Genomic DNA, 71,809 nt, shown 5'->3' with positions numbered 1-71,809 from the left:
CGTCAACAAAAGCTAACACACATGCAGCACTTACTTTGTGCTAGGCACCGTGCCAAGAGCTTCATATTAGCTCATCTATTCTTTGCTACAACCTGACCCTGTGAGCAAGATACAATTGCTATTTTTTTCATTTTATCAATGAGCAAACTGAGGCACGGAGCAGGTACGTGGGAGACCTCTGAGTGGCAAGCCCTGGGAGAAAAGTTCCCAAAGACTTGGAAGGGCATGGGTTTGGGAGAGTGGCTGGGTGGCAGGGCCTCACTTCAGTTCCTTTGGTGTGGTTAGCACCCCCAAAGGAGGTACGCTCGCTAAACATGGTTTTTGGAGAGGCTCTCACCTGGAGCACCTGGAAGTCCCAAGACCCTCAGACAACAGGCTCGTCAACATTGTCCAGTGAGACCTGGCCACGAAAGGGCCTTTTGGAATGTTTTGGATTACTTAGGAACTCCTGTTCTCCCTCCACCTACCCCCCTGAAGGGTCTTTTCAAAGAAAAGAACTTTATGTGTAATTATGTAAATAATATGCTTTATGTAAATAAAGCAAGAATAAAACTCATACCTGGGACAATGTCTGGGAGCGGTTCTCGCCTCTTGCGTTGACCAAGTTCAAGGTCACTCCATCCCTAGGCTAGCTCTGGAAGCATGTTCCCAGCCTCCATCCCTCTGTTCCCCAGCTGCTTTGACTTTCCCACCAGTCCCAGTGGCCTGGCCCTGGCCTGCCTCATGTCTCAGCCTGTCTGAATTGGGTTTGTTTAGAAGATTAAGGACCAAACCTAGTTTAACTCAGACTGGCACCAACTCGTTAACTGCTCTGTGCTCCTAAGCTTCAAACCAGCCTGAACAAATTCCTGTAAGCCATAGTTAAAGGGCCACCCCCCCATAAAAATATTTCTGTCACACTTCTTGGCAGGTGCACCAGGAAGAAATCTGGATTTGATTATTTATATCCATGTTCGGTTTTGCTTAATAGGATTTAGAATGTTCTAAGGGAAAGGAATGCTTTAAGAGAGTAGAAGGTGACTGGCCAAGGGAGGGGCCATGTTCAGGGACAAAGAGAGACAGCTTCTTCATTGCATTTGACAGAATCTGAGGGATCTCAATGGAGCAGGCAACAAACTGCAAGTTAAAAAATTGCTACACCAAACTAAAAAGCTTCTGCACAACGAAGGAAACCATCCACAAAATGAAAAGTATCCTACTGAATGGCAGAAAATATTTGCAAATCATATCTGATAAGAAGCTATTATCCAACATCTATAAAGAACTCATACAACTGAGTAGCAAAATACCAAACAATCCGACTCAAAAAATGGGCAGAAGACTGAACATTTTTTATTTTTTAAAAAAGATTTTATTTATTTATTTGAGAGAGAGAGAGTGAGGAGGAGCAGAGGGAGAGAGACAAGTAGACTCTGTGCTGAGTGCAGAGCCTGATGCGGGGCTTGATTTCGTGACCCTGAAATCATGATATCCGAGCCAAAATCAAGAGTTGGACACTTAACCAACTGAGCCAGCCAGGCGTCCCCTGAATATTTATTTTTTTTAAAGAAGACATACAGATGGCCAAGAGGCATAGGAAAAGATGCCTGACATTGCTCATCATCAGGGAAATGCAAATGAAAACCATAATGAGATATCCCCTCAGACCTTTTAGAACGACTCTTATCAAAAAGACCAGAAATAGCAAGTGTTGGCAAGGATGTGGAGAATAGGGAACCTCGTACACTGTTGGTGGGAATGTAAATTGGTGCAGCCACTCTGGAAGAAGGTATGCAGGGTCCTCAAAAAAATAAAAAAATAGAAATACCATATAATCCAGTAATTCCACTTCTGGGTATTTATCCGAAGAAAATGAAAACACTAACTTGAAAAGATATATATATATATATATATATATACCTCCATGTTCACTGAAGCATTATTTACAATAGCCAAGATATAGAAACAACCTACGTGTCCATCGATGGATGAATGGATCAAGAAATTGTGGTGTGTGTGTATATATATATATACACACACACACACATATATAAATAATGGAATATTATTCAGCTGTGAAAAAGAATGATATCTTGCCATTTGTGACAACATGGATGGACCTTGAGCGCATTATGCTAAGTGCAATGAGTCATACAGAAAGGCAAATACTGTGTGATCTCTCTTATGTGTGGAATTAAAAAACAAAAAGCCAAGCTCATAGATACAGAGAACGGATTGGTGGTTACCAGAGGTGGGGAGTAAAGGTAAGAGAAATGAGTGAACTGTTATCTTTTTTAGTTTAAATAAATTGAATAATTTCTAGAAAATAAATTCTATAACAAGGACGGTGGATCCACCAGAAAAAAAAAAAAGGAAGTTTTGTGGGAAATTGGCAGTCTATCCTCACACCAAGAAGTAACCATAATCAGAAGTGTTGAGAATAATATGTATCATCATGTCATAAGCACTGAAACCTTGTGTCAGGTGCTGCACTCTTTCCCAGGCACCCTCTCTCATCACCCCAGTGTATAGCTGAGAAGACTAAGGACCAGAGAGGTTATGCAAGGTGCCTAAGACCACACAAGAGGGGCTGAGATGGGACGTAAGCCCGAGTCTGTCCTCAGTGCCCTCCTTGTGGCAGCTCTGCAGAAAGGCAGCTGGGAAGAAGCCAGAACAGACTATAGTCAGTGGTTCTCAGCCTGGATGCACATGAAAATCTGCTGGGGAGCTTTTAAAACAGCCCTGGTGCCCAGGCCCCACCCCGGAGAGGCTGACATAACTGAATTGAGCTTCGGCCTGGGTATCAGTATGTTTTATAGCTCCCCAGGTGACTCTGATGTGCACCAGGGCTGGGAACTCTGGCTGGATGGTGTGGACCTGGGGTTAAGTCCTGAGGTGACCTAGACTGAGGTAAGACCCAGAGACAGGACAGCCAGCGAGTGTGGTAGGAGGTATTTAGGGGTGGGGAGGGGGTGCTGGGAAAAGTGACTGGGATCATTACTACTCTATTCCCCATTCTTTGTATTGCTAAGTGACTCTGCATTCAAGATAGACTTTGAGAGCTTTAAACACCATGTTTCCTAGATAAAGCACCAAAAGAGAATCAGACCAAACTTTATGTCCTCAGAAATTTAGGGCCAGAATCAACCTGACTGCCATCCGACCCAAACTCCACTACCCAGCCCTCACTCTGTCTGGGAGCCAGGGTAACCCAGACCCTGGAGTTAATCCAGACCTGATTTTTAAAAAAGTCATTTATTTTTAAAATTATGCTAAAATCGACATAACATAAAATTTACCATTTTAACCATTAGTAAGCATACCGGTCAGTAGCATTAAGTATATCTATATGGCTATGAAGCCACCACCACCCTCTATTTATAGAGATTTTTTCACCTTGCAAACTGAAACTCTGTGCCTGTTACACAGTAACTGCCCATTCCTCCCTGCCCCCAGTCCCTGATGACCACCATTCTAGGTTTTCTATGACATTGACTACAACCCAAACCTAGTTTTATGACACATTAATTATAGCTATATCAGCTCAAATTCAAAAATAGTCACTCTGCATGAGCAATGAATTGCTTGGCAGCCATGTCAGTAACTTCAATAACATCCCTTATTATATAGGTGTTCACAGTGTGGCAGGAATGGTTCTAGGTCCTCATACTGACAGACCACCTTGTCGAGCCTCTATGACAGTTAGATGGGGCCATACAACTGGGTCTGGCCAGTAGAAAATGGGCAGAAGCGATGCATATCATTTCCAGGCCCAATGCTGAAACCTGGTGCACGATCTACCACACTCTCTTCCCCTCCTACAGCAGCCTCATGTTTAAGGTGGCGGTGTCAAAAGATGTGGGGAACCTGAATCCTTGAATCCCTGCTTGGAGCAGAGCTACCAAGAATTGGTGCTTAACCTCCATCAAACTGGCCTAGGAGCAAGAAATCAAACAGAGCTCTTGAGCATAGTTGTTACTGCAGCAGAGCCTAGCTTAGCCTGCCTAATACACAGTGGTTAAGTCACTTACAAAGATCTTCTAGCTGGCGGTCACTGCAGTCAGGGTTCAACTCTAGCTCTTTCTGATACCAAATTTTGTGCTCTTCAGCATTATACCCTACTACTGTCACTTTATCCTATATTGCTCCCAAACTATTTATTTGAGGTTAAAGGTATGGTCTTAAAAAAAAAAAAAAAAGATAATGCTTACCACAAAAGAAGCTAGGCATTTTAATGTTTCTCCACACCCAACTGGCTTTTTCTACATCATTCCCCCCCTTCAAAAGAAAAATAAAACAAACTTCTGCTGAGCTCCATCCATCCAATTGATAAAAATCCTAGCAGCCTCTGGGACTCACATAAGGCAGACATTTAAACCTATTCTTCTTTAAGAGATTTCTCTAGCAATTTATTTTCTGTCACTGCCTGCGTTTCTGCCTATGAAGGATGATATTTTGTTCACCTTTGGTGCCTTTACCCCATTGTATTCTGTAGTAAATATCCCCAAACAATGCTTTTGCACTATCCAGTAGGTAGGGCTGTCTTGACTGGCTATCACCCAGCAAGTCTGCCTTTTCCTGTCTTTGGTCTAAACATTATGTCATTTCTTCTTAACATATCACCCGCCACTATCTCCTGTTGAGTGTGTGTGTGTATATGAAAAAAAAAATGTTTCAACAGAGTGTTTCTTCCCTATCCCATATCCATACAACACACATCACCACACACACAGCCAGTCCAGTGTTTGATAACCCTTTTAAAACTTTGAAGAGGAAAGTATAGAAAATTCACCAAGAGATAGCACATAAATATGGGAACTTAGAAAAGCAGAGTTGGATATAGAGCAGCAAAGTGTGAAGAAGAGAAATGCCAGGAAGCTTTTCACATTATGGACTTAGGACAGCAAGGGGAGTACTTTTTACCCACCACTGAAATAGAGTAGGGCGGCCAGATTTAGCAAATAAAATACATACATTTACTGTAGGCTTTTTAGATATTTAGTGCTGTGGTGTGTACATTCCACAACTTACTCACTGTGTGGCTTTGGGCAAGGTGTTCATCTCTCTGGGCCTCATTTCCCCCATCTGTAAAATGGAACTAGTAACATCTACCTTTCTGGATTGTTAGAGGCATTGGCCAATTGTATGTAGAGTATGTGCCCTTCCTTCCTTCAAATCACTATTCCTGTGAGTGAAGTATTGCTCTTCAGCAAATTCTGTCCTCATGAAAGCATGGAACAGCCCAAGGCACCAGGAGCCTTCCTGAGGAAATGAAGTAGGAGGTCGGGAAGGGCCAGGGGAAAATGGAACCCAAGGGAGATGCAGAGGATCCAGAAGAAACCTTCCCTTTCCTTGAACTTTGCCTTGGGTGGGAGGAGCTGGGCTTCTGTTTTAGTGGTAGGTCCCTATTGAGAAGGTACCTTCTGTTTCCCCCCACACCACCATCTCCTCTCTGATTTGTTGATTTCTGCATTTTTCCCCCTGGAGGTCCCAACCTCTCAAATCCATTAGTTTCTTCACACGTTATTTGGGTACCTACCACATATATTCCGGTAGCAGGTGGCAGGAGGTGGTGAGTGATATGCAGGATTTCAATAAGACCAGAGTCTTAGCTAGAAGGAAAAGCTCTGATGGTAAAATTTTGGGAACTGAGAGAGGCACTTCTGAAAGGAGCAGGAGTTTTCCAGGGACTCTTGAAATTACGTTATATAATTCTTTTATTCAACTGGCATTTTTTGAGCACCTATAATGTCCTGGTCCATGTACTAGGGATTGAAGAGAAAGAGTGAAAAGACCCAGTTCTAGGCTTAGAGTTTCTTGTGGCCCGCTAAGCCAAGTGTTAGAAACAATACAATGTGGGAAGTGTAAGAACAGGATGCCATGGGAACACAGAGAAGGGTCAGCCAATTCAGACTCGCGGGGATCGGGGAAGAAAGACTTCCTGGAGGAGGTGACATTTGACTTGGGTCTTGAAGGAGGGGTGGGTATTCAGGAGGGGGAAGAGACCAAGGAGAAAGACATTTCAGGCAGAAAATACAGCACATGCAAAAGTATGGATCCACTCTGTAAGATCCACTTGAAAATAATAAAACGACACCCAAACTAGTGGTAGCCAACATTTCCAGAATGTTTACTATAAGGTAAAGCACTTTGCATGTATGATCTCATTTAATCCTCAGAATAGCCGCCTTTGGAGATAGGTGTTACTCATTTTCCCATTCTGCAAATGAGGAAACTGAGTCATAGGCAGTTTAAGTAATTTGTCCAAATTTACACAGCCAGTTAGGACCTGAGCTTAAAACTGAACCTAGCATTTCCAATTCCCAAAGCAAAACTCTTAAAGCCTCTTCCACACTTCCTCTGAATCTTAATTTGGAGTGTTGAGGCCAAGAGCCCAGCACTCCTTAGTCATCTGGTGACATATTTGTTGCTTTCTCTTCTCTTTCATGTGGGAATCTGGCCCAGTTTGAGATCCAGCAGCTTGGTGTGTATCAGGGTGCCTAGACTTCCTTCCTGCCCTCCCCCTGCCCAGAATTCCAGCCATCCATCTCCACAAGCACCGAATCAGAGGAAGTTTCTGGGAAAAATGAAATTGATGGCCATAGTCACCTCTGGGTCTTGAATGAGGCTGCAGCCATACTTGACTTGTCATGGTCTCCCCCTTTCCACCCTGGGCTCCCCAAGCACTTAGCCATCCCAACTGATTCTTCGGCTGCTGGAGATGAGAGCCCATTAGGAGTCACTGCAGTCTGTTAATTTGCCTTTCACTGTGGGTTGATTTTTCACTTGTTAACTTTCCTTATCTCATTGCTGTAACCCCTCCATTTAGAAATAAATAATATTGTCAAGCTAAGAAAAAGAAAAAGAAAAAAATGTGTTGGTCCTGTCGCTCTTGAATTCATTGCCCTTCCTGCTCTGCTCCGTATCTGCGGGAGCTGCGCTTGCGGGCTGTTCTCCTCAGGTTCCAATGCAATTGACTTCAGCTGTCTTTGGCCAGTGGGAGGCAGTGGTGGGAGCTGGGAGGGAGGAAAGAAGGCAGAAGCCAGGTCATTTCTTACTCCTCTCTGCCCCCAGTGATCCTAGCAGTAGCCATCTCTTCTTCATGACCTCGTTCTCCAGGGATCTACCAAGGGCCTGTAGGGGAACCCTGGCTTGGTAACACCACCTAGGGGATGCCTCACCGTCCCCTGTTTTGCTTCTCAGCTTTCTCGTCAACCGGGCAAACAATCTCCTGTATTAAATTCCTTCTGTTTCAAATACTTAGAGTGGTTTCTGTTTACCTGGCTGGAGCTGACTGACAAAGAAAGGGAAGCCAATTTGCTAAGCAATGACATCGGGGACCCAGGACCCAGGTCAATCTGTACACTATTAGCAATCCAATCCAGTCTGATTTGGTTCCATTCAATTCAACTCAATTTAAGTCAATTCAAATCAACAAATGTTTATCGAGCACCTACTTTGAGAAAGGCATTGTACTTACTAGGTAATTGGGATACAAAATAAAGAAATAATAATCATTAAAAAAAACCCTGCCCTCAAGGAGTTGATGGTCTAATGTAATAAATAGGCAAGAGAACTAAGAGTGAAGGTATTCTATGTAATGAATTGCAATAAAGTGCTTTATTAGGTGAGCCCTTGGGAGAGGAACTTCAATAGATGAGGGTTGAGAGAAGCTTCCCAAGGAAGCCATACTCAGATAGAAAGATATGGAATAAAGGCTACCAGGCAAAGAGAACACCCCATAATATAGGTGAGTAGATGGGCAATGAGGAGGTTTGAGAAATCTAATTTCCAGAAAACAATATGACAGTAAAAATCCAGCCTCTAAAATCCATCTAGACAAATGGATGAATAGAGCAGAAGATTTATCCCAGAAATAAACCCTAGGATAAGATTTTTATTTGATAAATGTAATAAGATAGTAAATAAAAAATAGCTAAAGAAATGGTATTGGGACCATTATTTAATTATCAGAGGGAAAATGTAGATTTCACCTCATGCTTTTGACCAGAAGTACTGATTGGAGAATTAACCTCTCCCTTCAAGAAGCCAGAAAATCTAGAAGACACTGTAAGTTAAAGGTAATAGGATTTGGGGATAGAAATGGACTTTCTAAAGCATGAAACATATGATAAAAAGAAAGACATCTTTGCACGAGTTAAACATCCTATGCAGTATTAAAATTAATCTGAAATGAACTGGAATTGAAAGTTTGCAAAAAGAAATATGACAAAGGATTTGTATTCTTAATATATAAAGAGCTTTTACAAACAAATATGAGAAGGCAAACAGTCCAGTGGAGAATATAAGCTAATGATATAAATGTGCAACTCATATAAAATATATGGAAAAATTTCAATCCATTAGTAATCAAAGATAACAAAATAAAACAGTAAGATTTTTTTCCCAATCACATTGGCAAACTGTGTTTTGTTTTCTAAATAAAAATGCTGCTGAAATGTCCACAATAGCCAAACTGTGGAAAGAGCCAAGATGTCCATCGACAGATGCATGGATAAAGAAGATGTGGTATATATTCACAATGGAATATTATGCAGCCATAAAAAGGAATGAGATCTTGCCATTTGCAACGATGTGGATGGAACTGGAGGGTGTTATGCTGAGTGAAATAAGTCAGTCAGAGAAAGACATGTATCATATGACCTCACTGATATGAGGAATTCTTAATCTCAGGAAACAAACTGAGGGTTGCTGGAGTGGTGGGGGTGTGGGAAGGATGGGGTGGCTGGGTGATAGACATTGGGGAGGGTATGTGCTATGGTGAGTGCTGTGAATTGTGCAAGACTGTTGAATCACAGATCTGTACCTCTGAAACAAATAATGCAATATATGTTAAGAAAAAAAAGAAGAAGATAGCAGGAGGGGAAGAATGAAGGGGAGGAAATTGGAGGGCGAAACGAACCATGAGAGATGATGGACTCTGAAAAACAAACTGAGGGTTCTAGAGGGGAGGGGGTGGGGGGATGGGTTAGCCTGGTGATGGGTATTAAAGAGGGCACGTTCTGCGTGGAGCACTGGGTGTTATGCACAAACAATGAATCATGGAACACTACATCAAAAACTAATGATGTAATGTATGGTGATTAACATAACAATAAAAAATTTTAAAAAATGCTGCTGAGTGTGGTGGTAAGAGGGTGAATTATTACATTTCTGAAAAACAATTTTGTGGCATGTATCAAAGGTCTTAAAAATGTTTATGATTTTTGTTCACATTTCAAAATCTATCCGAAATAAATAAGCAGAGATGCAACCATCTTGGAATTACTTACAGTGAAAAGTTGAAAATAACCTGTCTTAGGCAGCTTTTCTGTGTAACAAAATCACAGCATCTCATGCCATGCAACAATTAGGATACCATGCAATAAAAGCTCTTAATCACAATGTTAAGTGCAAAGAAAAGCAGGAAACCAGACAAGAAAGGGACCAGTCTTCCTGGAGGTGTCAGGGAAGTCCTAAAGAGAAGGTGATATTTAAATTGGGTCCTGAAGGGTGAATAGGAGTTTACCAGGTAGAGCAGAGAAAGGTCCAGGCAGAACGATGTGTAAATGTAGGGAAGCCTGAAGGAGTACATTTAAGGAACAGAAAGGAGTCTGATGGGGCAAGAGCTTAGATGTGCTCCTTGGGGTAGGAAGGAAAAGTGAGAGGGGAAAAGTCTATTGGAGGCAGAAGGGTTTAGGTGCCATCCTGAGAATCAGGCAGTGCACAGTCAGTTTGGATTTGCAAGCAGAATTGTGGAAGCATTCGTTCTGTTTCAGGAAGTTCACAAGGAGAGAGACCAGCCAAGACTTGCTGAGGTTTGGCCCAAGGCAAAGGTGGGAGAGGGATTAGAGAGGATAAAGGAGTGGGGCTGCCAAGGCCTGGATATCCAAAGATGTAATTCCTGGATTTGCAATTTTTTGAGACAGATGAGAACAAATAATTGGGATACCCTTGACACTTGCACTCAAGAATGTGAGAGGTACTGAAGAGGAAGGCAGTAAAAATAGATACTGGGGAAGTGATGGACTCAAACAATAGAGATTCCAGAAGAATACCTTCACGCCTGGTGTCAGGCTTATCCAATGAAAACAAACCCTCTTGTTCTCTCTGGAATGCATCTGGGTAGCTCAGTCCGCTCCTGAGACCCTGAGTTTCCGTACCGACCTCGTTCTAGACTTTTCTCTCTCAGTTTCCGCCATAGTGACAGTGGGGAAAATGAAAGTTCATGAAATACCACCTTTGAATCTGCTGCAGATGAGAGAGTGCAGTTGGTGGCCAAAATCAAAATATGGATTTTCTGTGAACGTCTACAGTAGTCCCTCCCTGAAACAGATGGATAATTTTGGACACCGGAAATTGGCTGTGCGAGGCACACACGCGCCCCACTCAACCCTAAGCACCCGGCCTCCATTTTTGCCTTCCTTTGATGAGTGGCCATTTGCAAAGCTGATCTGAATGCCCATGACAACAGTTGCGTATATTACCGTGACATCCTTTATATAATCAGAAAAAAGGAGAGGGCTGGGGGTTGGCTTGTAGGGCGGCAAGCTGTGTCCGGTAATAAGGCCTTCGGTTTATAGGTTAATTTTTCCATCAGCTGAAGAGGCTGCCTTCTCGGGCATGTCGGAGAGAGGAGAATTTATTACCCAAGGCACTGCTGTCATTGGGAATGCAGGTAAATAACTGCATTGCAAATGTGGTGTGAAGGGGACACGCTTCTGCTCAAAGTTGGCAGGCAGAGGTGTGTTAAGGAGAGCTCAAGACCTAGGAGACAGTGTGGGGGGAAAGACCACTCAGCCTATGTATTTGGACTTTTGCCATTTGGGGACCCTGTCACAGTCCCCTGGGGAGTCCAGATACGCAGCCCTGGTTAAGCCCAGGACAGAGAGCTGATTGCACATTTTGGAGCCTGTTTCCAAACAGCCCTGTCATTATTACTGAGGGCTTTAAATAAGCAGTAGCCTGGTGACAAAGGGATTTAAAATGCCAGGAGTGTGATTGTTTAGTAAAAGCTGGCAATTAACCTCCATGACCCCTATTATCCACTGGTTTTCTCAGAATTAGGTGCCAAGCCCAGATGAAGTTTCGACCCTACATTATAGGCTCACGGTCTATAGTGACAATTAACATTCTGGGCCCAAGTCCCCCAGGGGGCAAAGCTCGAAAAATGTCTTTTTCTAACTTGTGTTCCTCTGTCCTCCCCTAAATACTCAACTTTGGGAGACCTCTCATTATAACTTCATCTTGTGGGCACCCCATAATTTTTTAGGGTAGAGCCAAACTCTTGCAAAGATATGGAGCCTCACACAAGATTCAAATTTACTTCTCTCTGACATAACACTTTAGTTGAGGAAGATGGTACAAGTTGGGTGGACAGCTCTGGTCTGTTAAGAACTGGTCTTGGCAACCTGATCATCCCTTTAGATCAGGAGTCAGTAAATATTTTCTGTAAAGGGCCAAACAATAAATATTTCCAGCTTGTGGTCCAAATATCCTCTGTTGTGACTTGTCAACAGGCTATATACACACAATGGACCTGGTTGAGTGCCAATAAAACTTTATTTTCAGAAACAGGGTGTAGGTGGGATTTGGCCTGTGGGCCATACATAGTTTTGCTCACTCCGAGCTAGACCAGTGGTGTCCAATGGAAATACAATGGGAGTCACATGCATAATTTTTAATTTAGTAGCAACATTTTATTTTTTTTTTATTTTTTTTTAAAGATTTTATTTATTTATTAATGAGAGACAGAGAGAGAGAGAGAGGCAGAGGGAGAAGCAGGCTCCCAAGGAGCAGGGAGCCCGATGCGGGACTCGATCCCAGGACCCTGGGATCATGACCCGAGCCGAAGGCAGACGCTTAACCATCTGAGCCACCCAGGCGCCCTAGTAGCAACATTTTAAAAAGTACAACGAAGCAGGTGAAATTAATTTTAATATTACATTGTATTTAACTCATGCCTGAAAGTTTATCATTTCAACATGTGATCAAAATAAATAAGTATTGATGAGATATTTTACATTCTTTTTTTGGTATTAAGTCTTCGATATCCTGTGTATCTTACATACGTACAGAGAGGTCAGTTTGGAGGAACCACATTTCAAGTGCTTGGTAGCCCATGTGGCTAGTGGCTCTCATATTGGTGAAGCCCGAGAGGTTGCTCTTGTCTGCCTGGTGAAAGCTGGCTCATTGGCACCACTTCTGCGTTCCAGCTCATGGGAAGAGGCAAGGGGAGCACACACCCGGTTGTAGAGTCAAACTCCAAATTGCATATCACTTTCTTTGACCTGATATTGGTAAGAATCCAGTCACATGGACATGTCATGCTCAAAAGGAGTGTGGGAAATGTAGTCTGTAGCTGGGTGACCATATAGCCAGCTAACTCTTGGCAGGGCCCATTCTATCACTAAAAGGAACAAGGAGGGGGGAAGATTGGTAGATAGCAAGTTTTGCCATACCATCTAGGTTGTATTTAATTGTTCAACAGTCTTCTCTTTGATTCTGAAATCATACTCTGCTCTAGGTCGGTCCTGAAAGTCCATCTGTTGGGATGGGAGGGAGGGGGGTTCCTGTTTGAGATCCCCACCCATCCCTCTGTCTTTCTTCTGAACACTTCTCCAACTCCTGCACCAACACTCCACCCGTATTTCTCCACCTGCTGTCATAACAAAGGGATGGTGGCTTAACCGAAGGTGATTCTCTCACAGCTTTTGAAGCCAGAAATCTAAAATCAAGTTGCTGGCAGGGCCACCCTCCCTCCAAAGTCCTAGTGTGGCGGGGGGGAGAATCCTTCCTTGCCTCTTCTAGCTTCTGGCTGACCTCTCCTGTCCTTCCTTGGCTTGTAGACCCGTCTCTCCGATCTCTGCCTCCGTCTTGACATCACCTTCTCCTGTGTATCTATCTGTCTCTCTCCTTTTCTTATAACGATGCCAGTCATTGGATTTAGGGCCCACCCCAAATCTAGGATGCTTTTTAAATTATACCTGCAAAGACCCCATTTCCAAATAAAGTCACATTCTGACATTATAGGGGGACATGAATTTCGAGGACGCTATTCAAGCCACTACACTACCTTGCTAGAACTCTGAATTATGCCAGAAGTTTTTCAAACACCTTCCTCCACCATGGCCTAGAATTTCTGCTGCTCAAAGCCCCTTGCATGTACAAAGTTCAGGGCTGGAGAAGAGCCTGGGGAGCATTTTGAGGACCTCGCAAACGGCAGGAGGATCCAGCAAAGACTGAAGAAGGATGTGCAGAGTAGAAGGCCCCTTAGCACTGGAGGTGGCAGAAGGAAGTGGGACAGGGAAAGCAGAAGCAAAACTACCTCTTTGCATGCTTCCACTAGGATAAGTGTACCCATCATGCCTCAGGGGTGGGAAAAACATAAAACCCCGCATCCTGAGATAAAATAACAACAACAAAACAAAACAAAAGAACAGGCTCGCGCTGCCTAGTTCTAGTACTCAAAATAAATGAATCCTTGAGCATTTCCTGGCTGTTGCTGATTACCCACCAAAACACCTCTCTCCCTGACTTATGCAATGCTGATTTCCACAGATGTGAAGATGGTAGTCCTGTCTGAAAACTGCTCTCATTCCACCATGAATAGATGAGTGCAAAGTTGGTAACCTTGGTGGTTTTGCAGGTTTTTTCTTTTAAATACCTGTTGTGTTTTTTTATTTTCCGGCTTTCTCACAAAATTCTTTCTTGCTGTTGCCTCGAGTCTTCCATCCTCAGGTTCTGAGCTGTCGAGTGGTGAAAATGGTGATGCTGGCCAGGATGAGCCCTTCCTCTCGCTCTGCAAGTCCTGTTGATTTTGTCTCTTGTCTCTTCATTTTGTCTACTTCCCTGCACCTCCACTCCACCATCTTTTTTCAAGTATCACCTGGACTATTGCAACAATTCTAACAGGCCAACCTGAAGCTTCTTGCCTCCCTATAATCCAATATATATATATACCAATCTATCTATCTATCTATCATCTATCTATCTATCTATCTATCTATCTGCCTACCTACCTATCTATACACATACCAATATATAATCCAATATATATACCAATATATATACATACCAAATTTATGTACACCAAGACTGTTCTAAAAAGTTTTATATACACCAGTATTAATTAATGTAATCCTCTCATTAATATCCTCATATTTCACACAAGCAAACAGAGAGATTAAGTAACACAGCTAATAAGTGGTAAAGTCAGGACTTGAACACAAGGAGTTGGGCTCCAGAGGCCACGCTCATACCTACTGCTCTGGACAATGGCCTAGTGGCCTTTGAAACCCTCCACGATGCACCTGCCACCTCACCAGCCTCCTCATTCCCTGCACTCCAGTTACACTGACCTGCTTCCACTTCCTGTACCCCTTCTGCTCTCACCCCAGGGCCTTTGCACACACTCTGCCCTCTACTGAGCATGCTCTTCCTTCCCCTTTCAGCAGAGGTAACTCCACCTCACTTCCTGGACCTCGGTTCAGGAATGCCATGCATGATTTCCTCCAGTAGATCAAATCCCCTCAGAGAGGCTCCCAGAGCACTGAGAACCTCCTCTGCACAACATATACCCCATTTGTGCCTCTCATCAGTTTGGGTTGATTACTTGCTAATGCCCCTGCCTCCCATCTTCCCACTCCTCCAACCCACACGGAAACTCCATGAGGACAGAATTCTGCTCTCCGCTGTCCCTCCAGGGCCTGGCCCAGGCTCTGGCTCACAATATTTGCAGAATAAGAAAATGGATGAGGAGGATGCTGATGAATCACTGATGCCTGATATTAGGTTAAAAAAAAAAGTCCTTGCTGCCACAGCTTACAAAAAAATGAACAAGAGACACAAAGGACTGAAAGTATGGTTTTGTTGTACAGGGTGGTGCTGGTTATGGTTCTTGGCCATTGGCCCTGATGTGTACAGCAGAGAGCAAGCGGGTGGTCATGGAGAGAGCCTGGGTTTTGGGTCCAGAGAGACCGTGATTTGAAGTCCTTCCTCGGGACTGATGTTCTGCCACATTTCTGTGGATTTCAAATGCTCTTTTTTTTCCTTCAAATTTTAATGTTTTTGAAAGCACAATTGATCTTACAACTGAGCTGTACACTTAATGAAGTGTACTTTTTGTTGGTCCCCGTGAAGCAGTTATGAAATCAATGGGGAGTCCCACAGTCAATGGCATTTTAGAATTGCGGTAATTCCATTTGTGGCCTTGGGTAAAGTCTTTGCTTTTCTGAGACCTAATTTCCTTATCTATAAAAGGGCAGAGTTGTCGTAAATATTGGAGATGTATATAATGGCCTCTGCACAGTGACTCGTGGCTTTAATTCATCAATAGAAAGTCTATTATGACTTTCATAAAATATGTGTCAGATGAGTGTTTTGCAAGAATAATCCATATCCTGGTATGGTCAGTGACACATTTGGCTACTCACAATTTTAAAAAGGAAAGAGAAGATTTTAGGGGCTCTTTCTTCTTTACATTTTAATTAATGCTGCACAAAACCTTTTTCTAGTATCTTTATCTTATGAGACAAGACTTCACCAGTAACTGCCATGGGGAGAGAGGTGCTGTTGAACTGGTCACTAGGGTGCACTTGTTCCTTCGCTTTCTGAAGGCTACGAATAGTCTCCATAGGACTTGCTTGACCCTTACATTAAAAATTATATGAAATTTGACTCATCTACAAAGCACCTCTCTCTCTCTTAAACTCAGGGCAATTACTTGTTCTATTTCTACAACTAATGCTCTTTTCCAGTTTATTCTTGGTGGGCATTAGTCAGTGCCTCTATATTCTCGGAAAGGATTCTATTTGCTATGAACCAGGAACTAGAGTATCATATCAGTTAGTCATCTGAAGTCTTCATTTCTGTCACTGTTTGTGGTTCATCGACTTGAACCGGGACACGGACAATGACATAAATGAAGCCTTCAGATGATCCCGTGAAAAATTATGCCTTTATGAAGGACCTCCCTGTACCCTTAAAAATAATCACAAGACCAATAGCTGTCTTAACCATATTTAACTTGGCAGACGAATGAGTACTAAGAATAAATGAGAAAACATATATTCGGATTAGAAACAGAAAAGCAACTGCTGAGTAAGGGCAGAGAAGGAGTATAAAGTGGACTGAGCACATTTTTCAAGAAGAGAGTTAAATCCCTTTCCTGCTGATTGGCAGAGTCAGCCATAGCGAAAGACAGACTTCAAAGCATACCTTTTCCATAGACCAGCTTTTGTGATGTCGGCAAATCATTTTTCGTCTCTATTTATGTTGCTATGATAAGGTTTTCCATTATCTGTCATTCCATTATTCCTCAACTCTTTTAAGAGTTGATTTAATTTTTGGAAACCGCAAAAAACATTGAGAGCTAAGTTGGGTGAATAAAGATGATGATAAAGTAGAGTAATGAGTGTGTGTGTGTGTGTGTGTGTGTGTGTGTGTGTGTGTGCATGGTGTACGAGATCTTCCAAACTGACCATAAAGCAATGAAACTGGTCATAGTGGGTTAAACAGTGCCCCCTCCCCCACAGAAAAGGTCCACATCTACGTCCTACACTGAGGAATCTGCGAGTGTGAGTTCATTTAGGGAAAGGGTCTTTGTGGAGGTAATTAAGGATCTCAAGATGAGATCATCTTTTATTATTTGGGTGGGCCTTGAATCTAATGACAAGTAGCTTCTAAAGAAGAGACAGGGGGAGACAAGAGACAGCCCAGAGAACACCGTGTGAAGACAGAGGCCGAGGAAGCAGCCATGAGTCCAGGAACATGGAGCAACAGAAGCTGAGCAGACAACGAAGGGTTCTTTGAGAGCCTTCGGAGAGAGTACAGGCCTGCCGACACCTTGACTGCAGGTTTCTGGTCTACAGAGCTAAGATAATAAATTTATTTTGTTTTCAGCCACCATGTTTGTGGTAATTTGTCATAACAGCTCCAGAAAGTTGATACACTGGCTTATTTTTTGGCTTGAAAATGTGGTTTTGAGACAATTCTCAAAAAGAAAGGAATTTCAGAACTAATCTGAGTAGTGATATTTATCATTAGAATAAGTGTCTATTTTCCTCTAAAGTCTATTTAAAATAATTTATCCCCATCTGTATCCGTCGTGGTCCAACTAGGGAAATTGAAACCACTGTGGGTATTTATAGAGGGTAAATCTAATGCAGGAATTTGCTTCTCCACTGATGAGAGAAGCCAAAAGGAGACAGAGAGGCAACCAAGAGATTCTCAGCAGCAGGAGGCCCTGGCTGCCCCTAGGGAGGAGGTGATGGTCAGAGGTCAGGGTCACCAACAAGAAGCTGGAACCATGGTGGGCTTATGGAGTGGGAGATGCTGCCTGCAGTGGAGAGGGAGGGGACAAAGGCCTTGGCTTCTCCCTTCTTGTCCCCTTCCATCGTCCTCAGTCCCTCCCATTGCTGAGCTCAGTCAGCAGTTCCCTCACAGGGAAACCTAAGAAACCACCTCCAGGGGACAGAAGAGGGGAAAGCACAAGGAATGGACTGAGGACTTGGCTGCCCAGGACCTGGAGCCTGTCATGGGGACACATTGCAAGAAAAATGCTCTAGAAGGTCAGACGGCCATTCTACTTATTTCCTAGAAGATTTGGAGTCATTCCAAATCTTTTATTTTATTCCTCCCTCTGTGGCAGACAGGATAACGGTCGCCCAAAGATGCCCACAGGCTAATTTCTGGAAACTGTGAATATATTACCTTATTTGACAAATGTGACTTTCTAGACATAGTTAAGTTATCCTGGATTATCCGGGGTAATCATAGGGGGCCTTCTAAGCGGGAGGGAAGAGGGTCAGAGATTCGGAAGGAGATATGACAATGAAGGCAGAGGCTTTGCCGACGGAGGGAGTGGCCACGAGCCATGGAATGCAGGCAGCCTCCAGAAGCCGGAAAAGGCAGGGGAAGGATCCTCCGCTGAAGCCTCCAGCAGGGAATGGCACCCCACCCGCACCTCGACCTTAGCCCAGTGAGACTGATTTTACATTTCTGACCTCCAACTTTGCAACATACTCAATTTGTGCTGTTGGAAGCCACTAAGTTTGTGGTCATTTCTTACCGAAGCAATAAAAAACTTACTAGTTTTTTACCTTCTATTGCAAATAGCAAAATAAAACATCCAACGTTATTATACCTCCAGCTGACACGACGTGCAAATAGCACAAATGGGAGACTGCTCTTCCCTTCCCACTCATTTCTCAGTGGACCTCTCTGCCATGGAAGCTCTGGGAAAGTCGAAGGCCAAGCAAATGACGGTGGTGACTTCGTGCAATCCTGAGAGTTACAAGCCACACTGTTTGCAGTGAAAGATGTTACGGCTATCTTGTGTTAAAAGTTTGATTTGCATCTACAAATGGTATGCCGTCGAATGCTTCTAGTCAATAGGCAATCCCACTGCATTCTGACAGATGCCCCTTTTCGACCCTTTGGCATAATCGCTTTACTTTGGTGGGTGGTTAATATTACTTTGGTGGTATTTATTAAAGCTATAAAAGGTCACATGCTATTACTGGAGTGTCTTCATTAAATGAAACAGGCTTGATTCAGATAGATTAAGTGGGAAAGCATATTTAATAAAACAATAGCTCATGTGTTTGCAGGGGCTTTTAAATCTAATTAACGGCAGGGCTCATGGCATTGACATTCCTTTCTTCTTTCTCCATGCAAGGGGGCGGGTGGGGGGGAAGAAGAGAAAGACAAAGGCCAAAAATAAGGAGACAGATTCTTTTGAAAATAAGGGATAACGCTACAACCCAGCAATTGCACTACTAGGTATTTACCCAAAAGAAGTGATCCAAAGGGACACCTGCACCTCAATGTTTATAGCAGCAATGTCCACAATAGCCAAACCATGGAAAGAGTCTAGATGTCCATCGACGGGGGAATGGATAAAGAAGATGTGGTTCATACATGTAATGGAATATTACTCAGCCATCAAAAAATGAAATCTTACCATTTGCAATGACGTGGATGGAACTAGTGGATATTATGCTAAGCGAAATAAGTAAATCGGAGAAAGCCAATTATATGATTTCACTCCTATGTGGAACTTAAGAAACAAAAAAGAACATAGGGGAAGGGAGGGAAAAATAAAATAAGACAAATTCAGAGAGGGAGACAAACCGTAAGAGACTCCTAACTATAGGAAACAAACTGAGTGTTGCTGGAGGGGAGGGATGTGGGAGGATGGGGTAACTGGGTGACGGGTGTTAAGGAGGGCACGGGATGTGATAAGCTGGGTGTTATATGCAACTGATGAATCACTGACCTCTACCTCTGAAATCAATAATACACTATATGTTAATTAGCTGAATTTAAATAAAATTAAATTTAATTTAAAAAAAGAAAATAAGGGATAACAGACTAATAATAACAGTAGCAACAGCAATAATAATATATGATTTAACTCTCTAGAATCTATGCTATGAGGAGGACTGTACATACCCTTTTTGTTTGGTTCTCATGACGTCATGAAAGAAGTATGATTAGCCACATTTTGCAGCTGAAGTAGCTGAGTCTCGGTAGATCAATTTCATCCAGGTGGTAAGCACGTGAACTGGAACTCTGGAATCAAATTTTTTCAGTGCTATATTCGGGTTTTTGGGGTTTTTTTGTTTTTTGTTTTTCAGCTTGGCTTTCTATCATTTGGAAAGGGGAGAACAACTTCACTCAACAAAAATTTATCCATGGCATGCATTTGTTAAATATTTATCACATTCATGTATGAATAAATGAATGAAAATTTCCACCCAGCTACTGCACACCTCCAGGCAAGTTACCTGCTAATTCTACGCCTGAGCAATGTGATGCAAAGAGGCAGAACTGCTTCTGGTTTGGAAAAAAGTGAATGACTTGAGTTCATTCATTTGTTCATTCATTCATTTCCTCATTGAACAGACATCCTGGAGGATTTACCATAAGCCGGGTACTGTGCTCGTCAGCAGGAGTTAGGGGTTAGAAAGACATAGTTCCAGGGCACCTGGATGGCTCAGTCAGTTGAGGGTCCGACTCTTGATATGGGCTCAAGTCATGATCTCAGAGTTGTGACAGAGAGCCCCATGCCGGTCTCCGTGCTAAGCCAAGAGTCCGCTTGAGATTCTTTCCCCTTCTCTCTGCCCCTACCCCTGCTCGTATGCACACACACTCTTCATAGAGCCAGGAACCTCAGCCCACCCCGGTGACTGGGACAACGCCATAGACTCACAAAGCCTAGACCTGAATAGGACCTCGGAGAGCATCTTCAAGTGAAAGAGCATTCAGCTGACAAGTTGGGTTGTAGTTAAGGGTCAGATAGGCCTGGGTTCGATCCTGGATCTGCTGCTTACTAGCTAGACCTCACTTGCTGCCCTTATTCACTTGGGGAGATTAGTACATACCCTAGAGTGTTGAAATGAAGTTCAGAAATGACATAAAATGCTTAGACATAAGACGACATAAAGTGCTGGCTTAGGATCTGTCCATAGGAAGCACTCGGTCAAGGTTGAAATGAATGTCACTCTCTCTACCATGTTTTTGATTCACACGGACGGCCTCCTGCCTTTAGTGAATGTTTCTGTTTGTGCCTCATTTCTACTCGTCTGTATTGCAAGTGCTTTCAAGTTTGGTGAGACAAGGTGTGCATATAAAATGTTGGGACTGCATATTTTTCAAAACTCTTTAAAGTATAGGTTCTAATAAATAAATAAATAAAGTGCAGCTTCCAGATCGCAAACCTCCTGGTACCATGACTTGTTGGAGCCCCCCGTCACATCTTCCAGAGAACCTTCTCCAGGCTGCTGTGAACAGTCTATTCTCTACATGCCAGATCTTGTCCTTCCCCGGCTTTCCAGAGGCTTCCCATTGCACTTAAAATGAACATGAGTCGCCTACCGTGGCCTGGGAGGCCCCTGCTGGCTTCTCTGCCCATTTCCACGTTGATCCACCTGTGCTAGCCAACTCAACCTTCTTCCTGCTCCTTGAATACAGGAAGACCTTCTGCCTTCTCTCCCTTCCACATACATAGTAGGATCTTCCCAAACTCCCTCAACCCGCCCTGCCTTATTAAATGTCACCTCCTCAAAGACAGTGCTCTGTTCCTACTTTCCAAGCCTTTGTCCGCTTGCATTCCCTTCATGATACCGACCACCAGGCACTGACTTGTTTATCCTCTGTCTCCCACACTTGGATAAGTCCTGAGAACACTGCTGCTTTCACTTCTGCATTCCCATGGCCTAGAACAGAACCTGCCCCATAGCAGGTTTAGTAGACATAAATGTCTACTAAATAAATGAGCAAATCCTTCACAACAGTGTGGGGTTTTTTTTTCCATTCAAGGAAACCCACTTCAATAACAAATTATGAATATCTAATTTTTTATTGTGCATGCTTGAATTATAACTGTTTAACAACAACACCAAAAAAGCATTAGATGCTTACTGTTCTCCCGTCCCATAGACCTGTGGGCTGCACTGGACAGAGTAGCCAGAAGATAAGTGTTTATGCCCCACACCCCCAAAACACCAGCGAGGAAAACGTCCTTAAGCCCCGTGATTTCCCGTGAAAAGCCCAGACAGACCAAATGAAGAAGAACGCCAGTGCCAAGGAAATTAAATCTGCAGCCAGAAAAGGCAGGCTCTATAACTCTACAAAGAGGTGGCAGTACGTGGAACATACAACACGCACAAGGGTGTGGTTTAGAGGTCTTCAGATCTGCCCCCGTCTTTCTTGGGCACTTGAAGAAAGTGACTTGAAAGTAAAGTAGCCTGGGTAGCAAGTCTTAATGCTGATGGTTTGTTTTGGAAACAGATGCATTGGAACTTTGATCCAGAGGCTGATACGGAAGAATGGCATGAGGCGATGCAGATCTCAGTGTGCAAACTGGTTCTTGGGTGACGGAAACATCTTATTTTTATGTATAAAGCACAGATACACAGACAGATTTCACAGGGAGGGGAGGCAGTTAGGAAGAAAAATGTCTAAATATTACCCAGATATAATTCACCTAACAACCCCTGTGAGGTTGGGACTGTTTGACCACTTTGTAGACGGGGAAACTGATTCTCACATAGAGTAAGGGGAGCACTCAAGCTCTCCCAACTGTAAGCAGGGAGCAGGGACTGCAAGTTCCAAAGCGCCATATTGTTCCAGAAAAACGCATTTCTCATGAAACCCCTAGAAGGTGCTTAGGTTCACGCAGTGCTGTTGGAATACTCTGTTAACAGAGTAGTAAATAAAATTGGGAGCTGGGTATCTTTCCAACTTCCCACCAGGAAGCTTTCTGATGTCTCAAGGGTTCCAGAGCTCCTGCTTTGGGGACCTGTTTGTCAACACATCTGAGACCTCCCAATTATGTTGTTAGTGTTCCGTGTCTCCTTATGAGAACATGAGGTGGTGGGGCCTGGAGGAATTACATGGACATAACAAAGCACGAGGGGAGATCTAAAGGAAAACAAGAAAGAAATGCAAAATGTAAAACCATCAGGCCCTCTCAATGTAGATCTCTGGGCCTATAAAGACAGTGAGGCCAAGCTCTATCCCATATGGGCTGCGTGACCTGGGAAAGTTACTTAACCTCTCTGAGCCTCGGTTTCCCCATCCGGGAGAAGGGTGTGAGGACTAATGACATATTCTATGAGAATAGACCTCCCAGGCTCTGCTAGGGAAGAGGCTCATGTCTCCATGTCTGGCCTGCTATACCCTAAGATGAACAGTTTCCTTTTTCTGGGAGTCTTTCCATTTCATGCCGATGTTTGATATGTCCCAAATGATTCATCAAGTGGGCAGGATGAAGCTCACTGAGTCCTAGTGTAAGTTTTCAAATGGATCCATTTTCTGTGAGCATCATAAGGAGCCATCAGCAACCACAGAACTACTAGCTGGGCAAAGAGCAGATCAGGTGAATGGAAAAATCATGTAAAACCTCACATTATTTTCAATACTCTTGAATACTTTAAGAGCCCCTATTTATATGCAATTGACATAATAATTCCTAATTACTTTTCCTCACTCATTAGAGCACATCTCTTGAGAGTCTTTACTCAGCCTCCCTATTTTAAGGCTGGTTCTTTTCATTCCATGTACACGAATGTAGTTAATTTCCATTTTTCTGATGCACAGGAAGTAAACCCCCCCCCCCCACGTTACACTTCGCACTTTGGTGTCATCATTCTGCAGCCAAATGTGCCATTTTGTTGCCTTTCTTTCTTTGTCTGGTTGGTATGAGTCCTGCACTTAGGAGGCAGTGGGGACCGTTAGAAATGCCACCTGCCTTGGAGTCAGAAAGAAATAGGTGAATCCTAGCACTGTTGCTTCCTGGCTGGCTGAACTTGGGAATGCTGTTCAAGCTCTCAAAGTCTGTCTCCTTAACTGTGGGATGAATATGGTGACTCCTGACGTGTAAATTCATGAGATCTTGTTGGCCATGATAGTTAGCATTCTTCATAGCAGGTGGCAGAAAACTCAACTCAAATTGGCAAAAACAAAATAATATAATTTATTGGTTCATGGAACAATGAAAAAAAAATCCAGAAGTATGGAATGTCAGAGATTCAGCCAGCAATGTCAGTAAGGGACAACCCTCAGGTCCGCAGTGGGACAGAAAGGAGGCGGTGACCACTGGTCACATCTGCCTTCAAGACTGACGACCCACTGTGTGCCTGCACTCTGCAAATACCCAAGGAAAATGATTCTCTTGGTACTTAACTCAGTTATTGCAAAACTTTTAAGTGTGCTTTGTAAAATTTGGATACGTGAATCTACTTTCCACTGGAAATTTTATGAACTCTAAATACAGATAAAATATTGCTGATGAAAATTTAGTGCTATAAGGATAAACTATTTGAAGTATAAAATACACCACTGTATATATAAGTGTAAAGTTCATCACTGAATTCCAAAGGCTGAGAATGGAGAAAAATGAAAATATCTCGATAATTTTTATTTCGATTACATGATACAATGATAATATTTCAAACATCTTGATGTTAGGAATTAAACCGTGTCCCACAAAATTCTTACATTGAAGTCCTAGTCCTCAGTACTCAGAATGTAACTTTATTGGGAAATCGAGTCACTGCAAATGTAATTGTTACAACGAGGTCATACCGAAGTAGGGTGACCTTGTCGGGTGTCCTTATCAAAGGAGCAGCATGTGAAGAGAAAGAGATACATACAAAGGGAAGACAATGTGAAGACCCAAGAAGAATATCACCTGCAGGTCAAGGAATGCCAAAGATTGACAGCGAACCACCAGAAGCTAGGAGAGTAGCATGGACCAGACCCTGCCTTCCTAGACCCCGGAAGGAACTAACCCTGCGGATACCATGATTTCAGACTTCTCCCCTCCACAACTATCAGAAAAAACATTTCTGTTGTCTGAGCAACCCAGTTTGTGGTGCTTGGTTATAGCAGCCTTGAGGAACTAATGCAGTCGAGTTGAATAAATATATTATTAAGGTTAATTTCACCAGTTTTGTTCTTACTTTTTAAATATGTAGTTAATAAGAAGTTAAAATTACACACGTAGCTTGCATTATCTTTCTACTGGACAGCACTTTTCTGGGGGAAAAGTGCAGGTATTAAAAACACGAAGACAGGACCACTTGACCTACTTAAGGGAACTCAGGAAAAGCTTCCCTGAAGTGGTGTTTAGACTGAGGTCTGGACAATCTTTGGGGCTTCATTAAGTGAGTGAATGGTGAATGGGGTGTGGAAGGGCAGAGGGCTCCAAGGAGAGGGAATGGTTGGTGTAAACACTCAGGTAGATAAAAGCCTGACTCTGGCCTGAGCCCTCCCCAGTAACGACATGCCCCCAATTGCCAAAACACTTCTTTGGTGCATTCAGCTCCCATGGGGTAAATTCCTCCCTGCAATCCCACCCCAATCTGCTGAGAGGTTCCAGAGTGCAACACCATGGACATGGAATAGTAAAGAAGAATCAAAGAGAGTCAACAGTTGATGGGGAACATTGGGTGCAAATGAAAGTATGAGTAAATAATTCTAATAAACACAGATGAAAATAAACAGTTCAGGCACACGTGGAAGATGAGATGAGCCTGTTATCAAGTTTAATGATTTCAAGTTACTAAAATATGTCCCATCATCACTCAAACACAACAACTCCAGTGTACCCCCATGAGTCAGTGGTGGCTGTGACTTCCAGGTGTCTTTTCCATGACAGCCAATGGGACCTGTTGTATTAAATAATTGGAGATAACCATCCCAACCACCCCATAAGGATTTTACTGACTCGAACCTAAGCAAGACCCACCTAATCTAATCTCTATGCCCAGAAGAGGAACCCATCCTCCCCCCAAACAGAGGATGTGAACCCAACACTCCGAGCTGAGAATGTGGATGAGCTAGGAACTTTACTTGAGAAGGTAACAGAATGAAAGGAAGGGGAGAGAGAAGAGTCATGTATTGATTTCCAAGGTCAGTCTCGTGCCTTTAAATATATCTGATTTCTTGTGAAAGAATTTCCTCTATACTTTGAAAAATGAAAGTGTAGATGGTTAGCACTAGAAGAACATCTTTGAATCAATCTAATCCCCCTTCCATGCTCTGTTGAAAGGTTGAACTACTGAAAGTTCCTACAGCATCATTCATTCATTCATTCATTCATTCATTCAAATACCTATTTATGGAGCCCAGAGAGGTTCAGTGATTAAGGTCACAGAGTCAGATGGTGACACAGTCTATCTTTTTTGGCTGGAGCATCACTCCCCATGATGATAGCACAACAACTTTCACACTGTGTGACAGGAGCCTCCTCATCTTAGACCAGAGATCCAAGCAACTCCAGGAGTCTAGAGCATTTTTGGTCCTCCCTGACTTCTCTTTGAGGTTTTTCCTCTTCATTAGGGCCCATTCCAAGTGCTCCAATCCCAAAGCTGTGCGGGACACTCCCTCAGTCACACAACGGGGATGCTGGCATGGACATTGGTCCTTCCTTCCTTCTTTCATGTATTCATCCAATAAATATTTGAGAATCTATGATGTGTCAGAGACCGTGTGAGGCACTGGGACCAGGACAGTAAACCAAACATGATCATCTCTGCCCTTGGGCCCCAGAAACATACCGCCTCAATGCCATCCGCCCATTGCTCAGTCTTCAGTATTTACTATTCAGTGCCAGGAGCTTTTCTAAGGCCTTCCGGAGACAGCAGAGAACAAGACAGGCAAGGTCTCTGCCTGCATGGAGGTGACATTCTAGTGAGAAAAACAACATTAAACAAATAAACCAGCCAATGAATCTATACTATGGAAAGCAGTGGGAAGTGCTTAGGAAGGAAAAGCTGTGTGAACTGATGGAGGGTCATGGAGATTCCATTTTAGATGAGTGGAGGTGGGGAGGCTTGGCGAAGACAGGATATGGGAGAAAAGATGAGAATGAAGTGTGGGGTGATCCTCTGTTCAATGAAGATAGGTGATGGGCTGTTATTCCTCCCAAGGGCAGACGTGACAACGAAGGAGTCCTGTGTTGTCTTGGTCCCTGGCCTGCCTGCGGGGGGGGAGGGGCTTCTTAGAGAGGAGGAGGTCTTCTCAGCATCCCTCCGCCTGCTCCCCCACTGATGAAGTTGTGTGTGATGTTGCCCAGTGTCCTCTTTGGCTGGAGACAGAGCAGCTTGGGGACTGCGGAGAGCCAGCCGGAAGAGTCAAAGTCAGAGTAACAGAAGGGAGACTGACCACCACTCGAGATCACATTCCTCCTGCCTCTTGGAAGTCCTTCATCCGTTTAGCAGAGGGGAGCATCATTTCCCAGAGCTGCTTGATCAGAACCTAATTATCCCTGGAGCCATGAGTTTGAGCAGTGGGGTTCCTGTCACCTGGCATTGGGAAATGGGTCAGCAGCCAGGACAGAATGTGCTCCCTGCCATGTGGGCAGCATCACCAAGCACACACCGCAGGGCCACAACCCCGGTACACAGACACTGTCCCAACTGGACACACCTTATTAAAAAGGGAACCATGGACACTTGATCTCCTTGGGTGGAGAACGGCCATCTGGACCTACTACTTACTCTCCCCTCCACCAAACCCAGAGGGCAGCTCTTAGCCTGTGACCTTCTCAGCCTCAGCCCTGGACGCTGCCTCTTCTAGCTTGCTTTTGTCTGTCCAGTGCTGGACAGTTTACGCTGCTCCTACCTTCCTGCTCGATCTTCCTGAAAGCCCACAGCTTCATAAAGTCAACAGTTCTGGGGGCTGGGGGGGCTGGAGCTTCCATACAGAGACACGAAACCCAGAGGCGTCCTGCTGATTTCCAATGCCCAGCAATTGGTTCAGGGCAGAGCCAAGCCCCAGACTCTTCCTTCTGCTCAAAGTCACCTCCATCCTCTCTCTAGTTTGCCCTTTGCTGTCTCCTTCACTGGATTTGGTCTCTGTTACTGCTCCTTAAGAGGTGACTACAGTTCCTTCCTCAGCCAGTTCTTGCTCAAGCAAGGCCTCCCTGTTCCAGGGAGACTTTGGTACATTTGACTTGAACCTCTGGCCTGTGAAAGGCCATGCTCTGCCCATGATTGCCGCAAGTTCCCAGGGCTTGGGGTGCCAAGGTCCCTTTGCCTCGGGTCTCTGCTCTGAGCACAGAGTCTTTGTGTCATCCAGTGTGGGTGACATGAAAGCTTCTTCTGTTGGCTTTTACCAAACAAAAAACAAAAAACAAAAAAACACTCATCCTGAAGCTTGTGTGTTTTGGGTTGTTATTCCAAAGATCAGGGAGTTGTGAGGAAGGGCTCCTAGCTAGCAGGAGCTTCTTCATCTCTCAGTCTCCATCCTTCCTTCTCTCCCCTTATTTCTCTGGCCCGCTGTAACCCCCAGCAAAACATTCTGTTCCTCTCCTCCCACGAGGCATTTAACCAACCTTTGGAGTCTCATGCTCATACTATTTTTCCAAGCAGACCCATTGTTCTCCATGGCAAACCCCCAGGTGTCCACCTCCTTACACAGCAGTGATCTCTTCCCCATCTCTCCCAGACCCCTCCCTGACCCCGCTGTCTTCTCTGCATTTCGAAGCAAATTTCCACCTGGCCCCTGGGCACGTCCACCCGGATGTTCCAGTTCTAGACCCTCTGTTCTTCTCCCCCAGACCCTCCTCCTTCTTCACCCTCATCCTGTAGGGTGCCCTCCATGGCCAGCAGTGTCTCAAATTCAGCCACGCTAGGGACAGCGTAGGAGTGGGGATGGACCTTCAAGTCAGATGACCCGACTCTGAATCCTGAATCCACCACGGCCTCTGCAACTTTAGGCAAATTACGTAAGCTCTCTGAGCCTCAGACACTCCCCCTGTATGTTGGGGATCCTAATACCTCCTTGGTGGAGATGCATCAAATCTTAAGTTAGACAAACTTATATAAAGTGCCTGGTACAAACAGGCATTAGAAAAGTGCTAGCCCTTATTCTTGCCTTTGTTATGTATCAGTGGCTTTGCTCATTCTATTCCCTCCAGGCAGGATGTCCCTCTCTTTGTATCTGTCTGCTCAGATCCTACCCATTCTTCATGGCCCGGCTCCAGCAATCGGGCCCCGGGAAGCTGGTCCTGGGAAGCCTTGCAAATTAGGAGAAATCACTCCCTCCTCTGTGCATTTATGGCTCTCTGTGCTACTAAATCCTGTTCAGCGGTGAGCGTGTAAGAAGAAATCACTGCTCATGGTCTCTCGGGTCCAGAAAGACCCGAAAATCTTTGATAGCAATTTTTCTGGAATTCCTCAGTTTTTTTTTTAACTGATCAAGCCCAAAGGTCTCTCCTTCCAATAGCAATTGTAATATGATTTCTTTCATTCCTCCTGTTATTTATCTGTTGCTTAAGTGTCAGCTCTTTTTTTAAAAGATTTTATTTATTTATTTATTTGAGAGAGAGGGAGAGAGAGCTAGGGGGAGGGGCGGAGGGGGAGGGAGAGGGACAAGCAGACTCGGTGCTGAGCGTAGAGCCCAACATGGGCCTTGATCTCATGACCCCCGAGATCATGACCTGAGGAGAAATCAAGAGTTGGCCACTTAACTGATTTAGCCACCCAGGTGCCCCTAAGTACCAGCTCTTTGAGGGCAGGGCTTCAGTGTCAGCAAACTTTATAGCCTTAGTCCTTCACCCAGGCTTTGCCATATTCAAGTAGCTCAATAGATAGATGTTGAAAGTGCCCCATAGATGCTTATGGAATCAACTGATGATGTATAAAAGAATGGAATCTAATAAGCGGCAGATATCAGCTCCTGCTAGGCAGTAAATTTCTAGGAAGCAACCACTGCTAATATTCTCTTGCGTCCAGAAAGGCCAAGAGATCTTTTATAACAGCTTTGTACCACATCCCCCGTAGTTCCTGTCAACCATCGAACCCAAATGTCTCTTTTACTATTTTTAGCAGATCCCGAGAATCACAGCTCAGGTCTCTCCTTGGGAAAGGCCAGGAGTGTGCTTAGCTGTCTCCAGCGATCAGGTCCTTTGGGATCCTCCTCGGCTTGCAAGCCAGGTCACTCTTCTCTCTGGAAACTCCTGGATTTGACTGAGCAGGGCGGTGGCACAAGGGCTGGCCATTTCTGCCTCTGGGAACTGCTGTCAAAGGCTGGCTCTGTTTCGGAGCCCCCTGCCAGGGCTGGCTGACATCTGTGGGGTCTGAATCACAGTCTAATGGTTCTCCTACCCCAGCCTGTTTCCCATCTTTTCTTTTACAGGCGTTACCCCCCTCAAGCCCCCCCCCCCAAAAAAAAGCCTTTGCACTTTCTTTCTATTCCAGCTCAGCTTCTGCTTCGCAAAGATTCCAAATAGCACGCCACTGCAGACCAGTGTCCCAAGAGAGCTTGGATGGAGCCAGAAGGGAGAGTGACCTCATTTTCCAGGAGCCATGAACATTGACGGCACGTGAGGAAATACAGAATCCTGAGCTGAGCCAACAGCACCAATTTCAGCCTTCAGAAGCCTTTCCAGTGGCCTGCCCATATACCAGGAAGGACAATAAAAGTCCTTTGGTTTTTATGGGGAGATCCAGCTGTAATTACATTGTCCAGAATATTACAGTAAAATCGATCAGAAAGCACGCTATTTTTGGGGAAATTTTTCTGATTTCCCAAATGAGTCCAAAAACAAGACATTATTGATGATTCCTATTATTCCTCTCAGCGGAGATATAGATAAAAATAAGTAGTGCTGCCTTGGAGTGTCCTCCCCCTCCAGTGGAGAACCTGTGGGATGGGGAAGGGCGTGGAGGCTGGCTGGGGGTGCTTTATCCAACTGGCCGTGTTGTGGTCTGGAGGCTCCACGATTCACCCCGCTCTCCAAGGTGACCACGTCTGTTCCTCCCTCTGCTCTTGTCAGCCTTCAGCAACTCTCTCATGGCTCCTGGGGATTGTGGCCAAAGGTCAGGCGTCCTTGGCAGCGAGGGGACTTTTGTAGGGGGCCTTCATCTGCCCGTCGCTCTTTTGCCCTCAGCTAGTGCTTCCAGGGATATTTGGAGAGGTCCATCTTATAGGTCACGTCTATCATCTAGAAATCATCTAGACCCACCTCTTGAAGGCTTGAAGAATGGTCCTATTCAATATGGCTTTTGGACAATAGTCCATCACGAGAGAGAAGCTTTCATCGAAGGACACTTGGGTGGTTTCCGTATCTTGGCTATGGTGACTAGTATTACAATGGACATGGGTGTGCAGATATCTCTTTGAGATTCCGATTTCATTGCCTTTAGCTAAGTATCCCCTAGTGGGACGGCTGGGATCATATGGTAGTTCTGTTTGTAAGTGTTTGAGGAACATCCATACTGTTTTCCATAAGAGCTGTGCCAATTTACATTCCTACCAACAGTGGAAAAGGGGGGCGGGAAAGACGCCTTCAAATAACCTGGGCAAGATAGAGGAAGGAATGTCACTGTTTCTGCTTTCTAGACTCTTGTGGAAAGCACTGATATGTTTATTTCCAACTCATCCCTGACCCTGGCCCCAACGCCCCCCAGCAGGATTGTGATGGAGTGACACATGGACATTGGCTGCCTGATCTTGGGGAGGCCATTTACTTTGTCCAGGCCTTGGTTTCTCCATCTGAAAACATCTTCTGTTGCAGGGTTATCGGGAAGCTGCAGCTGAGATAATGAGGGTGAAAAGGCCTTGTTAACTTTGAAACCACCGCGTGAACATCAGACCTCATATGACACCTTTCAGAGCTACTTCAGTTCTCCTGCCAGGGAGGGTAAATATCCCAACAGGGACGCTTGAGATAGAAACCCTCCCTGGACTTTGTTTTTGGGCAAGCCTTTGTCTGACATGAATCAAATGGCCTACTGAGGACAAACTCGGGATTTACGACTGCCCTCCTCCTGAAATAACCACTCTTGAGTGTCAGCATTTGGGCCAGTGAACACACTCCTTTTCCCTTCCTTAAGTGATGGATCACCCACTCTCCCACTGAATTAGCAGTCTTCAGGAGCCACGTAAATTCTAAGCTCTGATGATCAAGAACAAGGAGGCATGAGGTTTGTTTAAGGGGGGGATATTTGTCCCAGCACACGGCTGGATCTGGTCTTGCCCTGGTGTAAGGGGAGTATGATGGGAGGGGACTGGGCTGGAGTTGCCACCCTCCCACCCCCTGGCGAAGCTTCTGAGATTCTGCCCAATTGTCCGGTGGCTGCTAATCCAAGTGCACAGGATGTCCACCTGGATTTGCTGCATGCACAGGGCAGGCCAATGGGAGCAGGAATCCACAACTGGATCATACTTGCCATGTCCATCATTGTATCCTCAGAGTCTAGCACAGTGCCTGGCCAGTGGGAGCCACAGAGGAAATATTCCTTGAACAATTAAACCGATCTTTCCAGTTTTCAGATAAATGCATGGATTCTCTTTCTTGGGGGCTATGGAAAGAAAGTGTTGGGGAAGAACCAAGACACTTCTGAGGTACTAGCAGGCTTTTTTTGACATAGAAATGTCTTATTTCTTTGGATACATTTTAAGCTTCTTGAGGAGAATCTATCTATATCCATAGACATATCTGTAGCCACAGTGATTTGTGGTCCTCAGTGAACAGGGAGAGACCAATTAGCTAAGTGCTTAATTAACTAACCTGTACTACTTAGAAGAATTTTCACATTCTTCAAGTGATTTCATGATTCGAGCAACCCAGGGTGATGGGCATTGTCCTCTCCCATTTACAGAGAGGAAATCAAGGCTCCGTGAAGGTGACCTGACCAGGTCTCTTTGGTGGTAAATGGTGAAGCTGGGATTCAAACCAGGCCCTCCAACAACACATTCTGTGATGCCTCCCACTGCCTCAGCGCTTCTTAGCACCAGATTCTGAAGAGTGCGGGAAAGGGCAGCATGGGGAAGGCTCTGAAGGCAAGTTCTGGACGCTTTTCTTCAGGACAACTCTTCCTGGAAGACATGGGTGGGGTCAAGAGGAGGCCCATAGCTAGGCCTGGAGGTAGCAGGGGAAGTCTTAGTCTGTTTTCTGATTTCAGGGACTCTGTCTGAAATGTCCCCCTTGATGTTTAGCTTATGCCTGAGAGCTATGCTCAATCACGAAGGTCCTTGGGATTGACAGTCCAATGAATAAACAGCCACTGGGATTAAATGTGGACGCATTTCAGATATTTCCTTCAGTACACACTTTGATGTGGGCTGGGGTCAGTTGAGCAGAGAGGCGTGAGACCACAGAATAACTCAGATGCTATAGGATGGAAAAATGATAAGCCCCAAGTATCTTTAATTTAGTCTTGATTAAAATTAAGTTGAGATGAGAAGCCATAGGCTTCAATAGCAGAAATCTGGAAGAGATATATATCCTCTGAGAGTACAGAGCATTGAATTAACCATTGCTTATGGATAACAGAAGAGCTTAGAGGATATTTACAGACCCATTATTAAACATTTTAGTTACATCTGTACTCATTTGGAAACACGTCTTCTTAAAGTAGAATTTCTGTCTAAGTCTGTTTGTTAAGAAGAGCAAAGAAATTTCCCATAAAATTATCATATTGGCATATACATTTGAGATTGTGGAAGACTGTCACACAGAAAACTGTCCTTGTCTTAAGGGATAGACTTCATTTACAGACCCACTGTCTGTGACTCACAGATGTACTTCTAATCAACTCAACCCAACTCAAAGATGGGCACACGTTCTTGGAACTAGAAATGGAGCTTATAAGTCTGGCTTGTAAATATAAATAAAGAGATGTACTAGTCAGCAGTCTCCAGAGAAACAGAACCAATAAGATACATATGAGAAGATTTATTATAGAAATTGGCTGACGCAGTTTTGGAGGCTGAGAAGTCCCATGATGTGCTGTCTGCAAGCCGGAGACCCAGGAAAACTGTTATTCAGCTTTGTCTGAACGGAGTGGGGGATGGGCAGTGGGAGAGGGATGCGGGCACACTGGTGTAAGTCCCGTTGAGTCCACAAGCCTGAGAAATAGGAGAGCCAATGCCCGAATTCCCCCTTCCTCCACCTTTTTGTTTTATTCAGGCCCTCAGTGGATTGGATGAAACCCGCCCACACTGGTGAGGGTGATCTTTATTCATTCAACCAATTCACATGCTCATCTCTTCCTGAAACACCTTTGGGTAGACATACCCAGAAATAATATTTTACCAGTTATCTGGGCATCTTATGGCCCAGTCAAGTTAGCACATAAAGTTAGCCTTACAAGTGACTCTTATAAAATAGAGCGACTTGGAAAATAAAGTTACTCGAACTGGTCAACTTTAAAAAAAAAAAAAAGCGCAACATTTCAGAAGTAGTAGAAGAAAACAGATGATGAAAATGAGAGCATATAGTAATGAGGGAGAAAACAAAGACAGAGTAGAGAGAATCAACATAAGCGTAACTTGATTCCTGGAGAAAACTAATAAAATAGACAAAACTTCGTCAGTATTGCTCAAAAAGAAAAATGAACCCGGACAATGCAAAAATTAAAAATTTTCCTTGAAAAGGGAAAGAAAAAGGACATTACAAAGTTGGGGAATGAAGGCAAAGAGAATTGAGGGACACAGCTGTGGACATGGAGTTTTACCTGCTTCCTAGTTTCATCTTAGCATGACTGCATGTGGCCTGATGTCTGAACGGACTAGTTAAGATTCGTTTGGTTGCAACAGAGCAAAACCCATACCTTGACTAATGAAGCAAATAAGGGAATTTATGGTCCCACATCACTGCAAAGTTGAATGGGATGGCTTGATCAGATGCCCAAACAATGCCATCGAGATGTCCCCCCAGGTGGATGTCTTTCTCGGGATATGCAGTTTCTCAGGCTTGTGACCACAACTCCTAGGCCAGTGGGAAAGCAAGACTGCTTCTTGACATTTCAAGCAAAAGCCCTGACAAGGGATTTTGTTAGCCTTGATTGCTCCAGCTGGATGATGTGTTCTACCCTGAGCCAGTCACTGAGGCTGGGAGAATGGAATGTTCTGGAAAGCTCTAGTCTTGACATGAGCAACAGGAGATGGAAGTATTGATCAAATAAGTCACATGGATTGAATGTTGAGAAGGAGTCATTCCCTCCAAAGCAAAATCGTGACCTACTGTCATGAGAAGAAGCAGCTGATCCTGGGTGAGAAATATTCCACACTGGTGTTGGGGCGGAGGTGCAAGAGTCACCAGAAACCATGGGCAGCGTCCTGAGGGTCTTTCTGCTGATTGAGGAAACCATATGAGATATCCATAGGCAGCCCTTTGAGAACATGACTGAATTCAAGAGGCCAGTCGGGGCAAATTTGGAGTGAATTCCAGACTTGTAACACTCACTGAGTTTATGAAGAGGGGAAATGGCCGAAGGCAGAAATGGCATCCACATTTGATGAGCAGCCAACCACAAGAGTGGCATATTGGGGGTGATGTGGTCAAAGAGGGATTGGCACACTCTTTGATAAAAAAAAAAAAGTGAATGAGACTTTTTAAAATTTTTACTCCAGGGACTCCAATTTATAGCCATTCAAACCAAGTGCTTTTGAGGTTTGGATGAATAATTTTTCTTCCGTTGTTACAGCAAGCCTCCAAGCCAGGAGTGTTTGACATTAGGGAAGCCTTTCCAAAACTTACAGTTCTGGGGAGAAGACCAGCTGGGGGTGGGGGTGGAGCTTGGTTGGAAATAGGGAAAGGGGATTAGAAGCATGATGAGGTCTCCGAGATTCTTACAAGATTTACAGTTCGGCTTAGGATCTGAAGATTATTTTTGGTCTAAAAATAGATCCCCACACCGCAATATTCTTAGAGTCACGCTCTTCTGTAAGATTTCTGGTGCTCCTTTGCTGATTGCACCTGAGAGAGATTTTTCTCTTGAACGTCTGTATGTCCAAAATATCATTCATTCACTCATTCATTCCTTCAACCAACCAACATGACGTTGAGGACTTACTGGGGTAGAATCAATGTTTCATCCAGGGTATGAAGATTTCCCATCCACCGCCCCCCTATCATTTCCTTGCTATCCCCACTGGTCAGTTAGCTGCCAACTCAGCCGCACGTGGGTGTCTCCTGGACATTTCAGAGGCAACATCTCCAATACTAAGCTGTTTATATCGTTCTCCCAGCCAAACTCGCTCTTCTCGGCTTTCCCATCTCAAGAAATGGTGCTTCCATCCCCCACTGGCTCCAGTGAAACCCTGGGAGGCATTCTTGACATTTCTTCGCCTTCACGCCTAAGTCCAACCCAGCACCTAGGGGGCTCTCAATCAATATTGACCGAAGGAACTGACAGGTGGTTGAATGAGAAGGGGGATGAACGAACAGTGCTTTGAGCAGCCCACCCCTGCCATTCCAGCCCCTGCAGGAACGCCTGCTCGTGTCATGGAGACACAGCTGGAGTAAGCGTACGTCTGAATGAGCATTTTTACATTTTGAAAAACTCTTGCTGTTTCCTGGAAACAGATTGTGTCTCTCTGATTGTCCATTAAGTTTTTTTTTTTTTTAACTGCTGAAGATCCTGGAACCAAACCAAAGTAATCTGCATGTCCATTTTTATATCTTAATTTATAGACTGCCCCTTATAATTTACAAGCTTTCACTTGGTGTCTCTAACAGAGCCGAAACAAATTTCAACCCAGCCAGTTCTGCTACCCTACCTGAGTCTTCCCTCTGTGCTCTTCCCCTCAGGAACTTTCTAGTTTTTCAGGTTAGGGAGAGTAAGGACAATAATAATGATGATACGTCACATTCACTTAGGGTGGGGGGAAAGAGAGAGGAAGGTCTGATTACCCCTCCATTTTACAGATGAAAAGATAGAGGTTGGAGATGGGACCGATGGGACCAAAGCCTTGCTTACGAAGAGTGAAGCTGGGCCTAGAATCTGAATTTCTGGAATTCCTCATGCCAAGGGTCTTTCCAGGACACTAGGTGAGGGTCTTTCCACCTCGGTACCAGTAATATTTTGGTCTGGATCATTCTTTGCTGTGCGTTGAGGGATGTTTAATAGTATCTCTGGCCGGTAGCAGCCACCCCACTGTGAAAACCCAAAATGTCTCCAGACATGGCCAAGTGTCACCGCTGATTGAGAACCACGGTGCTAGACTGTGTCCTTGCCCTTGATTAAAATGGAGGCACAAAAGTCAGGAAAATTCATTTCCTTTTAGAGCCCCTCTTGGCCTCCATCTCTCTCCTCCAATCCCAGGGTTTTGCTGGGAATTGCCCTGCCTGCAAGATCACATAGACCCCTGGACAAATACCCAGTCCCTCCTGTGTGGCATTGGGTGCTGTGCATTCCTGGTCACAATGAACTCCCGGGGGGGATACAACCAGGTGAGGAAATTGAGCCTTAGAAAGGTTATCACTTGCCCACAGTTATAGCCGGTGCATGGCAGGCTGGGATACTAACCCAAACCTGTCTAGTTCTGGGGACGGAGGGTTTGCCTTCTCTACCCTGCCCCCACCTCCACTCCACTCCACTCCAGTCCACTCCACCGGGCTGAGAACCGAAATTTCTTCTCCTGGGGCAGCAGGAAGGCACCGCGCTAGAAAAGCCTCACCCCTCCTCTCCATAAAGCAATAGCCCATCCCTCCGAAGGCTGGTGCCTTCCACACGTGCAGGACACACATCCGTGATGGATGGTGGGTGCCCGTGCCTGTTGCCCTCCCGAGAGTCTGTGTCCTCAGCCCCCAGCACCGGGCCCTGCTGGGTAAATCCTCTGTGCAAGGCCTGCCAACACAGCAGAGAGCGCCTGACTCAGCAGCCAGCTCCAGAGTAGGAGCCTCCTGGCTGGGTCCTGTGTAACCTTGGGCAAGAGAAGAATAGCTCTGAGCTCAATTTTCCCATCTATTAAATGGGAAGACCCCCTTCGTGGAGTAGATGTGGCAATTAGATGGGTGATGAATGTAAACTGATGGACAGGGATGCCAGTGCTGGAAAAACAGTGCCCAGCCATGAACGTCCAACTCCATCCGTGAAGTTGCCTATAACAAACCCGCTCTCAGCTCCCGAACTTCTTCTGGTCAGCCCGTAACCCCCATGCACCATGTGGAGTGACTTCTTTAGGGCTCTCTGCCCAGCTAGACGTCAAGCTCCCCGAGGATCCCTATGGCCTGTCCCCCCCCGCCCCGTCCCCTCCCACAGTGGCCAGCCCAGGTTGTGCTCAAAATTTTTTTGTGAGGGATAGATGACTGATGATTCCATTAGTAATAACCTTTGCCAGCAGGTACTGCCTTTTCTGGGTATCTCTCTCTCTCTCTTTTTTGAAGATTTTATTTATTTATTTTATTTATTTTAGGGAGCGGGGAGGGGTAGAGGGCGAGGGCAAGAGAAAATCTTAAGTGGGCTCCATGCTCAGCACTGAGCTCGACGCAGGGCTCGATCTCAGGACCCTGAAATCAGGACCTGAGTCAAAACCAAGAGTCCCACGCTCAACCCACTGAGCCACCCAGGCGCCCCTCCGGGTATATCTTAACAGACAAAATGATTTTCCTTGGTTAGTAGCTCAGATGGTGCCCTTGATTCCCTACCCTGAGCAGTTTGGGCTCTTTGCCATTATTTTGGTTCTGCTCTGGCCATTGTCTCTGCTTCCCCCAGTTCACACCACCTTGTGGTAAGATTCAAGCTCAGTGTCTCAAACGTGCTGAGTGTAAGAGGGGCTCCGTAGGGTCCCAGTCCCCAGCCTGCTCTGATCCCCATCTCTGCCCAGCCACTTACTCCTCCACCTCCAGCCAGCTACTGTGCCTCCCGGTTTCCTCATCAGTGAATTGGGGAGATGAACGGGACCTGCCTCCGAAAGTTAGCAGAAGACGAAATGTACGGCGCCTCGGACGTGTGGGGCCCGCAATCTCCACGGATGTCTGTCCTTTCACTGGGATGGGGGCACTGCCCCTGAGCCTGCGGAGCCAGGGAAAACTTTCGGAGGTGTAGCTCCGTAGCAAGCCCTAGGCCGGCCCCAGAGCAGCTAGCAGGGGCGAGCACTGCTGTAGCCCCTCTTCGGTCCTGCGTTCGTTCGCAGGGAAAGGTGACGGGCTTCAGTCACCGCCCTCCCCTCTCGGGGGGCTGCGGGAACGGGCGCCAGACCCCGCCGAACTCAATGGCCAAATTCACTTCATTTCCTCGCTTAAAAATTAATAAAGGCTGCTCAAAATTCTGTACTCTTCAAAGCACCCAGCCATCAAGGCAGTTCCCCCGGTTCCTACTTTTTTTTTTTTTTTGGCCTCACACTTTGTCCCAGCTGAAAGGAGCCCAGTGCCTCCCCCAAATCCTTTGGAGCCTTAGGAGCGACTGCGGGGATCTGAGCCCCCCGCCGCTCAGCCTGGCCCCCGGGGAGGGGGGCGGTGTCTTCGTCCAGGGCGGCCCCTCCCCCCAAGGTCACCCAACTTTTTCCCCGGGCCCCGCGGCTCCCCGGGAGGGTCGGGAGGGCCCGGTCCGGGCGCGTGGCGGGGGGCGGGCACGCGGCCCGCATTAGTCATTGGCCAGAGCGGGCGGCGGGCGCGAGTGCTGATGTCAGGCGGGCGCGAGTGCGGCGGGCGCAGCGGCGGCGGCCGCCCAGCAGCCCCGGCTCGGGTGGGGGGGGGCGCGAGTGGGGGTGGCGGGCAGCATGCTGCTCGGCTGCGGCTCGGCCTCCCACACCCGCGGCGCCCTCGTCCTCGCCAGCAGCGGCCGCGGCGGAGCAGCGAGCGGCGCCCGCGTTTGCGGCGGTGGCGGCGGCGGGCGCCCGGGCAGGGAGCGGGCGGCGGGGACCCGGCATGGCGCTGCGGCGGGGCGGCGGCGGCGGCGGCGGCGGGGCGCTGGGGCGGCTGCTGCTGTTGCTCAGTGCCGCGTGCCTGATCCCGCCGGGCGCGCAGGTGAGGCGGCTGGCGCGCTGCCCCGCCACTTGCAGCTGTACCAAGGAGTCCATCATCTGCGTGGGCTCCTCCTGGGTGCCCAGGATCGTGCCGGGCGACATCAGCTCCCTGTGAGTGAGTGGGACCCCTCCGGTGCCCGCCCCACCCCGCGCCTGCCGCCGCCGCCGGGGAGTTGCCTCTGGCGCTGGGACCGCGCGACCCTGACCCCACTTCCCAGCCTCTTTTTGGGGCGCGCTGTGGGACGTGGGTGGAGTCTCGGGCCCTGGGGACGGTGGAGGGAACCCGAGGCCCAGAGCCTGGGAACCCAGACAAGTCCCCGTGGCAGTGTTGCTTAAAGTGTGGCCCGCGTGCCACCTGCCTCAGACCCACCTGGCGGGATGGGGTGGGGGGGGGGGGAAGCTCGTGTCAATGCAGATTGCCGGGCCCGCGTTGAATGAAGCAGGGTTTCCGGAGTGGAGACTTGGAGTCTGCATTTGGCGTCCCAGGTGATTCTGGGAGTGCGTTAAAGTTTAAGAGGGGTATTTGGGGAGGGGTGGTCTGGTAGGGGCATGAATGTGCAGCCGAGCGTGACTGGAGTGAAGGTAAACAGGGGAGGGATGAGGCCTCACCGGCCCACCTCGCGTCTGGGGCGGTGGTTTACACCGTGGCCTCCTCCCGACCCTTCCACACTGCAGGTTGGGAAGAACCCAAGTAAAGGCATGCAGCCTCTGCAAGTGGGGGGCTACCTCCTGAGGCCTGGAAGAGGGGAGCACAGGGCTTGGCAGAGCTTTGGGGCATGTGGGGCACCCAGGCCAGTGGCCAAGTGCTGGAAGGCAGCCAGACTTGCCCGGAGTTCACAAGCTTCTTGCCCCTCTCCCCACCACACATTATGCTGGCTGCTTTTTCAGCGCTGGAGGAATTGACAGGAAGGGTTCCACCTATTTCTTCACCTGCTGAGAGATGCTTTCAACCCGCCCTCACACAGCCACTCTCCCCCACAACTGGCTCTCCTAATGGCAGTGGAAGGGTCTACCCGGCCATATCTTTACTGCTGGGAAATGTTTCTGGCTGAAAGCACTTCCTCCTTCCAGGCCAGGGTGCTGGGGTGATGCCCACTCAGTCACAGAGGCAGGGAATCCCAGGGGCGAAGTTGCTCAGGTCCCCTGTAGGACACTCCCCTGCTTCCCACCCCTGGCAAGGTCCGGGGGTGAAGGGGTTCCCACTGGCATTACAGAAACTCAGGATGACCTGGCTGGCAGGAACGGGGGGCCTTTTTGATTACTGATGTTGCTAAGTCGTGTGACATGGAGGATTCCAGAAACTGGAATTCCCCTTGTTAAATCCTTTAGAACAGCAGCTGCTTAATTGATCTGCCTGTTAACTGAAATAATTTTGAACGAATGCGTGGCCGGTCCTGCTGTGGCGAGAAAGGATAGGGGACCTGGTGGCAAAAATAGTCAAGCGGCTTGCCCCCTCATTGACCATTATATCTGGCAGATGGCATTGCCTCCCACCGCACATTCAAGTTCAGGTGTCTCTTGAGTTTTCCCCCAAGGCTTTCACAGTGCATTTAATCAGAAGTGCTCTGAGTGTCTTTCAGAGATGTGCTCCCAAGGGGAATGCTTAATCCTACCCCTTCCCCTGCGGACATTAATGCTGTGTCTACACAAACAGAATCATGGGCAGAGGTGAAGCAACTATCCATTTTCAGCCAGGGCCTCCTGTAGTTAAGAAAAGGAAGTGAGGAGATTGATTTAAACTTGCTGAGATAATGTCTGTGGAAGGAGCTAGACTGATGGCAAAGGTTTCTACTATTCAGACTAGTTTTCATATTGATCCAGCTCATTGGGAAATGGCTTGACTCTTCTCATTTCTACCCCTGAGAAGCCCCTGGTTGACTATTTTAAGCCTCATCCTGCGTGGAGGAGTTTGAAACACAGGTGGAGGATAAGACTGGTTGCCCAGCCTGCAATCAGTTCTAAAAAAGAAACAAAACAAAACCCCAAAACCCTAGGCCTTGTTTTGCTTCTCTTTTGCCTATAGGAGCCTGGTAAATGGAACATTTTCAGAAATCAAGGACCGAATGTTTTCCCATCTGCCTTCGCTGCAGTTGCTGTGAGTATGGGAAGTTCTCTCTGAAAATGGGGATCCTGAAGGTGCAGTCCTGGGAGGGGCCACCTCTGCCTCTTTGGTGTCAGTCCTTCCTTAAACACCCCAATAAACTCTCGGTGTTAACTGTCCTGTGGTGTCCCCACCTATCTGAGTCTCAGGCTCTTTGCTCAGTGTCCCCTCCTTCTTTTGACACACGTTTTCCTCAAGGACTTTATCGTAGATCCCAACACCTGTATTTGGCAACTGTGGGACATGATTACACTGAATGACGGCCTGAATTTCACCTAAATGAAGTGTTTCCCAGACACCTCACTTTAAAAGAAAACCTACATTTGGGGGCGCCTGGGTGGCTCAGTCGTTAAGCGTCTGCCTTCGGCTCAGGTCATGGTCCCAGGGTCCTGGGATCGAGCCCCACATCGGGCTCCCTGCTCCACGGGAAGCCTGCTTCTCCCTCTCCAACTCCCCCTGCTTGTGTTCCCTCTCTCGCTGTGTCTCTCTCTCTGTCAAAGAAATAAATAAAATCTTAAAAAAAAAAAAAGAAAACCTACATTTTAAACTCTTTATGTGTCTCTGGAAGTAAAAGTATTTTTAGTTGACCGACTATGTAAACGATTGGGCAGCATACTATATGTTTAAATGGAAAATTTTATTTAATCATCCCTACGAGGAGAGTATTTTTATTTCTCCCTTTGATGGACAAGAAAATTAAGGCTCAGAGAAGTTAAGTAACTTGTCCAAAATCCCAGCCAGAATTCTTTTTTTTTTTTTTTAAGGATTCATTTATTTCTTTGAGAGAGAGAGTGTGAGTTGGGGGAGGGGTAGAGGGAGACAGAGAGGGAAAGAGAGAATCTCAAGCAGATTTTCCGCTAAGCGTGGAGCCCCTCACGGGGCTCCATCTCAGGACCCTGAGATCATGACCTGAGCCAAACAAAATCAAGGAAATCAAGAGTCAGATGCTCAACCACTCAACCAACTGAGCCACCCAGGCGCCCTCCCCTCCTCACGCCCACCCCCAAGCCAGAATTCTTTTTTTTTTTTAAGATTTTATTTATTTATTTGACAGAGAGAGACAGTGAGAGAGGGAACACAAGCAGGGGGAGTGGGAGAGGGAGAAGCAGGCTCCCCATGGAGCAGGGAGCCCGATGTGGGGCTCGATCCCAGGACCCTGGGATCATGACCTGAGCTGAAGGCAGATGCTTAACAACTGAGCCACCCAGGCGCCCCCCCAGCCAGAATTCTAACCCACACTCATAAATGCTCTGCATCCAGCCACTCTTGGCGAGTACTCATGTTATGCCCGGTATCCCAGTTCAGTTATTGTTTGCTGATGAAAAGAAATGTCCAAAAAGCAGTTTTCAAAAGCAAGTCGGTGATAGGCAAAGTCATGAGTACATAGCTCATTCTGTTTGTTCTGTTTCTTAAATTTGAGATGAGATTAAAAATAAGCAATGTACTACAGAAAAATATGAGGAAATAGCCTTTAGGAGGTCACTTCTCATCCTAAATAAACTTAATGTTGATATTTTTGTTCTTGAAATGTTATGGACCTACGCATAACATTGTACTTAACATTTTAAAATCTGTAATTTCTTGGAAATTTTACTTCTATTAAAATATACTTTCCATATGCTAGAAATGCAATTTTGGGTATCTCACCCAATAGACTTAAGTGGTGACTAATAGAAACCTATGTGCTGATAAAGAGTGTTCTGAAGATTTCTTAAACTTTTTAATTATTTCTCATGGGAATGTATAATAGAGAAGAAAGGATTTTATTTATTTATTTATTTATTTTGGTCTCAGCTGTGTGACTTTGGTCAAGTCACTTAACTTCTCTGGGCACAAATTTCCCCCTTTAAAAATAGAGTCGGATTGGGTCCTTTTAGATCTCTGATTCCAGGATTGCTTGTGCATGTTAAAGCATTCACTGGCTGTTTAGTTGTGGTGAGTGTTAGAATGTTTTGAGATACAACTATCAGGTCTTATTTACTGAGACCCACCGGGGAGAAAGGGTGGAGCAGTGGGGGTGACCAGAAAAATCTAGCCAAAAGGAATCCACTTGCCACCATCCATCAGCATCTGTGAATCGGGCTGTGCACCTAATGAGCCAGTCTTAGGCTGAGAAGAGCCCATGTTTGCCATGGATCAGAACATAGCGAAAGAAACCGAAAGAGTTTCGCTATGTTACTCAAGGTGCCCATCTCTGCACTGAAATCCATCCTCTACTTTCAGATTGCTGAATTCCAACTCATTTACCGTCATCCGGGATGATGCTTTTGCTGGACTTTTCCATCTTGAGTACCTGTAAGTTCTGTGCTTTGTCTCTTTGCTGAGCCTTTGGCATGTCCATAGAATCGCTGTCTTGCTTTCCAAGCAGGAACAGCATCTCTCAGAGAGCTTAGGGGTGGAGAAAAAGGAGAAAACCCCATTCTCTTTTCAGCACTGACCTTTTATAGTTTACTTGTGTATAAACATGCTGGGACGGGGGAGGTTGGAGACAAAGCGGGTGAAAGCAAACAAAGAAGGAAAGATATTCATTCATTCTCTGCTGACATTTAATTTGGCATGTAGTAAGCACAACTGGAAATTGCGTTGGATATTTTTACCTCTCATAACTAGGCATGGATTTGCTGATGAGCCAGAAACAAAGCTGAAGGATTCTGAGCGTTAAGTAAAGTCTCCCTATATGGGGATACACCTTCATGTTTTTAATTTGACTCTCCTAGATCCCGTTTGCAGTATCTCCTGTGGGCTGCTGCTGAGAGTCTAATTTTATTTTTTCTTCTTTAAAAGAAGAGGGTTTTTGTTTTTGTTTTTGTTTTTCCTTTTCAGGTGTGCAGTTTTCTTCCCGTAGCAATGAGCTTTGCCCATGTTCTGATTTCGTTTCCTGATTTCTTTTCTGATTTGCCCCTCCCTGCCCCCTTCATGTCCGTTTCCCCCTTAAAAGCTTTCATCCTTGTCTTTTGTAACTTTGTAATAATATTAATCCTGCTATCAGATGGGATTTCCTTACTTAGCATTCAGAGGGATTCTTAAAGCCTCGTCTCTGCTTTCTTATCTGAGGTTAACAGGTAGATGTTTGAATTCTAAACACATCCTGGGTCTAAAAAAACTCTGCTGATTTTATGTCCTTAGGAAAGAGGTCTCTGAGGGAATTCTTCCTCCAGAGTACACATAATATGTATACTTTCCTAACAGCCTTGATGGTATACGTAATATGGAAAGCAGGGTATGACGGAAGCTAAGCCTAACCAGGTTCTATCAAAGCACACGAACAGCTGGTGGCGGTAGTGAATGTAAAGCTATCGGTTTTCTCCTGTGAGCAGTTCATCTTACTGCCAAGGTTATTGAGGGGAAGTTCGCTTATCAGTCTATACTGAATTCTATTACTGAATAGACCCCTGATTAAAAAAAAACAAAACACATCAAAGATGTCAGTACAAGAATCAAGAACGATTTCACTAACGAATGGTTTCGTGTTGCAAAGCCTCTCGCTTGGACTATCTCATCAAAGGCCCTCTTACATTTGATGTCATGGGATGCCATAATCTAAAATTTAGTTCCCTGTAGTCCTAGGGAATAGTTGGAGTGCATTCGCTTCATGTATTTCCCATAAAGACTTTAAAGCATGGTCAGAGTTATTACTGCAAGGTCCTGTGTGCAAGCCCTAAACCATTTTAGCACAGAGCAAGAGGTTTGGCCCATGCTCAACTTCATTATATTTCCTATTTTCTAGTGGCTTAGAGATCTTGAGAGAATCCTGCCTTGTTACCCATTTGTTCAGAGATTAGACTGTGTAGGACATGCTGAAGTGAAGTTTGCCAGAAGCCAAGCTTAATGGAATTCTCCCTCGGCAAAAACTTGAAGGCAGAGATGTAAAACAATGAGTTGCCCTCAAGAGACAATGATATTAATGAAAGTATTAATAGCCAGGCACTGTGAAATATAAGAAGGTTGGAGTGGGGAAGATGTCTGGAAGCATTCCAGTCTTGCAGAGATTTAAGAATTTCTTGCTTTTGTATAGGGCTTTCTTTCCCCCCCAAGATGTTTTTACCCATGTTGCCAGCTCTGAATGTGAAGCTTTCCATGCTGCTTCTGGAAGGAGCACAGAACATACACTTGTGTGCATGCATTCTTGCACACAAACCCAGCTCCCATTTGGCAGCCAGTGCAGCTGACCTAACCCTCAGAGATGAGTGTTTTAAATTCATGCATGTTTTCAGATTTTGTTTTGAATATCACTTTTTAGAGATACTAAGTCGAGAAAATTCCGTTGAATGCTACTGCTTTTCTCTTTAGGTTCATTGAAGGGAACAAAATAGAAACCATTTCAAGAAATGCATTTCGTGGTCTCCGGGACCTGACTCACCTGTAAGTCCTGTGAAAAATGTTGCGGGTCCTTTAATGGGTGGCATAAAATCCACTTCCGGGTGCCTTGTGCTTTCTTGGCTGTACTGTCCATATTGTTAACATTCTCTCAAGGAAACTAATTTCCAGGTTGCCCCAAAGGTTTCTGTGTTGTTGATCGGACACCAGCCTAGTGTCATTACCCATGCACTTGGCTTTATGATCTTTTCCATCATCCTGATGAGCTGTTGTGGATCATGTGACTGTACGTGCCGTAAGGAGTCCGCTGAGCCATGAGGGGAGGGCGGCCGGTTATGGAGGAGGTGGGGAGGAAACCTCCACCCACCCACACCTGCTGTGTGCCGGGCACATGCCTGCGTGCTTCATGAGCCTTCTCTTCTTTATCTTTCACGATACTTAGTGAGTCTCCATTTTACAGATTTGGGAACTGAGGCTTCCCTGATTCATTGAAGAATCTTGAGTGCGGGATCAAAATTAGGAAGAAGTGGAATAGAGACATTTTTGTGGTTGCTCTAATTTGAATGCAGATAGCTTTTTCTTTTATGTTGGATTAATCTGCAGCTTAAGCTAAGCTCTCTGGCTTCTTTAATAGCTTTCTGGAGGAAAAAAAATTAAACAAATTGATTTGAATTGGCATATCAGAATGAAGCAAGTACACACACTTGGCAAACTTAGGAAGCTGGAAAACATTGTGGCGGTGTTTATGAAAATGTAAAAATAGTCATTGTCTTGGTAGAAGCAATTTATTAACCAGGGCCAGGTCCCATGTGCATGATAGATATTTTGTGATTGAGTAAGATAACATGTCTCATCTTGGTGATAAAAGGAAAATTGGGAGAATAGGAGATTGTTGAGTGGGGGTTTTGGGCAGGGGTGATAGAACCTTCAGCAGGTGCAGCCTTGACTGATACACATCTAAGGAGATAATCATTTACATCAAGTCCTGATACAGCCAAAGGTGTCTGTCGACAGGCTCAGGGAGCACTTGATTCTGGAAGCCTACCAAGCAGAAGCCCTGCCTGAGTTAAATAAAGTTCCTAGAGTAAGAAGATGAGGGAGGAGCGTGGGAGGGAGGTCCAAACATCTGGATCGGCACCATCGCTACCGGAGAGTTTCAGACTTTTGTTGCCATTATTGCTCCAGGTTTTCCTTCCTTTCTGGAAAAGTCTTGTTTTGCTGTTGTTGTTATCTCGTTTTGTTTTGTTTTGTTTTGTTTTGTTTTTTCAGATTGAACCCAGATACCAAATCCCCATATTCCTGTAAAGGTTAAGATAATGGATTTGGAGTCATGTAGACTTGGGTTCAAATCTCAAAGTCATCATTTATTAACATCGCTTAGCCTTTCTGAGCCAGAGTTTCCTTATCCCGAAGATGTGGGTGATTACACTGACCCCATAGGATTATTGCACATGGTGGGTTAATGCTTGCTTGCGAAGCATCCAGCCCATTACCCTTGGTAAACGCTCAAGGGCTCAAGGTATGGTTGGCGTTGCTACCATCATCATCATCAACAGCAATATCATTGCCTCCGTCCACTCATGAAGAAGTCTCCATTTTCTCTATGGACTGTTGAGGACCCTTGGCAGTGCGAGCGGCCAGACAGGGTCTGCTAAGAAGACAGCTGTGGGTGTCTGGAGAGGAACAGCTGTAGCCAGACGGATCTGGTTCCCAGAAGTCAGGAATGAGGGGCTTTGTTTGTGAGCAAAAGCTCTGGGCAGATCATGAACCTAAGCAAAGCCCATGTGACTGACTGAATTAGCCCAGATGTCATTTTCATTTGACCAATTGGCTATGGGTCATTGGTCTGAACACAGGTGTGACCATGCAGGTATTGTGCATGCATGTTTGCATATCTTCGCACAGGTTTGCTCAGGGATGCATGGACTTCTATACATGGGTAGATATGTGTATATAGTGTGTGCGTTCATAACTGTGTGTGCATGCTTGTTATTTGTGCACACAACCACATGTGTATACAATGCGTGCTTATGTGTTAAGAGGCACCTCCTATTCTGTGTGACATGTAGAAAGCAAGAGTCCTTTGGGTACTTTTTTTTTTTTTTTTTTTTAGAAAGAGAGAGAGAGAACATGCAGTGGTGGGGGAGGAATAGAGGGAGAGGGAGAGAGGAATCAAGCAGGCTCCACGCCCAGCGCAGAATTCGACCCAGGGCTCTGTCTCATGACCCTGAGATCATGACCTGAGCCGAAATCAAGAGTCAGATGCTTAACCAACTGAGCCACCGAGGGGCCCCAGGTCCAGAGTACTCTCCCAGTGCAATAATACACCTATTCCAGTGTGCATTGCCATTCTGTAGTCAAGCCTATAGAACCCGCCTCTCCCCAGTTCTCCATCCTCATTTCCTGAAATGTCTGCAGAGCACTGATCTCTCCGTGGACCCCCGTGCACACCTGACTCATCTTATAACGGCTTTTCCTCACATCCTTCCCTTGCCTGGAATGTTGTTTCTTCTACCTTCCACCTCCTATAATCTGCTTTTCCTTCAAAGTCCAGATTAAGTTCTGTCTCCCCTCCTGGAGCCATTCTTGATCTCCCCTCTGCCCTTCCCAGAGCCCTTGCTCTGGTTCCATACACCCAACACTTGACTGTGGCAGTGGCCATACTGGTTGGTACTGTTTCATGATGTCAGTTTTATCACCCCACTCCCCCACTGCATTGAAAGCTCCCTGAGGGCAGGGCCCAGGCAGATGGTTCATTAGCTCTGCTCTTCCCCCAGGCGTCTAGCTCAGGACTGAAAGCCAGCACGACATTCTTTCTGATTGCCTGGTTGATCAATCGGTTCCTTACTGAGTTGGATTTTCCTTACATACTCTGCTTCTGGGCAAATCAGGTGACTTTCAAAATTGACTCCTTAGGTTGGAGATGTAGGTAGTAATTAAAGCATTTAATGCATTGTCTAAAGAATGAACCAGTCCTCCCCACTTCATCCCAGTTTCTGTAAACTTCTAAGCAAAGGGACCAAGAAGTCACTATCTGGACTTTGATCTGGTTTTTATCTTTTATGACTTTTTCCAACACCTACAGGCTCACATTCTTGTTCTCGAGAAGCATAGATCAGCTTTCAACGCATTGAAGAAGCGGTCCCAATCTGTAACTAAAATCTAGGACATTTGTTTTCCAGCAGTCCTATAAAGCCCAAGGGACAGGTTGCTGTTAAGTAGTTTTAGAAATGAAGTAAGTGCCATAAATTTGTAGACAAAATGAAGTGGAAAGTGAGATGTTATGCACTTAGCGTGAGTGGCGTGGATAGTCCATCTGAAGAACTTGGCTTTCTGAAATCCAAATTGAACACTTGGAAAGGTTGCTAAACATAGTGCTTTTTTTTAGCTTTGACCATTCCATCTATTCTTGTCACTTCAGTACTATACGTTTCAATTAACTAAAAATGTGTAGCTAAATAATTAACCTTTAATTAGCTAAAAAAGTTGTTTGGACTTTCCAGAAAAAATGGCCCTCAACCAACAAAAAAGCAAAACAACCTTTTTTTTTTTTTAATTTCAGAAAGCTACTTCTAGGGCATGTTCTCTCTGATTCCATAGTCAGCCTATTTTCCAACATCTTTAAAGATGTACCAATAAATCATTTAGGAAAGAAAGGTAAAATAATAGATGACATTGTATTTTAATCCATTTCTGGTTACCTAGGTGGGAAGGCACATAATTCTGAAATGACTAGGTCTCCCCATAGTCTCTTGGTATCTTGCAGCAAGTATGTTTGGGCAAAAATGGGCTCAAAGTTTTCTCTGAGAGCTGATGCTAAGGAGGGAGGAATGCCGTTTTCTTTAATTCCTCTTTCTGCAGTGGATCACTGTGAGGCTACGGAAGGCTAATTTCATATATATTTTAAAGAGGTTGGTGCTGACTCGCCTGCGTGTTTATGATTTATGCGTCTTGCTGTTTGTACTCCCCCGTACAAGAGAAAACAAAAGTAGACATCAGTTTCTTGGCTGACTCCCGTTAGAGCGTGATGCCCAGGGGGGAAGCACAGACTTGATGTGCATCTTTCAAGACCCAGCATCTTTCTACGTCAGCCGCCCAGCACCACGGACATTCATCTTCAGCAGGATGATGACAGGGCACTGCATGATCCTGAATCATCAGAAAAAGAGTTGATGATATTCGTTCTTCCTGGAGAGGGAGAGCAGACTGGGACATTTTGGAAAGATCTTCAACACTGAGAGCAAAAATGCAAAATGGTTTCTGGTCAACCTTCGTTAGTGAGAAGATGCAATTGATCACAATCAGTTGTTCTCTAAACACTGTAGTTCTTTGCACTTTTATATTATCATGGGGCTAGAGCTGAGCACCGTTATGTGAAAGAGAATTTACTGAATCCTTTCTTAGAGTCACAAGTCATAGAATTCACTTAGATGGGCTGTGAGGGAACTTCTTGGACGAGACTATACACCTTTTCTTTTATCTTTCTCTCTTAAGTGCTTCCTTCATTCACTCAACAAAGACTTAGTGAGTTCCTGTTAGGTGCCAGGCACTGTTTAGATGCTGGGGATACAGATGGGGACTAACCCAAAGTCTCTGTCCCCATGTTGCTTATGTATAGGGAGAATACACAGCCAATAAATGAAGAGGTAATTAAAGTAGGTAGTATGCCAAGGGACAGTCGTGGAGTGAGGATCAACAGAACAGGGAAGGGAGACGGTAGAGGTCAGGGAAGGTGTGATCGTTGAGGACAGACCTAAAGGAGAGCGGGCTGTGTGCTGGAATGAGCTGTGTGGGTAGCTGGAGGAAGACCGTTCAGGCAGACGAATCACAAGTTCGGAGGCATCGGGGTGGGAGCATGCCTTGCCCGTTTGAGCAATAGCAAGGGGCCCAGTGTGGGTGTCCTGAGTAGTCAGAGATTCAGTCCATCGGTAAGTGGGAATGGGGGTAACTTGACAATGGAGAATCTTGTACGCCATCAAAGGGATTTGGCTTTTATTCTGAGAAACATGAGATGCCGTCCAAAGTTTAAGAAATGTATATAAATAAAGAGCTTAATAAATGCTTCTTTAAAAAACAAAGCAAAAAAAACTTATATTGTACTTCAGCATCTATAATGCTGTCTTAGTACAACAAAACTCATTTCTTTATCTCAGTATCCATATGCAAAGCCAGAAATTGAACTGGGTTGTGCTGAAGAGGGTTAGAGCTCTGTTTTAAATCATTAGCTTTGTTTCGGGGACTTTGGAGTGACAAGGCATGAGGATAATAACCACATTAAAATATGACTTTCTTGTTCTAGTTCTTTGGCCAATAACCACATAAAAGCACTCCCGAGGGATGTCTTCAGTGATTTAGACTCTCTGATTGAACTGTAAGTAAGGAAAATTAAGTTTATGTGTACTTGTCATTGTGCCCCAGTTAATCATGTCTTTAAGCCCCCTCTCCCCGTCACTGCATTTCTTGTATGCTGTAGTTAGGAATCGGTGACAAGAGTGCATGGTGGGAAACAGCATACATACAGTTTATATTGTATTAGTTAGATCTTGCCATGTTGGAATACACTTAGTAGCATTAGGCCAATGGTAAGGTAGGCTTGCTGGTGTGAGGTTTCCCTTCTCAAGATAGCGGATCCCTTTGTTTTATCTTCTAGTGTTTGTCACTTCTCACTGGACATTGATCAACAAGATCTTAAAGTTTTGATCGTGTTCACAAAAGTGATCTTCTTAGAATGTCCTGATTTTGTTTGTGAGAACCTGCGTCTTGGGGGGGAGGTGGTGTTCTGATGTCAACCCTGTCCCCCATCCCCCTCTCCAGCACGGCATGGTGACAGTTTCAGGACAGTTTGGAGACATGGTGATAGGTTAGCTCTGTGAGCTCTCTGCAGGCTCTAGTTAAAATCATGATAAGTATAAGAAGTAAGATGTATTAAATACAAATTTTTGAAATTTCATATAAGTATATGAGGATGTTAAATCCTGCCGGAGTTCCATATGACCGCTGAAACATTTCAGGCCTGTCTGTTTCTCCGTCGATGCATTTGTGTTTCATTTTGTTTCTTAGCGATTTAAGGGGCAATAAATTCGAATGTGACTGCAAAGCCAAGTGGTTGTATTTGTGGTTGAAGATGACCAATTCCACTGTCTCCGATGTCCTCTGTATCGGTCCACCAGAATACCAGGAAAAGAAGCTAAATGATGTGCCCAGCTTCGACTACGAATGTACCACTACAGGTATTCAGAACCTCTATCATTGAAGACTGTTATGGAGGATAATAGCTTTGTTTTTCTTTTAGGTCATCCACAGGGAATGGAGAAAAGCGGGTGTGAAGGTGTTCTGTCCAGATTATTTTAGGCAACGTTTAAGCGTTCTAAAAGAGATGAATTGATGCGGTCAGGAAAATATCTCAGCAGTTTGGAAGGATTTTTGTTAACTGCCCTTTGCCTTAATTTTGATTCTTTACACAATTCCAATCTCTCTGACTTTTTTTTTTTTATAAGGGCCAAAGTATAAACTGATGAGTTGGGCATAAACACATTTACAAGTCAGGTTTCATGGAAGGTCAGTGCAGAGAGGCCCGCATTCCTGCTCTCGGGATCTACTCTGGTCACTCCTCTCCTCATTGAATAATGTGAAGTTTACTGAATATTCAGCTAATAAATACCAGCCTTTAACATCCATAAATTCCTTTTGTAGTTCTACGTACAAAGAGATAACTTGGTGAATTACAACAAATGGCAAAATAGAAACATAAGGGAACAACTAGCTATCTAAAGAAAAAAAAAAAAAACTCCCGTTGAGGAAAAATGTACAGAAACTTTGATTTTGCATTTTTCCATGGCCTGCCTCAAGGTTTCCGTTTATACATTTTACAGGTTATAAGACAAAATTAAAATACTAACTGCTTCCCCTGTCGCGTCTCATGGGGAGCAGGGGCGTGTCTCCGTCTGAGAGGCCTCGGTGGAGTTCCTCCGGCTTCTAAGGCCAGCTTTTAAAGGAAAGCAGATCAATCCCCAGTATGAAACCTGCTTACGAAACTCATAAAAATAACCATTTCAGCTGAGAGCTGATACCTACAAAGCCTCAAGGCATGTCAGGGGGAATAACGGGCATGAGAACTCAGAAAACAGTGACAGAAACTCAAAAGGAAAACAAACAAAAAAACAAAACAAAAAACCCTCCAGGAACCAACTGTGACATTTAGGCCAGTCTGCTACCCTCCAAACAAATAAACAAATAAGAACCCACAAAGTAAAAACTATTTCTAGATATCTTCGTAAGTAAGGGACTTGGCAAGTTCTCTCTCTGCCGGGAGAGAAGCCACAGACTCATGGCTGCCCATGTCTTTCAGTTTGAAAAGGGCCTTACTCAGCTGTGTAATTGGCAGGTACCCTTCGGCCAGCAGAGACCACGAGCAGGTTATTTGTTATATCACAGAGCAGCGCAGTAAATCAGAGCTCAGAGTCAATGACATCTGCACCAAAAGGTGGCATTCAAGGCCATTTGGTGTGAAATGCCAAACCACAGCTCCCTGGGGCTCCTTTCTGCCTCCGCTCCAGTTTTTCTGGAGAGTTCTCTATCTAAACCTCAGGTGAAGTGAGCCGCTTTTTCATTGTTCTCTTCACACCTGGCCAGAGTGGCTGAAAATTTTGCCAGTCTCTGGGAAACATGACATGGGCTATCCAGGGCCTGGGAACAGGGAATAATTTATATGAGAAAACAGGATTTCTGATTTTTGCACCCTGGGGACGGTTATGAAAATGATCTGGGCCCTCAGAATTGTCTCAAGGGTAAAGGGGGCTTGGAACCAAGGTAGCCAGCTCTGGAAACCTGTCCTAAACCCAGAACCCATGGGGCAGCATGAGCCCCCTAACATTTTAGGGCATCCTCCCTCTCTTATATATGTCTTTGCTAGAAACCTTCCTACTAAAATTTAGATAGTCAGCACTACTCCCTGGTAACAGGCAGGTGATGATTCTGTCTCTGCTACTGTTTTCTCCCTTTAAGACCCACGAACAAATTAGCTTTCGCTTATGGTTTCCTCCATCAAGAATAAATGGCGTACCCAAGCAGCGCCCACCCCTAGATATAGTCCCTGCCTTGTAAGAACGAAGTCAATAAATTCTGATTTTTTTTGGTGCCTGTCTTCCACTCATATCAAGCCTCCTCCTTTGGTGCTTTATTAAAGGCTGGGAGGGAAACGCGTGAGGCTGGAAGGCAGATAGAAAGCCCAATCTAAGAGCTTGGGGACTAGTGAGGACGGCATCCTCACTACATTTTTGGGAAGAAGTACATTCGCTGAGGGCATTATTTTTCTCTTAGCTCAGATTTTTGGGAAAGGCGGAAATTCTTCAGGTAAGGGAAGGAGAGGAAGATCCTATTTTTCCCAGAGAGAGGAAGGTTCTCTTGCCATTGTGTTGTGGTGCCCGTGTATAATTCACCCGGCAGAACCACCGCCGGACTGTTTCAGCTTCTAGCGTAATCACAATCCTTCCCTAACCCTCCGCTTTCGAGTCTATTTTTAACCACCTCAAAAATCCCTGTCACCTACTCATGATTCCCCGTGTTAGGTGGGTAATTCGCTAAATTCCTTAGAGGGAGTGCATCTTGCATCATAATTGTCCTGTTAGCTTCCCTATCGCTGGGCTGATGAAATGCAAAGAGAAATAATGCATTAATGTGCAGTTTCTCTCCCAATAGGATCGGCATCATGTATAATTTATTTCCTGCAAGGGCTATAAATAGCTGTGTAAAAATCTGTTGATTCCAGTGGGAGCAAGGCCTAAATTGTAAGCGTCCCACTGACATCATGAACTTAATCCAACGTGAATGGCCGCACTTTGTGTGGAGCGTGCTGTTAATACTTTAACACTCGGAAATGGATGTCATATCAATGTGTGTATTGTTGGAGATCTTGGCACGACAAATGTGCTTTCGCCGGTCGTGAAAGACAGATTAAAATGGGGACAGGAGAGGATCTTTACATTCCTCCAGCCCTCCCCACCCCCCACCCAACACGTAGTGACCAGTCATTTTCTTTTCTTCCTTTCTTCCTTTTCTCTTCTTCCTCCTCCTCCTTTCTGGGGGTCGGGGTGGGGGACAGGGAGAGGGACTCTCCTATTAAGAATTAGATTTATAATTCAGATGATTTAACAGTCTGTGTTGTGCCAGATAGTCAGCATATAGAAAATATTATGAAACCAATGTTTTGGGAAAACAAATGAAAATAGAACCGTTAAAAGCGAGATTTGTAAAATGCTGTCTAATTTTGGCAGCTCTCTTTCTTTCTGGGTTTTTTTTTTTTTTTAAATAAAAAACTGAAACTTTTTGGTCTGCCCTTTAAACAGCCTGCATTTTTCAGCGAATGCTCATGTTTCCGAGACGTCGGCGTGCAGGCGGGAGACGTGGGTTGGAGGCAAGGCAGGACCGTTTGGAACCTTCGGGGCTTGCGTTAGCAGAAGGCAGCCCGAGAGGCAGAAGGGGGTCTGTGGCTGTCCCAGAATTAAAAGGCCGCAGCCGAATTCTCGGAGTCCTTTTCTGTCTCCAGAAAAGGAAGCAGACGATGACTGCTACCATTTCCTTTTTTCTGTGTATCTACAGGTTGAGTTTTGTCCGTTTTTACTCTTTGATGTGCTCTAGTATCTGGGGGGTTTGACAAGGGACGGGGCTGGGAGCCATGGTGATCCTTCCTGAGCGTTCACGCAGCAACTCAACACGGTCATTGTTCTACAGCCTACAAAGCTAAGGTATCACACTCCCCATACACGACTCTAATGCTAACGCTTACACTCTCTTCCGTAGTCGCTACGGCAACCTCACGAAATAGGTGTCACCCTTATTTCACTGATGCGGACCCTGAGGCTCAAGTTTCTTGCCCAAGGTCACAGAGCTGCAAATACAAGTGGGAACCCGAAGCCTAGCCTGTCTTAGCTAAAGCCTCAGCTCTTGCGGCTGCTGTGCTCCCGGCTCTGGGGGTGAGGGGATCCTTCGTCCACTACTGTCACTTGTCCCTGCTCTCCCTCGGCGACTTCGGGCTGTCAGGTGCAGAGGCGGCCTGCTCTTTCCTTCCCCCTCCTGTCCCTGCACCTGCGTGCATCGTTCATTCATCCCCAGCCTCCTCCCCACACGGTCTGCAGAGTGGACCACAGGGTGGGCGAGGCCAGCCCTCCCACACTCCTATGCCAGCAAGCATTTATGAGGCACCTACTGCGCACTCAGAATGGGGATAGGAACACCTCCAAAAGTGAGCATGTACTGAGCCCTCACTATGCTACGCACCACTCTGTGTGAGTAAGAATTAAAATATCCAGTGAGGACACTAAGCCAGACAGAGGTGCAATAACTTCCCCGAGGTCACTCAGCCAGACGTCAGTCACAGCTCTGCCATGTCATCTTAGATGCCGTTAGGATGGACACTTCCTCAAGAGACAGCCCAGGGATGGCTGGGACGGAGGAGGCAGGCAGCCCTTTCTCAGACCTCAATTCCATATTTATGAAGCCCCTACTACGTGCCAGGCCCCGAGATGGGCGCTTCCACCAACATTACCAATGCGTCCCTGCCATCAAGCTAGGCAGGTAAAAATTCGTCGCCCCCGTCTGGCACCGAAGTAAACTGAGGCCTTGTCAGGGAAAGGGCGCAGCCTCGGGCCTCAAGTGCAGGGGGTGGTTTCAGAGGGTCTGAACCCAGGCACAGGGCTCTTTCCTGTGCCGCATGCCATCCTGGTTCCCTCAGCCCTGTTCCCTTCTCCCGCCCCTCACGATACCTGCTCTTCTCATTCCCGCTCTACCCTTCCCACCTCAACCCTTCCTCGGCGTCTCTCAGGCTCTCCCTTCCTTTCCTGCCTCTGCCCCATCAGCGTTATCCTGCCTTTGCTCACCACTGAGTGGCTCACCCCTTTACTGTCTTTCTCACTCGACCTCTTTTATGAGGCTTCCTCCGAACCAGTTATTTCTTGAGTGGCCACCATGGGCTTATGCCGTGGGAGGCTCTCAGGAGGGTGGGACCCAGGCCTGACCTCAGGAAGCCCTTGGTTCAGGAGGCACAAGACGCTGGCTGTGCGGGCGCACACGCTGTCGGAGCTTCAGCTTCTGGCTCTGTGAAAGGGCTCAAGGCTCTAAGATCTTTCCCATTTCTCCAAAGCTGACTCTGCAGTTGCCGTGCTGGAGATTCGTGAAGGATGAGATCGAAAGAGCCATGCCTTATGATGGACCCAGTGAGGGAGGAGAGAGTCCTGTGCATTGGATCTGGGACGGCTCTGCAGGAGAGATGGGGCCGGAGTGGGCACAGCTAAGGGGTGGGTGGGCAGGGGATGGGCCGAGCCAGGGTTTTCTCAGAGGAACGACTTCCCTCAGCCAGACGTCCACCATCATTTGACCTTGGGTGTGCTTAGCCTGCCAAGAAGCGGTGCACATGGAAGCATCTCTAGCCGAAGAAATAACTTACCTTCAGCTTTCTTAGTGTTTTGTTCAATTGTTTGTTTTAATTCTTTCTTCATTGCTTCCCTAGCTCCCACACACTACCCCTCCTTGCATCCCACGGCACGCTCACCCTGTTCCTTGGTAAGCTGGTACCTCCCTTCCAAGAGAACACAGTGAGTCAGCGGTAGCTGAGGGGGCCATACCCCGAGGAGTGCTGACTTAGCACTAAGTGTAGGAGTAGAACACGTGTTCTGATAGGATGGTTCCACATGGCTTGAAGATCCAACAGAACTGTCATTGTTCGCGGACCGCGGGAGACTGTCCACATCGCAGGCATAGCCGTCCCTCACCCCCAAGTCCAACAACCAATAAACGTCCTTCGGTTCACTTCCCTGCTCTGCGGGCTTCATAAATCTCTGGGTCTGTATCAGAGGGCTTGGTTTGGTTCCCCGAAGTGCAGCGTGCCCTGAGGGAGTTTACCTTTGGTTTTGAACCTGGAGTTGGGGAGCGTGGGAGTGTAACCACGGCCGAAACAATCACCTTGGCAGGTAAGCTTGAGAAGCGCCCCAGCAAGCAAAGCAAGACAGGTTTTTTGCTTCCAGGGCCATCCCGAGAGGGCTAGAAACGGCATTTCCCAAACCCATGCGACCACTGCCAGTCTCTTCCCAGAGTGATTTGCATCTGGGCAGTGTTGAGGCAGTGCTGTTCCGTGGCATCTTTGTGCTGGTGTTTTCGAGAGCCAGGTCTCCCCAAATTTGTTTTAAACTTTGCAATCCGGCAGCCAAGCTGTGAGCTATTCATCATCCTGTCCAAGGCAGAACCCTTCTGGAACCTTCCAGAGTAAAACATGCTGTGATATGCGTGTTGCTTCTCTCTCCGGTCCCCCCTCCTCCCTGCTCATCTTTGGAACCAATGCTACAAAGGGTAGAAGGGAAATGGAGGGCAATAATTCCCACAGGGGATCTCATGGAGACTTTTTTTTTCTTTAAATACCCATTCCCAGATTTTGTTGTTCATCAGACTTTGCCCTACCAGTCGGTTTCGGTGGATACGTTCAACTCCAAGAATGACGTGTATGTGGCCATCGCTCAGCCCAGCATGGAGAACTGCATGGTGCTGGAGTGGGACCACATCGAAATGAATTTCCGGAGCTATGACAACATTACAGGTGTGTTGTGACTTCAATCAGATGTATTGACGGCCTCAAGCCGGTGAGAGAAACAGCATTCTGGCATCCCAAGGAGGGGAGGCGTGGCTCCCTGACTTGGCTAGAGTTGGGGAACACGTTCCAGCCCACCCTCTTCTCTCTGATTTCTTCTTGACTTGGTCAGTTATTGGTGAGAACAGAAACTGGGGGTGGTGATCTTATTTGTCGTTTGTGATCCTTTGAAAGGGGAGAGAGGATGGGTTTCATATAGTCGGAGGCATTTTCCGGTAGTGGTGAGAAGTCACCTGAGAATCCCTTAATCCTGAGCGCTTTGGGCAGCCTAAGACCGCAACAGCTTTTTATACAGCTAAATGATACCTTTGACTTCTGTTATGCTGATCGTTAACTAATGTGCTAACACATGCTCATGCACACATGCGCATGCACAGACACACATCCATCCATGCATGCACACACAGACCGCATCCATCCACGCACACACACACAGACCGCATCCATCCACACATGCACACACAGACACACATCCATCCATTCACGCACACACAGGCGCATATCTATCCAGGCACATACACACAGGCGCACATCCATCCATGCACACACACAAAGACGCACATCCATCCAGGCACGCACACACAGGCGGACATCCATCCAGGCACGCACACACAGACGCATATCCATCCAGGCACGCACACACAGGCACACATCCATCCATGCACACACACAGACACACACACATCCATGCATGCACACACACACAGGCACACATCCATGCATGCACACACAGACACACATCCATCCAGGCACGCACACACAGGCACACATCCATGCATGCACGCACAGACCACATCAATCCATGCACGCACACACAGACACGCATCCATCCATGCACACACACACAGGCACACATCCTTGCATGCACACACAGACCACATCAGTCCATGCATGCACACACAGACACACAACCATCCGTGCATGCACACACAGACACACATCCATCCAGGCATGCACATATCTGTGCATGCACACACAGACACACATCCATCCATGCACACACACACACAGACACACATCCATCCAGGCATGCACACACAGGCACACATCCATGCACGCACACACAGACACACATCCATCTATGCATGCACATACAGACACACTGTATGGCTTGTTCCTGCTGTCCTCTTGCCAGGTCCTGGCGATCACTGCTTCCTTTAAATAAGTGCAAACAAAATAAGAATAAATGGCTATCTAAATTCATGCCTTTGGGTTGAGGCCTAGTTAATGCTTCTTTCAACACTGTCAGGAACCCAGTGTCTCAGCGCTACTAAAAATGGGCCGTCTACTTGCTTTTTATTTTTTAATTTAGTTTTTCCTTGCTTTTTAAATAAGTAGGTTAAGTCGATAACCTTTTAAAGACTTCTCATTTATCAAGTGCAATCTGATAATAATATTGACTTTATAGACAGCACCACAGTAGCCTAATTGTGACCCCACAAGAGGATTTCCTTTAGTGGTTCCCGATTTGGGGTCAGAGCAGTATTTTGCTGTTGCAGCATATCAGGTAGACATTCTGGATCAGGAGGCTCCTAGGAAGCTCGCAGGTGCAAAGTGGTTTTGCAGCAGGTGCAGGGGTGGAGGGAGGCAGGGAGAGCGTGGTTCCACCCCTCCCAGAGCAGAGATGGTAATGAGCCTGATCTTGGCAGCACTGGGAGGTCTTTGAGGTGCACAGGCGCCCCAGAAGCTCCAAAGATGCCATGTCAGATGCGCCTCCGCGGTGCGGCCACCTGGCCTCCTAGTGCTGAGCTCACACTCCCGAGAGCAGCCCCACCCCCGCCAAGCACGCACTCAGCACAGAGCACCGCAGGTGAACCTGGCGAGAAAGCTCAGGCATTTGGACCCTAAACCCGGTACATATTAAAGGAAACAAGGAAGGGGAGACCCGCTATCCATGTGCTCTTTGCTTCCCTCTTTTTCCAGACTTGGGAAATGGGTGAGGGATGAATGGGCTGGCCCCCTGGCCTCCCCTCCTCCCACCCCATGCTAGGAGATGGGAGCAGAGTGAAGCTTTGCTTTATGCGGGGTGGGGAGTGGGGTCCACACCAGGGCTGGTTGCCAAGGCTGCTTGCAGGCCCATGAGGTGCCAGGAGCCGGTTTGTCTCATTGGAAACTCACCACAGCCCCTTGAGGTCTTAGCGCGGGTTGCCTGCCTGCAGGTAGAGGACAGAAGCCCTGTTCAAGAGAAAGGGGGCATAGAGATGATAAAGAGCTCGGCTTGTGAAAACTGATGGACGTGGATTGTACTCCGGACTCTGCCAGGCACTGAGATATAATATGGACTGTGGCCTCTAGGGCTCGGTCTCCTCATCTGTAGGATGGGCAGCGCATGTACTTTATGTGGATGCTGTGAGGAGTCAGTGAGTGCCAGGCACCGAGTGAGCAGTTCTTTTTTTTTTTTTTTTAAAGATTTTATTTATTTATTCATGAAAGACAGAGAGAGAGAGAGGCAGAGGGAGAAGCAGGCTCCCAAGGAGCAGGGAGCCCGACGCAGGACTCGATCCCAGGACCCGAGTGAGCAGTTCTTAATGAATGTCAGCTTCCTTCTCACACCTTCACAGATGGAGAGATCAAGGCTCAGGCGTGTTGAATCACTTTGGGGGCAAAGCCCAGGGCCTGTCACTGCTGCATCTCACCCCTTTCTTCTCTTAGGCTGACCTCGGTAGGAAGGGACGGCACTGCCCTCTGCTTGCCCTTCCGACAATCTGCAGCTGGCTGCATCCCTACGTGCATCAGGTCATTCATTCATTCATTCATTCACAAGGATTTCTTGAGCCTTTAATCCGAGCTAGGCACAGTCTAGGTGCTGGGGTCACAGCCATGCACAGGCCAGATGAAAACCTCCATCCTCAACGGGTTTGTATTATAATGGGAGCAAGAGACAATAAAAAAGACAATTATAATACAGCTAACACATCAGATAGCAACACACTAAGAAGGGAAGGGAAGAGGGGGATGGGAGTTTTGAAGAGCTGGCCATGGGAGTGTTGACATTTTAGATTGTGACATTTAGATAGGCCTCGTGAGAAAGGTTGTTTGGAGAAGCCAAGTGGGACATGAGGGGTTGATCCATGGGGACAATGTGAGGAGGAAGCAGTCCAGACAGAGGCAACAGCAAGTGCAAAGGTCCTGCGGCGGGTGGCTATCTTTCCTGTTTGGCTCCTCCAGGGGGCACAACGTTTACCCCAGCAATGCCTACCTTTAAGAACACTGCCAGATGGTTTTCAAAAAAGATTGCTCTACAAGGAAACATGTTACTTAAAATAATGAAAAGCTAGAAATAACTGCAATGTCCAACAGTAGGGGATTTGTTAAAAATAGGATACACCTGTACAGTGCAATACCTTATAGTATTTAAAAATCAAGTTGTAGAAGGTGCAGTAGCAGGGGAAAATGTTCACAATGTCATGGTCAAATAAAAAAAAGTAGGTTATAAAAAGCCCATGTATCCTATAAGCCCAAGTTTATTTATTTATTTATTTATTTATTTTTAAAGATTTTTATTTCTTTTTTTGAGAGACAGAGAGCATGAGCAGGGGGGAGGGGTCGTCAGAGGGAGAGGGACAAGCAGAGCAGGGACCCCATGCAGAGCTCGACCCCAGGACCCTGGGTCCGTGACCTGAGCCGAAGGCAGACGCTTAACCGACTGAGCCACCCAGGTGCCCCCCAAATTTATTTTTAAAAAGCACATTTGAGTATGTGTGTAGAGTAACGATTAAGGAAGTACATCAAGACGTTAAGTGTTATTTCAACTTTGCAGTACAAGTAATTCTGATTTTCTTTTTGGTGCTTTTTGGTCTGTTCGCAGCTGAGTGTAAACTGGAGCCAGACTACCCAGATTCAGATCCCAGGCTCTACCACATACTAGCTGTATAAGTTACTTCACTTCTTTGTGCCTCAGTTTTACCCTTTACAAAATGGGGATGATGCTGATGATGATAGTACTGGTCTTATTGGGTTGTGTTAAGGATTAAATGAGTGAATACATGTAAAATGCTTAGTATAGTGCTCGGTCATAGTACACACTATAATTGTTACCTATTATTTTTGTAAAATTTGCTTTGGGGAATGTTGAAAACTTTTATACTCAGGAAAAAAAAGGAATAATTAGTTTAAACAAAATAATTTGTTTAAACAAAAGAAGGGAACCAAGTTCTTGCAAGAAGGCCAAAATAGTGAAAGAGAAAAGTAAGTATCACTCTAAAAACTACCCACTGGCTGCCCCCAAAGTTAATACTGAGGACAGGAATTGGATAATTACCCTGTAATTTACAGACTAAATTCACTTTGGTCCAATCGCCTAGAAAATCAGGGGGGAAAGAAATAAGTTTTAATCCAATGACCTAGGTGGAGGGTCAATCCTCTTTGGGTTGTGGGTGGTCCATTGCTCGCTGGCCGGCTGAGGAGGCTGGGGGACAGTCTGGGGGTCCGGGTGCAGCGTGGGAGAAGACTGTAGGCGGTGGTCCAGACAGAAGACTTCCCCTTTTCCAGCAGAGTTCCGGTTCTGGGCCGCCTGAGCTAGATCATTCTCGTCATTGACCATTCTTCAGGTACTTACGCAGCGCCTGTTATAGGAAATTTTAGAGGAGCGAGGTCAGGACAGTCGTTTCAATTAGCCAGTAATGATAGCTACTAATTGTTGACCACTTCCTGTTTGTGGGTGCTGTGTTCTAAAAACACCAGGAATTTTCTCACTTAGTCTTTACTGACCCTGGAAGGTCAGCGCTAATAGCGCCTCATTTTATAGATGGGGAGCCTGAGCCCAGACAGTTAACTGGCACAGGGCCAGAAAGCTTATACGGTATGGGCTGCATTTCAAACCCTGGGCCACCTGGTCTAGAGTTACAGGGCTTAACACTCCTCTGTTCCGTCTCTGCCTCTGTTCAGCTTCCTTTGGCTCCAGAAATCAGAAGGAGCCAGATGTCTTCATTACTTTCTTTTCCTCCTATCTCTGAGACCTGACTCCTACCTTTTTACCCTCCCTTACCCCCATGCCAGGAACAGAAGCCCATCTGTCTCATTCCACTGTCCGGAGTTGGGAAATACTTTTTTGAAGAACATGAAGACAATACCTTTGGTGTTGGTGCCTTCCCTGAATTGTACTCCGGCCTCTAAAGATACCAGAGACCAGGAGACCAGCCCTTAATGGAGACACATTTTTTTTTTTAAGTTTTTAAAAATGTTTTAATTGTAGGGAAATATGCAGAACATAAAACTTACCATCTTAGCCATTTTTAAGTGTACTGTTCAGTAGCATTAAGTGCATTCACGGTGTTGTGTAAACAATCTCCGGAACGCTTTTCATCTTGAAAAACTAAAACTCTCTATCCATTAAACACTAACTCCCCATTCTCCCCCAGCCCCTGGCCCCCATCATTCTGTTTTCTGTCTCTCTGAATCTGACTACTTTAGGGACCTCATGTAAGTGGAGTCAGATATTATTTATCTTTTTGTGACTACCTTTATTTCACTTAGGATAATGCCCTCAACGTTCATCCATATTGTCATGTGTCCTATGTGAGGATTTCCTTCCTTTTTAAGGTTGAGCAATGTTCCATGTGTGTCTACACCACATTTCGGTTATCCATTCATCCATCAGTGGACACTAGGGTTGCTTCTACCTTTTGGCTATTGTGAATAATGCTGTTGTGAACATGTGTGTGCACATCTCTTAGAGACCCTGCTTTCTTTACTTTTGGGTATGGACCCGGAAGTGGAATTGCTGGATCACATGGTATTTCTGTGTTCAGATTGTCGAGAAGCCGCCATGCTGTTCCGTGCGTCGGCTACCCCATTTTCTCACATTTCTTTACATCTGTCCGCATTTGCCAGCTCACGAGGGTTCCAATATCACTACGGAGGACCATTTCTCCCTGCGGTGCCCTAATGCCCTCTCGTTTCTCTTGGGGCACAGGTCAGTCCATTGTGGGCTGTAAGGCCATCCTCATCGACGACCAGGTTTTCGTGGTGGTGGCCCAGCTCTTCGGAGGCTCTCACATCTACAAATATGACGAGAGCTGGACCAAGTTTGTCAAATTCCAGGACATTGAAGTCTCTCGCATTTCGAAGCCCAACGACATCGAGCTGTTTCAGATTGAGGACGAGACGTTCTTCATCATCGCAGATAGCTCTAAAGCTGGTCTGTCCACGGTGTATAAATGGAACACCAAAGGGTTCTACTCCTACCAGTCTCTGCACGAGTGGTTCAGGGACACGGATGCAGAATTTGTTGACATAGACGGGAAGTCGCACCTGATTCTGTCCAGCCGTTCCCAGGTCCCCATCATCCTCCAGTGGAATAAAAGCTCTAAGAAGTTTGTCCCCCACAGTGATATCCCCAACATGGAGGATGTACTGGCCGTGAAGAGCTTTAGGATGCAGAATGCCCTCTACCTTTCCCTCACCCGCTTCATCGGGGACTCGAGGGTCATGACGTGGAACAGTAAGCAGTTTGTGGAGATCCAGGCTCTTCCATCCCGGGGGGCCATGACACTGCAGCCCTTTTCTTTTAAAGATAATCACTACCTGGCCCTGGGGAGTGACTATACATTCTCCCAGATCTACCAGTGGGATAAAGAAAAGCAGCTATTCAAAAAATTCAAGGAGATTTATGTGCAGGCACCTCGTTCCTTCACAGCTGTCTCCACTGACAGGAGAGATTTCTTTTTTGCATCCAGTTTCAAAGGGAAAACAAAGATTTTTGAACATATAGTCGTTGACTTAAGTTTGTGAAGAGGTGACTGGTGAATTTAAGAGACACATAGTGCTAGCTTTCACAAGAGAGGCCCGAGAAACAAACACAAGGCCAAGTTCAGAGCTCCGCAATTAAAAACGCACTGGGGAAATAGAAATTTTCAACATTTTAGAACTCACATTTCAATCAGGGATTGCTTTTATTGGCTAACTGCATGACATGTCCATTCTCCCATTTCAAAAGACATCTTAAAGCCTGTTATCTCTGAGAAAAGAGTAGAGCATTAACTCTTACCATCTAGAAAAGTAATGTGCTTTTTTCTTCTTCTTTTTTTTTTAATGAGGAAGGAGGAAATCGGATAAGATGGGGCGGTTCTTATGATGAAATTAAAAAAAAAAAAAAACCACCAAACTATGGGCCCTTCTCATTCCATTTCAGCAATCTTGTTGGGTAAGAATGCTTAAAGCCAAAGTCAGCTGAAAAAATTTGCTGATGATTCATTTAAAAATCTGATAACACTCAGCAATACTATTTTGAGTCATTTCAGTTTCCTGAATGCCCCTTCATAGCAGAACGTTGGCTGTTTCATTGGTTCGGGCGATGCTCGTGATGGGGGGTGTTCACAAAATAACGTTGGGCGTTGCTTCCTTTGCCACAAAGAAAATACTCTGCTGACACGCGTCCAGGCCCAGCATGGGCCATAGGCCCATGAGTGAGACAAAGGCAGTTTCCCCTCTTCCTTGTAGTTCAGAGCCGACCCCGTGGCGCCCGGAGCAATATTGCTTTTAGATGCCCTCCATGACTTGGCTGCTTCCCTGAACCCATTCTTTGAATTTGTGGGTAACCAGCAGACAGGCCAAAGACTGAACGGTGCTTTTCATCCCATCCTTTAAAGCAATAGAACAGGGCTTTCCAGCTGATGAGCATTCGGTAGAATTTCTGAAGCAAGATTTTGTGGGATCAAAGAGGACTTTACACAAGTCTCGTTGTACTTTGAAACCTAGAGGTGGCCCTTTGATTTGTGCATGTCTGTGCCCTCTGGGCAGCTTCCTGTTTCGAGTCATTGAGTACCAGCCTACCTTCCTGCCTCCCTGCCTTCCTCCCTACTCCTGCATCGGTCCTGCTTTGTTGATGTGCTGTTGCTGCCGCCGCCAATGCGGACAGGCTGGGGCACCACATTGCAGAACCCAGGGTGCTTCTGACACCGGTGCCCCTTCCTTTCCCAGTAGTTTAGCCGAGGAAAACCCCCTGGGGCTCACACCCTGACGTGGGACCACATACTGGCAGGGGGCTCATCCTGAATAGGCTGGGGCGGGGAGGGGGGCGGGCTCGGGCTGATCACTGGGGACCAGCTTTGGAGCTAGACACACAGGTCTGCGCTCAGGGGGCCAGAGGGTCTATTTCAAACTGGCCTTCCCTGGTGTGGATTATTGGGAAGCCCATGGGGTCTGGTTTTGTGGAAGCTTCCCAGTGGATGCTCTGCCTAATTAGCTGGTTCTCTTGAAGTGGATTTTAGGAGTGACTCTGAAAGAGCCCCCCAACAGCATCTCTGGTAGCCCCCAAACCAGCACAATCATGTTGTACTGGAGTGTTATTTTTTAATGAGCATTTGCCAAGTCATGAGTTGGTAGGTGTTTTGCCGCAGATCTGAGCACGGTGTTGTTTCTGGTTGAAGCGATGCAGATCAAGGCAATGAGTAGCCTCGATGCTGGCTACATTCGGGACTGCAGACTGCGGGCTTCCAGCCTCAGACACCGGGGATTTTAAAGAACTCGGTCACCCGCACGGAGTATAGCGTTGCTGCTTGAAGCTTTCCAGTAGGCACCAACCGAACAGGAGAAAAGTGGTTTGTTTTCATTTTTGAAGCATCAAAATCCAGATTCTTTTGCCTTCCCGGTTGATTTGCATTGACTGCAAATGCCCAGATCCCTGCATCATCGGTGGCTGAAAGTGGGACAGCTCTGCTATTCCTCTGGCTGTTGAGATGGGCAAGCAATTCTTTCTGGCACATGGAACCCCTCAGGCAAGCCTGGGCGGAAAAACAGGCCCTTGGCAAACAAGGTAGGGGGCCTTTCGGCAGCCCTAGCACTTGTGCGAGCTCGAAATGATGTTCCCGAGTCCAGCCACTTGTTGAGAAGGCAACCTGGGCATCTTTTCGCAGGGCTGCCCGTGGGGAAGCATCACTGGCTCCGCAGCTTCCCCTCTGAGGGGGTAAGTGGCTGGAGAAACCGTTGGCATTCACCGTTTCCAATAATGAATCTGGGAAACCGGGAAGCCCGGGGTATGGGGCTGGGGACAGGGGTGCTTGCTGAGTCCAAGGGAGACATTGGCCGGTGGAAGAAAGATCTAAGGAACCGTAGGTGAGGTGAGGGCAAGAGGGCGGGTAGTCCATGCGGCTGCAGCCAGGTTCTCTTTTCCTTCTTAAGAAATTAGACAAGATCAGAATCTGCAGCCTCCAAGAGTCTCGGCACCGAGGGAGGAGGTATTTGTTCTGGCCGGCTTGCTAAAGGAGCATAGATGTTCTTGGCGCGAGGTGGTGGAAGCTTTGCTTCATTAATCTCACTGCTTCATCCCAAGAATCCCTCCAGTTTTAAACAATTTCTGCAAGAAGCTTTTTCCCAGTAATAATGTAAGACAAAAGAACACCACCAACAACAAAACCCAAAAAACCCCAACAACAACAACAGAAACCCAAGGCAGAGAGACACGTGGGGCCATCACCTGTGGAGCGAGTTCTGGGAAGGGCTGCTCTCGTCCATTCCTTTCCCATCACCCATGGGTTGCCTTCTTGCTAGCTTGTTTCTTCTTTACAGTCTCTGTGGCTAGGGCTAAGTCCCCCCACGTAGCCAAGTGGCCACACCACACAGCCTTAAAGCGTGGGATCAGGAACCGATCTCTCACGAAGACTAAAAACGAGCCTTTGGTGTGAAGGCAGGGTGTTCTCGGGCAACGGATAATAAGCCCACCCTGCATTTCAGCAAAGCTTTATGTTCTTTCAGTGTACCTTTGTGTCCATCTCATTTGTTCATAAATAGTTCAGTTTATTGGTGGGCGGGTATTCTAATTTCAGGAGAATGAAATCGGCGTAAAAAATCTAAGTCAGTTGCCTGCTCGAGATTATCCAGTAGTGAGGCAAAAGCAGAGCTTTGCCCCTGCACAGCGGGCTTTGTATTTTCTTTGTGACACTCTGACATGCCTTCCAAATGAAGACTTTTTTCTCATGATTCAGAATATAGCAGTACCTTGAGATAAAATAAAAAATACAACAAAATATGCATAGCCAGAAGGAAAATAGTGTTGAATAGACACCGTCTCATCAGCTGGTCCCTTTAACAATTAAACGCTACGGGATCGCTATTACACGTGAGGCCCCACTCTTGAAAGTCTTCCAGAAATTTCAGATAGTGTTCTGCTCTAAAGAGGATTTCTAGCCGGCAGGGCTGCTTCTCCACACACTCCCCCCGACCCCAATAGCGATGGGGCGATGTTGAGGTTGAGACACATCTGGTTCTTGTCACAATGTCCACAAGATAAACAAGAGAGTTCTATCAGGGAACAACTAAAAACTCGAATGCACAAGTGATGATGAATTGCTCCGGGTCATAATCAGCCTTTGGGGAGCACGCTGAAAATGCCAGTGTTGCATTTTTCTTCCCCATGGATTGAGAGGCTGTGTATTTTTAGGAAAGAAATCAGCGTGGGATGCTGGAGGTTTGGCTGCCAGGAACACTCACGATGGAAATTTCTCTGACCTGGCGTATAATGAAAGGGAGATGAAGGTCTGCAGGAGGGGAGTCTATCTGCATGCCACCTAAAGAAAATCTCTTTAGCCAGCTTCCTGATTCTTCCGAAAAGGTGTCAGCCCCTCTGCTCTGCAGTTTTGGAAGAGAGTTCTTTAATTAGGCAGTGGCCAAAGATTCTGTTGAGCAGGGCTCTGGAGTGGAATGCAATAATCTAGTTGTTGACGCCGTGAGTAAGGTGGTCCAGACTTAGGACAGTCTAAAGGGAATGGGCAGAAAAGCAGGGCAGATGGCTGTGGAGGAAACTCTTTTAGGAAAGTAGAAATAAACTGGAAGAAAAAAAGGTCATCATGATTTCCTTTGCCTCATGAGCCAGGCAAGTAGAGGGTGGACCAACTAGGCAAATTAACAGCCAGTTATTAACGAAGAGAGCCCATTGTAATGCTAATTGAAATAAGAATTGTGTTGTAAAACTACTGAGATCTAAACCTAGCGAGGCACTCTTATCCTTAACATTATTCCATTACTTGTATCAGAATCTACCTTTTTCTCTAGTAGGAAACTATGCATTCCCTATCAATCCCTTTGACTATCAGGAATGTATAAGAACTGTGATAAAATAAGCCAATATGCCATTTGGTACCATTTTTATGTATCTTAGATGCATAACTTAGGTAAAATAAGAATAATTTATATGTATATGAAAGCAAATTTTGCAGTATGCAAGCTACAATGGATGCATTTAAAGGCTGGATATATATTTAGCTCTTTTTTGGTAAATACAGTTAACAAACAACATGCCTCTTAATTCGATATATTCTGTAAGTCTATGAATAAAAAGTAGCTCATGCCTAATGTGGCTTTGATCTCTGGTCTGCTTGAATATGGATGTCCACTCGGAGTCACAGAGTTGAGGGACTGATGGGCTATTGTGGAAGGGTGGAGTTTGCCCATTTATCTTTGTGGCTTACTCCCTGTTTAAATGGAAAATGGGTACCGCGGCGGACTTTTGCTTCTACTGGCAAACTAAAAAGTCACTAAAAAGTCACTGAGGTTCTTTACAGCCACACCTCTACCTGATCTGCCAAATCATAATCTTGACAGACTGACAAAGAACTCTAGGGATCTTTGGGCATCTGATTCTGCATGGTGAGAAGATGAGGTTCCGAGATCCCATTGATTGGGTTGAACCATGAACAAATTGAGGACAAGACTTTTGTCTTGTTCTCTGCATGTCTGGGCTCTCACCTGGTACACAGCAGGAGTGCAGTGCAAGTTTGCCTCATGTCTCCATGTCTTTAGACCCATTAGGTTTCATTGGACAAATGAAGGGTCAAAAACTCAAATCACATATGACTGTGTACTTACTGTGTATCAATTACTTTGATATGCTGTGGAGTTTTTTAAGATGTCTGAGAGCAGAGGGGCGCCTGGGTGGCTCAGTTGGGTGTCTGCCTTCGGCTCATGTCATGATCACAGGGTCCTGGGATCAAGTCCCACATCAGGCTCCCTGCTCAGCGGAGAGCCTGCTTCTCCCTCTTCCTCTGCCCCTCCCCCTGCTCAAGGGCTTGCGTGCTTTCTCTCTCTCTCAAATAGACAAAATCTTTTAAAAAGTACAAAAGCAGAGTTCTTGGCCTCAGGAGACTTAAAGCTAGTTAGGAAAAGTCACACTTGCTGGAAGCTATAGTTACAACACTAGGTCTAGTGTTTCTGCATCACGCAGCAGTGATGAAAACTGCTGACTGTGCAATGAAACAGGTAGTGGTGATAACCAATTATTTAACTACTGGCATGGCATATGTGTTGAATTAGTGCTCTATTGCTGTGCAACAAAAGACCACAAATGTAGGGGCTTAAAACAAAGCATGGTCATTCACTCACAGTCCCTGTGGGTCAGGAGTCCTGGCACAGCTAGGCTGGGTCCTCTGCTCAGGGTCTCATGATGTCAGCCAGACTGTGTTCTCATTTGGAGGCTCACCTATGGAAAGATCTTCTTTCAGCCTCATTCTGGTTGTTGGCAGAATTCATTTCCTTGCGATGTTGGGACTCAGGACCCTGTATTTTCTCCATCTCTTGACTGGGGGGCCTCTTTCAGCTCCACGGGGGCCACACACAGCTCCACACCGGTGGCCTTCCCCACTGATCCTCTCATGACAGAAGTCTTCTGCAAAGTCATCAGGAGTCCTAGGTGTGAGATCCCATCATCTTTGTCCTATTCTGTTAGTTTGAAGCAGGTCATAGGTCCTGCAGTCACTCAAAGTGGGTGGGGGATTATAAAGGACTCATGGGGCAAGGGGTCCCCTTAGGGTATGTCCATCATAGGCACCAAGCAAAGAGAATGATGCCCAGCTGATCAGGTTGATACTGGCCATAAACAACCATTGACTTAGGCACAGTGCATGCCAGTGAAATATGAACTATGAATACAGATCATAAATTCATAGGAAGAAGGGTCGCTTCAGGCCAGAGCAAGTATTCTTTCGACCAGGATAGAGGGGAGAATGGCCTGGTTCCTTTTCATTATCGTTCTACCACTAAATTGTTGTTTTTCTATTTGTGAAGTACAGAAAACTGAATTTTTCCAGACCTGCAAGTCAGAAACTCATTAATCCCAATATTTCAGCACATTTCATCTTGGAGCTAAAATGCTGTGTAAATTGCTCAGTCTCGACCATGTGGTCATTAGCAAGGCAAGTACACTTATTTTCTCTATTTCTCAGAGAGCTAATTGAGGATTGTCTAAGAAGAATTGGAGGCATGAGTAATGTGTCACTTTCATTGATCACCTGTTCTTACAATTGGCTCCTCTCCCCGCCTCCCAGACAGGACAACCCTTTACTAACCAGAGCCTAATTGGCACAAATGACTTTTTCCAGCAAATTGGTAGCAGAGCTGAGACGCCAGGCCTGGGGTGAGCCCCACCTCTTGGTCTCAGCTCCAGGCAGCCTCTTGTTAAGCCTCAGCTTCTGCCTTCAGCCAGGCAACAAACCAAGGCAACACAGGGAGAGGCCTACAGGATTTTAAGTGCTATCCCCAAATTCCTGGCACTTTCTGAAATCTATATGTGAGCGCTGAAGAATATTCTCCTGCATTTGTCTCCAGGTGTCTACTCCAGGAAGTCTACTAGAGAC

The 71,809-nt window shown here is 45.9% G+C and overlaps 1 protein-coding gene across 1 annotated transcript; it reads left to right on the top strand.

The window, feature by feature from the left end:
• The first annotated feature begins 39,094 nt into the window (after window positions 1-39,094).
• On the top strand, window positions 39,095-69,524 carry LGI2 (leucine rich repeat LGI family member 2). Its single transcript, XM_025887567.2, has 8 exons — window positions 39,095-39,303; window positions 41,216-41,287; window positions 43,517-43,588; window positions 45,584-45,655; window positions 50,910-50,981; window positions 51,671-51,840; window positions 58,029-58,193; window positions 64,159-69,524. The coding sequence occupies exons 1-8, from the start codon at window positions 39,095-39,097 to the stop codon at window positions 64,974-64,976; spliced, it is 1,650 nt and encodes a 549-aa protein (XP_025743352.1). The 3' UTR covers window positions 64,977-69,524.
• Window positions 69,525-71,809: the final 2,285 nt, after the last annotated feature.

This window comes from Callorhinus ursinus, unplaced genomic scaffold, assembly GCF_003265705.2.
Source record: "Callorhinus ursinus isolate GAN/ISIS: 27379988/994484 unplaced genomic scaffold, GSC_fseal_2.0 scaffold4, whole genome shotgun sequence".
NCBI classification, from domain to species: domain Eukaryota; kingdom Metazoa; phylum Chordata; class Mammalia; order Carnivora; family Otariidae; genus Callorhinus; species Callorhinus ursinus.
The sequence above is the reverse complement of the archived record's forward strand: the minus strand, read 5'-3'. Positions and strand labels throughout refer to the sequence as shown.

What these genes read in the sequence shown, in the direction of transcription:
- LGI2 (XM_025887567.2), top strand. Translation starts at nt 39,095, where the DNA reads ATGGCGCTGCGGCGGGGCGGCGGCGGCGGCGGCGGCGGGGCGCTGGGG. An exon ending in CTGCCTTCGCTGCAGTTGCT is followed by an intron (nt 41,288 to 43,516) that starts GTGAGTATGGGA and finishes CTCTACTTTCAG; the next exon opens with ATTGCTGAATTCCAACTCAT. An exon ending in GAGCTATGACAACATTACAG is followed by an intron (nt 58,194 to 64,158) that starts GTGTGTTGTGAC and finishes CTTGGGGCACAG; the next exon opens with GTCAGTCCATTGTGGGCTGT.